Source organism: Gobio gobio (assembly GCF_949357685.1).
Source record: "Gobio gobio genome assembly, chromosome: 21".
Classification (NCBI taxonomy): Eukaryota; Metazoa; Chordata; class Actinopteri; order Cypriniformes; family Gobionidae; genus Gobio; species Gobio gobio.
The window spans coordinates 37,222,728-37,294,816 of NC_137117.1; the positions used below are offsets into that span (position 1 = coordinate 37,222,728).

The 72,089-nt window shown below is 38.2% G+C and overlaps 1 protein-coding gene across 2 annotated transcripts; it reads left to right on the plus strand.

Annotated features, from left to right (window-relative positions):
* Window positions 1-24,310: 24,310 nt before the first annotated feature.
* On the plus strand, window positions 24,311-58,943 carry ngfa (nerve growth factor a (beta polypeptide)). 2 transcript variants are annotated; one of them, XM_079802975.1, is made up of 3 exons: window positions 24,311-24,542; window positions 56,307-56,421; window positions 57,898-58,943. In XM_079802975.1, exon 3 carries the CDS (start codon window positions 57,909-57,911, stop codon window positions 58,596-58,598), a length of 690 nt encoding a protein of 229 aa, XP_079659101.1. In that variant the 5' UTR covers window positions 24,311-24,542; window positions 56,307-56,421; window positions 57,898-57,908; the 3' UTR covers window positions 58,599-58,943. The 2 variants fall into 2 exon arrangements, with proteins under 2 accessions (XP_079659101.1, XP_079659100.1); XM_079802974.1 differs by having other exon boundaries at window positions 24,347-24,542; window positions 57,895-58,942.
* Window positions 58,944-72,089: the final 13,146 nt, after the last annotated feature.

Consider the following 72,089-nt stretch of genomic DNA (forward strand, 5'->3'; position numbering starts at 1 on the left):
TTTGGCGTATTCTGTGAATGTTTCCTGAACATAATTCACTCTTGTTGAGCCAACCAGAGCTATTGCTGTTCAGACTGGTGGTCTTGTGCAGAGCTGCTTGAGTTTTCTGTATTTTTAAGAAAATGGAAAGACCTGTTAGAATTTAATTGTTTAATGTTTAGTTATTTTGAACATTTAAAATAAAAATATTTTTGGTTCCCATTGTGTTGAAGATACAGTTGAGCTTGTGGTTAGGTTGTGGGTAGCTGTAGTGCACACATGTTCCATGATCGTTTGATTGCGAGGGGTAGAACAGGTGACCATATGTAGACTGCGTATATGATGTGCTGACCCTCAAACAAAATTATTTTATTTATTTCTATAAAAACTAATAGCCAACACAACACTTGTTCATATGCCAAGTGTAACATTTGTGTCACAATTCACCAGTGTGAGTGTCCGTAATTACCACCTGAGGGCACTCCACCCCGGACTGTCACTCCATCACAAACTACATTTCCCAATACTCACTGCTCCTCATCATCCCTGATTACATGCACCTGTGTCTCATTACCCTGTTTACATCACCCTATATACACCTAGTTATCTCAGTCATTCATTGCGAAGTCTTGTTTGTTGTAAACTGCATTTCTGAGTGTTATCCCTGGTTTCATGTCTCTGGTTTTGGATTTCTTGCCTGTTCCGTGGATTACCCGTTTGCCTGTCTCTCCTGTCTTGTTTGCCTGATTGGACTGATTACCTGTTATGACCTCTTGCCTGTTTGTTGACTATGAGTGTGGATTACTCTTTAATAAAGCTGCGTTTGGATCCTCAACCAGTCAAGTCTCGGAGCAGTACGTTACAGAAGACTTCGCCAAGCATGGACCCAGCAGTTTGTCTCGTCCGTCTACGCCATGGAACTCACTCACTCGAGGACCACATCAGAGACTTTTTGAACATTGCAAACATCACCAACCTCCCGGACTTTATGTTGATTTACTTTTTTTGCCATGGACTCAATAAACCGTTACAAACCAAACTTGTCCGTGATGGTCCTCGAGGGTCCCTGAGTGAGTTCCTTGATTATGCCCTTCAGGTAAGCGGCTCTGCATTCACTGTGGGAGTCGCAGAGGAAGAATGTAGCAGTCCAGTCCTGGCTGCCATTCCAGAGCCTCGTCCCGTCATGGCCGCCATTCCAGAACCTCGTCCCGTCATGGCCGCCATTCCAGAGCCTCGTCCCGTCATGGCCGCCATTCCAGAGTCTCGTCCCGTCATGGCCGCCATTCCAGAGTCTCGTCCCTTCATGGCCGCCATTCCAGAGTCTCGTCCCGTCATGGCCGCCATTCCAGAGTCTCGTCCCGTAATGGCCGCCATTCCAGAGTCTCGTTCTGTCATGCCCATCAGTCCAGAGTCTAGTCCCATCCTGGTCTCCATCCAGACCCCAGTGACATTTCCTGTTTCAAGTCTGGTGGTCCAAGATCCGGTGACCCCCAGTTCCGGTGGTCCCAGTTCCGTTGGTCCCAGTTCCGTTGGTCCCAGTTCCGTTGGTCCCAAGTCCGGTGGTCCTGAGTCCTGACATGGCCAGGAGGGCTGTGGATGGCTCCAGCCACTGACCAGCATCCAGAGATGGCTCCAGCCACTGACCAGCATCCAGAGATGGCTCCAGCCACTGACCAATGTCCAGAGAGGACTCCAACCGGGCCACCTGCAATGATGGTCGTCTGCTCCACCATGGAGGTCGTCTGCTCCGCCGTGGGGGTCTCCAAGACCATCTGCGCTGCTGTGGTGGTTGTCTGCTCAACTGTGGTGGTCTCCAAGACCCTCTGCACTGCTGTGGTGGTCATCTGTTCCACCCTGGCCAACTGCTCTGTCTGCGCCAGCCTGGTCATCTGCCCAGCCTGCTCCGCTCTGGACCCCTGGCCGCCTATGCCACACTGGTCATCTGTCTCGCCTGCTCCTTCCTGGTCTTCTGTCTGGTCTGCGCCACTCTGGTCATCTATCCGGTCTGCGCCACTCTGGTCATCTATCCAGCCTGCTCCTTCCTGAACTTCTGTTCTGCCTCAGTCTCCAGGCCCTCTTCCGCTCCACAGGCTTGGCCTTCCAGGGGATTATATGCACCTGTGTCTCATTACCCTGTTTGCTTCTCTCTCCTGTCTTGTTTGCCTGATTGGACTGATTACCTGTTATGACTTCTTGCCTGTTTGTTGACTACGAGTGTGGATTACCCTTTAATAAAGCTGCGTTTGGATCCTCAACCAGTTAAGTCTCGGAGCTGTGTTACAATTTGTAGCATGCAGGTAATGATCAAGTAAAATCTTTTCATCACTGGTGTTGGCACAGTTACAGCTCATTGAGAACATCATAGAATTATTTCACATAGCCACCCATAGTCTATAACCACAAGGTCTACACTTCACGATAATGGTGATCTCAAAAACTGACATGACAAACTCTTTTAAATGTCAAATATAACTGAACATCAAACATTAACTGGTCTTTCCCAATACTAAAAAACACATTAAACAGCACTTAATTTCAACATTTACTCTCCTGATTTATCTCTATGCAAAGCAAGCTGGGAAATAGACATCCACTGCCCAGTTTCAGTCATTGCAACAGAAATTAACCATGTAGTCCCAACACAAATGGTTTATGTTAACTTAATATTTTAGTTAAATAAACTGAGCTAATTTTTTTGAGTGAATTAAATTTTTACTATTGAGGTGTGTTTCGGATGCTGCTCTGGTCTCCTTACAGACATCTGCTAAAGTCCTGGACTGGATAAGGAACTGATGATGCAAAGAGGTTTATCCGAGCTAGAAGAATTACGATATTATTCAAAATATTACATTAACCAAAAACTGGGGTGCTTCAAAATGTCTTTAAGAATTGGCCTGACTTCTGATTTGACTTGGTCTGAAAACATGTCATAATCTTTTGTCAATGCAAAACCTCATTTTGGAGGAAAAGATTCTTTGGACAAGCCAATTTAGATGCAAGTATTACATGCACAATCAGTCTGTTTTCAATTAGCTTGCAAAGTCCAGGGTCACTAGGCTGATTCTCTTAGTGTTGGTGTGAAGAACTGCTCTCTGATCATCCCTGATCTTGCTAGAACTCAAGTAATGCTTTTCCATGACGCCACCAAGACTCAAACAAAGGCCATCTGCCCTAACAGTGCTCTGGCAGAGATCTTTGAAGTCTGGGTGGACAGTTTATGGTTCATGCAGTGAGGAGCAGAGAAACAGACAGAAAGGAAGGGATGTTTCACTTCCCCTGCAAAAAAAGAAAGAAATCTCCCCTCAACTTGTCCTGATGCCTGTGCTGTTTTTCCTTCGTTTGATGTCTATTCCCCAAGAGCTCAGAATTGGTAAAACAGATGCAGCTCTGAACATTCAAGCTTCATATTTTAGCAATTTTTTCAGCAGAGCTTCATGTGTCATTGTTCAGGCTTCAGTTTTGTTGAGAGTTGATACAAGCTGAAGTGCACACTGGTGCTAAGGCAACTGATAAGGCTGATACTGATACTACACCGACATAGACTTCAGTGACTTCATCTGCCAAAGATGTACTGACTGTTTGTGGGTGATACTAAGCAGTGCAGTATATTTGCCAAGTGCATCTTAAGTTGTGCTGTGTTTATTTCAGAGTTTAATTTAATCATTTGCTGTTAAATTTTGTCTGGAATATGGTCTTCCAGTTCAGCAGTTGTTGTGCTTAGGCCTGGGACACACTAGACGTTTTTCAAATCTTAACCAATTGTAAAACTGTGGGAGACCACAGATATAAGGGCAGTTTCAACCAATTTTTTGCATTATAGTCCTTCGAATGCACACACTAGAAGACTCGCCGGACCGCGAGACCACACACCTGTTGATTGCAGTAACATTTCCACAGTGAGACAACATCTAACAAAGACTTAAGAAGAAAAACAACTGGAGGACGATCTATGTCGTCTGGTTCTCCTGGCGTGAGTTTTGCTAAAGGAGAAAAAAAGAATATGGGTGTGTTTGTGTTTGTGGCTGGCAAATTTCAGCTGGAGAAGCACGCAACATCCAAGTGACCTATCGGTAAACCCCTCCCCTCGAACACAGATGAGCCAATGGCAGTTGAGTATCAGTTGCACGGCGACCAGAACTCTGACATATTTAGGTTTCAGCGCCATAGAGAAACATTGGAAAATGCGAAACTCTCATCGGTTTAATAGTGTTTATGCTACAAAAATGGTAAAACGATGTGCCTGGGGTACTTTAACACTGATTCCAGGTATCCTGAAAGGATTTTATGGTTGTTATACTCTCATTAAGTTACGATTAAAGTTAGTGAGTCCAACCGAACATACAAACCAAAATAAATGGAAGCTTCAGCTTAAGTTCTGCCAGGAAGACTTAATCACTTCGTCACTTATTAACTTCATCTCTATCCAATCACGTCTTCATATTTTCTGTATAAAGGTCGTACTTACACATGTTTGAGTTCGCAGATGCCGATGCGACAACATCCTCCACCCTCCCCACCACCACCAGGATGGTTCCGTCCATACCTCAAAAGGGGGGTCGGCTGCGCCCCTGCCTTCATCTTCAGGCAGGAATATGCTGATCCGCTACCCTCGGATTATAAACTATGGACGGGGCCTATGCCAAAACTTATTATGCTTGCTGGGCTGTCAATAAATGTATGCTTCATTCATCATTCTATCTCCCGAGTCTTTCTGGTAGAACTAACTGTTCTCACGTCACGCAACGTTAACAGTGTTGGTCAAAAACACATAAACGAAGGTCTACATATATGTTTAAGGTCTGCATTATCTGTCTTACTAAGGAGGGACTCCTATTTTGATGGGTATTATAGTCTACGGGTAGTGAAAGTGAGAGGTAACGTTAGCAGTTTATCGGAGTTGTTTTGCAGATACAAAGTTTACAGTTTATTAGTGTTTTTGCATAATTTGCTGTGTATGTTAATGATAATGAAAAGGAGAGAGAGTGGATCGGGCACAAAATCGGACTTAAAATCTTCAAGTGTGTGGCCAGCCTAAGTCAATTAATTTTAAAACATTGACATCGCTCTGGGTGGCTCAAGACATCAAAAGGACAGCCAAAGACATGTCCTGATGTTTCAAAACATCTGAAATTCCCTTTCCAACGTGAAGATGCGATGTGGTAATCACTACAGCAAGCCACATACACAGTACAGTGTTATCTATAGATGCATGCAAGATGACTTGTAAAGGTCCCTTCAAATCCTGCAAGACCTTTTGGGAAGCAGATATGGAACACAAATGAGGAAGACATCGCTAGATAGGAAGTTTTGCTCCACAACAAGCTCTGGGCAAGACTTCTGTTGTGTGCATTATGCTATATTGGGTTTGTTGGGAAGCATTCACAGACAATGGAAATATATTGAACCAGGATGTCCCTGCACTTGTTTTGAACCTCACAGTAGCTCTCTTTCTTTGTTTAACAGTTCTATCTAATAATGTATAAGATCGGATTGTTTAACAGACCATAAACTAATGAAGACAGAGAATGGGAGTGCTGTGTACTCACGCTCTGGCTATGTCATTCTCAGCACCGTCAAAATAAAACAACCAGAGTGGCAGGACGTAAGTTACGTCACTTTAAAGTTCCAACTGCCAGTGCGAATGCAACCAGGCAAATAGTCCTTGGGGAACATTTAGTTCTTAGGGGTCTGCCCTGGTGGCTAGTTCCTATAACCCGTAAACTACCCGCTGCGAAAGCCCCTATTATTTCCTTGGCTGAACCAACACAGTTGCCAGTTTGACTGACTTAGTTAAACTTTATAAGATTTTGTGAAAGCTGTCACAACATATGTAAGCAAAATCTTCTTGTAAAGTCCTTTCCTCCAAAAATTTCCAGCAACCTCTCTCAAGCCTTCTGATCTCCCTGAGTCTCCAGCATTTCATTAAGTCCTCTGCTCTTCCCAAGTCTCCAATGGTCCCTCTCTTGTGGTCAGGGTTCTTCTGTGTCAGTAAAATGGCAAAGGTCTCCAGCCATGTATTGACTACTGGTCAAAACTTGGGACAACTGAGCAAAATCATAATAAATACACTGTCCTTTTACATGGTGATTCTGTTTACGCTCCTTCAAAGTTGAACCTGCTGCCATCACAGTTTTCTGTATAATGACAAAGATAAAGTCTCAAAAGTAGATATTTGGCACAAATATTTGGTGCAAACAATGGATTAAATGGTAAAATAAATGTTTCCTGCAACATGTTTTTTCCATTGGTGCATTTGTGTAGCCAATAGGACAAGATTAAGGTTATGTGTCCACAGCTACACATACACTATATTGCAGGCGCTTCTACAAACATTTGTGAAAGAATGGGTCGCTCTCAGGAGCTCAGTGAATTCAAGCGTGGTACGGTGATTGGTGGCCACCTGTGTAATAAGTCCATTCATGAAATTTGCTCACTACTAAATATTCCATGGTCAACTGTTGGTGGTATTATAACAAAGTGGAAGCAATTGGGAACGACAGCAACTCAGCCACGAAGTGGTAGGCCACGTAAATCACAGAGCGGGATCAGCGCACGCTGAGGTGCACACCAAATTTCTGCAGAGTCAACAGCCACAGACCTCCAAACTTCATGTGGCCTTCAGATTAGCTCAAGAACAGTGTAGAGAGCTTCATGGAATGGGTTTCTATGGCCAAGCAGCTCATCCAAGCCTTACATCACCAAGTGCAATGCGGTGGTGTAAAGCACGCCGCCACTGGACTCTAGAGCAGTGGAGACGTGTTCTCTGGAGTGACCAATCACGCGCCTCTGTCTGGCAATCCCATGGATGAGTCTGGGTTTGGCGGTTGCCAGGAGAACGGGACTTGCCTGACTGCATTGTGTCAAGTGTAAAGTTTGGTGGAGGGGGGGTTATGGTGTGGGGTTGTTTTTCAGGGGTTGGGCTTGGCCCCTTAGTTCCAGTGAAAGGAACTCTTAATGCTTCAGCATACCAAGACATTTTCAACAATTTCATGCTCCCAACTTTGTTGGAACAGTTTGGGGACTGTCCCAACATGACTGCGCATCAGTGCACAAAGCAAGACCCATAAAGACATGGATGAGTGAGTTTGGTGTGGTGGAACTTGACTGGCCTGCACAGAGTCCTGACCTCAACCTGATGGAGCATCTTTGGGATGAATTATAGCAGAGACTGTGAGCCTCTAATAGTATATTTAGGGCATTTAGTGGTACATATACAGTTTTTTGCACAAGACTAAAAGCTAATTTTTACATCTTAATTAAAATGTTTGTAGCCTATGGACATGATAGGAACTAGACATAAATTGTTATTTACAAGAGTTTTTGTTGTTGTACATTTTCCAAAAATGTCATACTTTTGCTCTGTGTGAGACATAAAAGTATTGCGCATTAATATTTAGAGTTAATTCACATTTTCAACAATCTTTTGCCACAAGTTTGCAACTTTGCATATGCATATTTTTCCCTGTGCATCCAGTACAATTGTATTGAAGAAATATTAAGGTTGTCAAAATATAATTTTTGATATGATGTTTTGTATTGTAGCTATTGCATCATATTCTTCAGCCTGACAGATATTTAGTTCACTCTTGGTGTGAAAATATTTTTTTTTTTGTGATTTAGCATCACATTTGGTGTGAACAGATCTTCGTTTTACTATGTTATTATGATATGTCTGAACTCTGCAGCAAATTGTATGAACGCTCACTGCATTGTTGGAGACATGATGATCCAGCTCCTTCATTTTTTAAAACCACATGGTAGGTTTTATGGCCCAACTGCCAAACCCTTGATTTGAATAGTTTCTGACAGTCTTAATGCATTTTTGTCTTTGTTTCTTCACTACTTCTCTCTCTTTTTTTTAACAAGGGGAAAAATTGCTGAACTTCTGTCTCTCACCTCACCTGTGTGCGTGTGTGCGTGTGTGTGTGCGTGTGTGTGTGTGTGTGTGTGTGTGTGTGTGTGTGTGTGTGTGTGTGTGTGTGTGTGTGTGTGTGTGCGTGTGTGTGTGTGTGTGTGTGTGTGCGTGTGTGTGCGTGTGTGTGCGTGTGTGTGTGTGTGTGTGGTAATCCCTACGTTATGGGGACAAAATGTCCCCAAAAAGATGGCAATATCCGAAATCCTCATCCTTGTGGGGACATTTTTAGGTCCCCATGAGGAAAACATCTTATAAATCAGACTAAGTGATGTTTTTTGAAAATGTAAAAATGCAGAATGTCTCCTGTGATGGGTAGGTTTAGGGGCAGGGGAAGTGTAGGGGGATAGAATACGGTATGTACGGTATAAAAACCATTACGCCTATGGAAAGTCCAAATAAAACATGAAAACCCAACGTGTGTGTGTGTGTGTGTGTGTGTGTGTGTGTGTGTGTGTGTGTGTGTGTGTGTGTGTGTGTGTGTGTGTGTGTGTGTGTGTGTGTGTGTGTGTGTGTGTGTGTGTGTGTGTGTGTGTGTGTGTGTGTGTGTGTGTGTGTGTGTGTGTGTGTGTGTGTGTGTGTGTGTGTGTGTGTGTGACCTGGTAAACCCTATATTATGGGGACAAAATGTCCCCACAAAGATGGCAATATCCAAAATCCTTGTCAGGACATTTTTGGTCCCCATTAGGAAAACAGCTTATAAATCATACTAAGTGATGTTTTTTAAAAATGTAAAAATGCTGAAAGTTTCGTGCGATGGTTAGGTTTAGGGGTAGGGTTCGTGTGCGAGGGGAGAGAATAGATAGTTTGCACAGTATAAAAATCATTATGTCTATGGAAAGTCCACATAAAACATGAAAACACAACGTGGGCGTGCGGGTGTGTGTGTGTGTGTGTGTGTGTGTTTAACCCTGCACCTCCTTGCATAAGCATTTCCAGGTCTAAAGCCCTTCCAGCTGTGAACCTTCATACTGGAGGGCTGTTTTCACAAGTGGAGCTCTATGATCTGCTTCAAATCAGTTCAAGAGTACAACAACGGCCTGAATTCAAACTAGTCTGCTCTCCAGTGCTCTCCAAACGATCCGATCACAAACATTAACATGTGCTCTGAAGAGCTATGACCCAGATAACAAGTTAGGGCTTATGTTTTGTTTGTGTTGCTACGCAGTTGGCAAATGATCTCTTACTGTTGTTTTACATGATAAAGTACATTTTAGCATTGTGGGCAGGGTGTAAAATTAACACTTGCCAAAATCCAAATGTGAGAAAGAAATTGGATTTAGTGAGGGAATAAAACAGTTGCTCACCGGGTGGCTGGAAATGAAACTTAATTAAACAACACAAAGGCTTAACCCTTAAATGCATGAATGTTTCGCCAATCATTATTACATATTCAGGTCTGTATCAACCTGGACCTACATCAAACACGGATGGATCTCTACCTGTTGTGATAATATAAAACTCTCCTGATATTAAAGTAACAATTACAGAAGAATAAAACAAAGCATATTTTGTTCAATTTTGTAGCTTGTAAGGGTTCAGTTTGAGCAGATGTTTTATACCATCATCACTGTCCTCCTCAGAGCTCATTTCAGTTCATTCAGCATCTGCCTCATATTCGCCATCTCAAACATATTCTCAAAACTATCATCATCTTCAACATCAATATTTAGATCTCTGACAGCTTCTTCAGCAGATCCACCATCAGTGACAGTGATTGTAATATTTGACTGCGTTCAGTTCTTGCTCTGCAGTAAATCTCTGAGTTTTGCTGCTGTTACACTCTAAAAAAAAAGGTTCGTAATCATAGGGGAACCTTTTTTAGTGCTATATAGCACCAATTTTGGTGCTTCAGTGGTTCTTCAGCGGTTCTTCAGAGGTGCTATATAGCACCTTAGTCAAAGAACCGGTGAAGAACCGCTGAAGAACCGCTGAAGAACCTCTGAAGAACCGCTGAAGAACCACTGAAGCACCAAAATTGGTGCTATATAGCACTAAAAAAGGTTCCCCATTGATTACGAGCCAAGAACCATTTTTGGTGCAATATAGAACCTTTTTTTTTTTAGAGTGTACTGTATTTGTTTGTTTTCTGCATAACTATGTATCATAATTATGAATCAGACATTGCCACCTTAAGGAACAAAGGTGAATTGCACATTGAGTTAGCAGAGATTCATTAGTTGCACAGACAAAAAACGTACACTATTACACACCTAGGGTCGTTAGTGACCCTGTACACTTTTTACATAAAATGTATTACATTATATTTTTTCTTGTTATATTGTTTATAATTATAATTATTATTAATTTATTGAGGAATACTAAGAAGGTTGGTGTCTAACTTAAAAAGAAAATGAAAGAGGGGGAGGGTAGTGAATAACATCCCGGGTCAATAAAGACCCGAGATATGCATTTAAGGGTAAAAATATATCAGAAGATGCCTAACGTTTTCCTTACCTTTATAATACTGATTTAACTCATATATAGCACCGAAATTCAAACAAGGAACAAAATCATAATGTGACTTTTCTTGTTTTATGACAGGTGCAGGTTTAAAGACGGAGACCCGCTTGTAAACGATGCTGCAAATTACAGCATGTTTGTTACCAAAATGAAAGGAAGAACAACCAAATGAACACATTCTCATTACCGTTTCCACTCTTGTGAGAAGTTCTCACAAATTGTCAAATTAAAAGTAATTTTCGAACTTTTCTACATGCCTGTAACTACAAAAATAAACCACACAGTGGCAATATATTTTAGTGCAAGATTATAATCTTGATATTGACCTTAAAGTTTAGAACTCTTTCCTCCATCTGCCCTGTACCTGAAATTGAAAAACTTAAAAGGAACATGCAGGGATTTGTATACCATTACTACTACTGCAAGTCACGTATGCTTACTGCTAAATGTGTATGAGGATAATGCAGTTCTTTGAAGACTAAACCGTGTGATGGTGATAGTGTTAACATTCACTAGGTAGACTAAATGTGCCCAATTACGAAACATTAGCAAGGCAAATTTTTACTAGATTGATCTGCATTTACTACAGAAACCAATGAAGATAAGGCGAATGATGACCAATAGCACTGGAAGACCACCAGATGTACACTTTAGCATACTTAGCAAAACCTTAAAGGGATAGTTCATCCAAAAATGAAAATTCTGTCATCATTTACTCACCCTCACATTGTCCCAAACCTGTATGAGTTTCTTTCTTGTGGTGAACACAAAAGAAGATATTTTATTGACCGTAAGTCAATGGCTACAGTCAACTGTTCGGTTACCAACATTCTTTAAAATATATTCTTTTGTGTTCACCAGAAGAAAGAAACTCATACAGGTTTGGAACAACGCGAGGGTGAGTAAATTATGACAAAATTCTCATTTTTGGGTGAAGTGTCCCTTTAAGGTGTTTATGATTTAGAACGTATTTAAAACAGGGGTTTTTTTATGTACAGTAGATGTTTTCCAGATGAGGTGCTCTTTAACAGATGTCTTGTAGGTGTACGTGCTCTATCTGGGTTGGCTGTATAGGGCACGTGAAATAAATGAAAACATGAATGAGCGGGCTAAATCAGCCACAAGAAAAGCCTTCAGGATTTCTCCCTGATAGCAGGCGTGGCAAAGTAAACAAAACCTTAGACAAATCTCACCTTAATGCTTTTCATAAAGTTGTTCAAGCATGTTAGGCTGCACGCTGTACATAAAGCACCTATATTGTCACCATGGAATCAAAATTGATAATTATTTTTAATGTAATATTGCAGTGTTTATTATACAAAATGGTCACACGTTAGGGTCCAATTCTCACTATTAACTAACTATTAACTACAACTTTACCTCAATAAACTCCTAATTACTGCTTATTAATAATTATTAAGGTAGTTGTTAAGTTTTATGTATTGGGTGGATTAAGGGATGTAGAATATGATCATGCAGAATAAGGCATTAATATGTGCTTTATAAGTACTAATAAACAGACAATATCCTAGTAATATGCATGATAATAATCAAAGTTAATAGCGAGAACTGGACCCTAAACTAATGTGTTACTAAAATTGATTTAGCCATTCACATAAATTTTTTTATGGATGTGCCATCGTAATCTTTAATTAAAATAACTTCCCCTAACTCTTGATGTGTTTACTGGGGCGAGGGCGGGACAACCTGTCACTCACATGAGTTCCACCAATTGCAAACCGCAACATCCAATCAGTTCCCCATGGACAAAATCAAGTCCCGCTCTACATTTTTATCGTGTGCCTTGAATCATTGTAATACAACATTTGGTAAAGGCAAGTTTCCAAATACGTAGCTATATAGAAGTCTCCATATTTTACCCCACATCAAAGACCCCTCAACACAGGGATGGACGTAAGGGTCTGGTAATTTCTGTTGTCAAAACACCACATAAAGAATCTTTTTCCTTGGCAACTGCCCAACCAGCAAATTCACCCAAGATGCCATTGGATTCCCTATGTCTACAGGGTATTTCACTGTTGTTACTTGTTGTAATCATTGTTGACAGAGTGTTATTGATGTTATTCCTTTGTTTGCAGTTATTACTGTCATTTATAAATAAGGGAAAACAGTGAGACCATAAAGATTGCACCTTGACTGCATTTTTGAGGCCCATTGAATGGAAAATCCCATTTCATTTTCTAAACCTTTTCCAACATATTCCAGTATTCTACATACAAAATGGGTTTTGTTAAATGTTTAGCAACAAAAAGTCATGATTTAGTTTATGATCATTTCCCAAACCCTCTTCAGGCTCACCCTTGTGGTAAAGAAGTGTGCTTAATTGTAAATGTGCACTTGTAGTCTACTTTAAATCTTAAAAGTATACTTTTTTAAAAACTGTACTTGCAGATAATATAATATTAATGAAATTAAAAGTGAAACAAAAAAAAATCCCTTTCTACCAAACAAAACTCGATATTAACTCAATGAAACAAACTTTGATATTAAATTAAAAAAAATAACATTAGGCTATAATATTTAAACATCAATATGAAGAACTGGTACTATATTTATAGCATCTGAGCAGACATTTGTGAATAAAAGCTTTATTGCTGTGACACTAGGCTCTTTTACAATAAACACGTTATAATCTGTCCAAAACAGGCCAAATAAATCTTGTCTAAACAGTCTTGCGTGTATGACATGCTGCAGGATTCATATTTAAACGGTCTTTGTGCGTTTAATATTCACAGATGCAAACAGAATAAACTTAACAGAATAAAGCCTACCTTACAATCAGCCCTGAATCCGTTTGCTTTAAGAAATTAACAGCTTTTCATGAGGAGAATTATAGCTCAATGCGTCTCAAAACGATGTAGCTGAAGTAACGTTACAGCGCTTCACTAGATGTGTTTGTATGAGTTGATGTGTGGGCGTCGACTCTGGATCATCAGTATTTTAATCTCAATAGAGCGTGCGATCCGTGGGCGTGGTCGCATTAGCGGATAATGAAGTGGCTCGCGGGTGACTGACATCTATCACTTTTCAACCAGATTACATAAACACAGCATATTTGTTTTCGATTTGGTTTACATTGTTTAAAACCTGACATTTCAGCGTTTCTTTAGACATATGTCTCATGTTTGTGAGACAAGTATTCACTAAGCTAGAGGTCCTTTTCTTAAGACTATCTGAATGAACGTCTTTGACAGAGAGGCTGCAGATCGCGCATCATGTTTGTTTTCTTTATTTTGCAAAAAGCAAAACGTTTTCGTTTTATTGTGACTGTACACAAAAAAAAATTGAAACTTAACAGATTAAAATGATGTATAACACTTGCCTGAATGATAAAAAAAAACGACAGAGTTATTTGAGTCTCTTTGGCACTGATAAGAAAAAAAGAGAGCCGATCGCGCCGGCGCGACCACCGACTCGAAGGGGTTAAAGAGAGTATACACAAAAGATTATAGCAGAGTAGAGTAGACCAATCACAACAGACTGTGCCATCTGACCAATCAGAGCAGAGTAGACCAATCATAACAGACTGTGCCATCTGACCAATCAGAGCAGAGTAGGCTCGAGGAAAGGAGAGGTTTAGAGAAATTGAATCTTCGAACAAACTGTTTTCAGACTTGCTGAGAAATAAGGTGATGTGCAGTGTATATTATGATAAAATGTAAGTTTTTTTATACCTTTGATAAATATAAATCTATTGTAGGAGACTTCCAAAATTTGGAACTTTTAAAATAGCATAATTGGGGCAGTTTAAATAGCATTATTTCCGTAATAAGTATCCTTTTTAAAAGTATGCTAAAGAGCATTATCCCTGTGACAAGAAGATATTAGGTAGTGGGTAAGTCATTGACAGCACCACGCACAGTATGTGAATGAGAACTCCCTATTTGCCCTGCAGGATTTGTGGGTTGACTAGGCATTTGAGGAATGCGTCTAATTGCTGTCACTTTGACTCGGCTTGTCTGTTCTGAAGCAGTTAAATATGCCAAAAACCCTGTATGTGACGCATTTAAGTTTATGGTTTAATAACTGGTAATAAATACAGTGCTTCACAATTTATAGTATACAATATTTTTAAAGAACGAGGATTCATAATTGACTCTGTCGGTAAATTCTTGAATAAACTAACATAATTGGTATTCTTTATTGAATCCATAGCAACCACAAAAACACAAGCTTGCATAATTTCCACTGCATTTTTTTTGTGGTTACCTTTATCTAAATGTCACAGAGTACAACAGTGATGCCCCACATGTTTCTTGGTTTTGGAAAAATATTCTTCCCATTCATTTTCTCCATAGAGGTTTTAAAAATTCTATCCGTAAAACTTTTAAACAAGCAACCCAGATCTTCGATAGATCGCAACATTGCAAACTTTGATTTGAAGCAAAAAGTATATCATGACCAAATAAATAAATTATTAAATTAATAAACATAACTGTTTTAACTTCAAATAAAATTAAAATAAAATATCTGTATTGAAAGCTTTAATACACATACATAAAGGTCTATTAATTGCTATGTGGCTAAAATAATATGCTTTTTATTGTCTTTGTTGTATTTGTTTATATTGCTTAATCCTTTTATCCGGCAGTGTCTGGAGAGCAGGCGAATATGAAGAGCTCAATGGGTGTGTGGAGGAGGGTGTTTGTTCTCTGCTGCCGGCCTTGGCGGGACAATAGCGAGCTTCTGAAGCGCAGAGTGGTGGGATGAAGAAGATGAGGAGTCAATGAGTGAAGAGGAGGCAGCGATATGTCAGCTCTTGACCTAGCCATGAATGTAGGAGGCATGACTCAATTACACAGTACAGCCCAGGACTTGAATATGGGATACATGTCCTGGTCATTATTTTGCAACAAATATCGGTTTCCTGTTTGGCTGTTTTGTTGCTATTTGACTTAAAGATGTTGATTCATCTGAAAAGTGTAGCACTGTGGCTCTGTGGTGCTTTCAGAAATTACACACACTTTAAATGTGTGCATTATTAAAGGGATAGTTCACCCAAAAATGAAAATTGATGTATCATTTACTCACCCTGGAGTTTTTCTAATGCAGAATATATGATATGTGTAACATCGGATCATTATGTGATCTTTTTTCAATATTTTGCCATTATATGGATGAGCGAGAGCTCAATTTTTTATTAATTTTTTCTCCTTTTGTAGTCTGAGAAAGAAAGAAGGGCATACTGCATTAGAACAACACCAGGGTGAGTAAATGGTAACTTAATTTTAATTTTAAAGTAAACTAGCCCTTTAAAGGTATGATCATTAAAACATGAACCCGTTGAATCAATATTAATACTTTTGAACAAAATGAACCTTACTCAAATTATATACACTCCCATCGACCTATTTTTATCGTATATGGTTCATTTCCTAAGAGGTTTGCAATATTGATACCAAAATATATCTCAATAAATAGCAAAAAAAACTGACTTGCATGATATTGATATTTTCTAGCAAAAACATTAAATAAACTTAAACTTTTAAATGATAATTGTTGTTATTATTTATCATTAAGCCTAGATAATTGGGTCCAAAATCCAATGAAACGTATTTCACATTATTTTATAATATATTTTTTCCTTAATCGCAATTAATCTCAAATGTTATTTTATGCAAACATTAGGACCCATTCTGTTTATTTTTAAGGAAAGAAAACTAAGTGTAATTACTAACTTTAGCAATGACTCTTACAGTAAAAATTGACAACCATGCTCTTTATTCATCTCACTTACAAAAAAAAATTCTGTATGTCTCTAACTGCCAAAAAATAATACATTTAGAAATTAGTGTTGTGTTCGAGTCCACCTTAGTCAAGTCTCAATCAAGTCTTTAACTTATCGAGTCAGAGTCAAGGGTCCAAAAGGGGCTGAGTTGGACTTAAAGGTCCTGTTCTTCGTGATCCCATTTTTCAAACTTTAGTTAGTGTGTAATGTTGCTGTTAGAGCATAAATAATACCTGTAAAATGATAAAGCTCAAAGTTCAATGCCAAGCGAGATATTTTATTTAACAGAAGTTCCCTTTCAAAGCATACAGCGAACGGCCGGTTTGGACTACAACCCTGTACATCCTGCTTTAATGACGTCAGTAGAACAGTTTGTCGACTAACCTCCGCCCACAAGAGTACGCGAAAAAGGGGGCGTGGTCTTGTTGCTCTCCCATGTGGAGAAGAGGAAGTGTTGCGTTCGTAGAGTGTGTTTGTCGCCATGTCGTCGAGACCGGTCGAGACGCTGTTATTTTCATCCCGGAGTCCATCCCTGAAGGCCAAAAATCACCTTTGTTTGGCCTTCAGGGGCTGTACTTTGAGCACATGCATCTCCCCATTATGGTAAGAGGCGTGACCTTTCCGGGCAACGTGCACTAAGCTGCTGTCGAATCACAACGCGGGAACCGCTGTGTTTTTTTACACGCGAAACATGAACACATGTTATATTGCACACTGTAAACACAATCAAAGCTTCAAAAAAACGGGAAAAATGGGACCTTTAAAGTCCAAGTCCAAAAGGGGCTGAGTTGGAATTAAGTCTGAGTCCAAAAGGGGCCGAGTTGGACTGAAGTCCGAGTCCAATAGGGGCCGAGTTGGACTTAAGTCCGAGTCCAAAAGGGGCCGAGTTGGACTTCAGTCCAAGTCCAAAAGTGGCTGAGTTGGAAGTCCGAGTCCAAAAGGGGCCGAGTTGGACTTAAGTCCGAGTCCAAAAGGGGCTGAGTTGGACTTCAGTCCGAGTCCAAAAGGGGCCGAGTTGGACTTCAGTCCAAGTCCAAAAGGGGCTGAGTTGGACTTAAGTCCGAGTCCAAAAGGGGCCGAGGTGGACTTCAGTCCAAGTCCAAAAGGGGCTGAGTTGGACTTAAGTCCGAGTCCAAAAGGGGCCGAGTTGGACTTCAGTCCAAGTCCAAAAGGGGCTGAGTTGGACTTAAGTCCGAGTTCAAAAGGGGCCGAGGTGGACTTCAGTCCAAGTTCAAAAGGGGCCGAGGTGTACTTCAGTCCAAGTTCAAAAGGGGCCGAGTTGGACTGAAGTCCGAGGCCAAAAGGTCGAGTCTGAGTCCAATTAAACATTGGGAGCAGTCTATTGGGTCCTGAAGTGCTGAAAATGCACCTCTTTTCTCTCTGTTTGAGGCTGTGCGTTTTGCATGGGTTTTATATGACATGTGGACCTTAGTCAGAAATTAGACCTTAGTCAGGGTAGAAGCCATATTGAATTTTTTCATGGATGAAAATGAGGCTGTGAGGGGACAGACCTACAGTCTTTACAATGGCATGCACAGTGTATAACGGTCCTACATATAGTTTCTATAACTCAGGGCCAACTCAAAACAGGGTAACACTTTATTTTACAGTGTCCTTGCCGCATATGTTACATGTACTTACCATAGTAATAACAGTAAATTATGCATAATTACATGCAACTAACCCTCAACTGAAACCATAATCCTACCCTAACACTATAGTAAGTACATGTTGTTAATTAATATTACTCAGTACTTAAATATATAATTATATTGTAACAATGACACCTTAAAATAAAGTGTAACTTTTTTTTTATGCATTTCTTATTAACAAATTACATTATGGAATTTATTGTATGGATCTAGGTTTTCAAGTTGATATTCAAGTTGACCCTTGGTAGGGCTTTGCCCTGCCTGCCTATATACATGAGCCACACCTGTATATAATTACTGTATATTTCCATATTTAACATAGTAAAAAGCTATAGCAATTATTAGTATATATAACACTACGGATTTTGTTGTTGTTTTTGAATTTTGACCCATTGTGTGTTTACTACTTACTACCTTTGAAACTAGAAGCTGCCACCATGTTTTATACTCACTGAGAGGGGTATTTTGACATAACTTAGTGTGTATTTAAGTGCAGAAGCAATGCGAAAGAGAACTTAATTCAGCATTTGCATGCTGATAAAAAGGCAAGACTTAAAAACACATGCGAATGACTGACCTTTGTGACAGTGCAGTACTGACCCAATCTGGCCAGTGACAATTCAGTCAACTGTCCCGAGCATATTTCACTGAATCCCTGGACTCAGTTGCACTCTGAAACATTTTGTCAAAGGCTCAAACGCTCAATTCCGAGTCAAGTTAGAGTATAAAATGTATCCTAGTCCCTGAAAAGTCCAAGTCTGCGAAAAGTTGGACTTGAGTCTGAGTTTGATTACCCCAGCAGAAAGCGTAAATAGATTGTAGAACATCTCAAAAGAATTGAGGAAAAGATTACACAGTTGCTTAAAGAGCTATCTCTAAGACAACATCTTTGCATTTTAGTTCATTCATACACTGAGGAGTTTCTTTCACAGTCAATCACAATTCCATAGTCTGACATCAGAGCCAAGAAAGAACTGCAGAAGATCTGAGATCTAGCATGAAAGATCGTCATCACAGACTAGTCTTTTTCTCAGAATCTTCCTTTCGTTGCCTACAGCTCTCTGGGCACAGAGCCAGCACATGGAAGCCATAAACATGAAAACACCTTGGGCCTCTCCCTCTGCCTTGATCCTTGAATCAGAGGGCTTGTGCCTCCACGCCCCACTGACGTTACAACCGCCCCAACCTCAGCTAGTGACTCAACCTTATGGCCCGGTAGGAGTTACAGTGTTTGAATACAATCAATGACTTACTAAGGTAAACCCCCTAGAAAGAACTCCAGGCTTGAGAATAATGATTGGCAGGTTGTCAAATTCACATGCTCGACTACATAGCAAAAAAAAGTGCGCATTCAGGTTCACATACCCTAAAGACTATATTGTGCATCGCCCACATCATTTAGGGAAAACCCGTCCAACCACTTTCATTAACCACAACCCTCACTGCAGTGAATATAGCATATGCTCCTTGTGGTATCACAGTTAAGTGGACAATAAGACTTTGGACAATAAAGCTACTGTGTAGTGAATCTCCACCCATGTTCTGATGGGCCTTGACTGTTTTTCCACTTGTTTTGATTGATTTGTCCAAACCCAAGTTTATTTCTACCCCCTCCACTAGTCCCACTGGTCTTGTTTCACATTGTACATTTTGGTCCAAACCACAATATTTCAAAAGAATGCGAATAATTCAAGCTGCTCTGTAAGGGCAGTTTATTTGGAGACATTCGTCTATGAAAAATGCTTTACTATAATGCAGGGATACAACGTAAAAGTACATTTTTCGCGATTTAAGACATATTGCATTTATAACAACTGTGACTTTTACTTGAGGTCGCAGGAACTGTACCCAGACCACCTCTTTAAGTGCACTCAGTTTGTTGGTGCACACCTCAGTTCATGTAGCTCAAACAGTAAATGCTTGCAATGCCATTGTCATGGGATTGATTCCCAGGGAATGCATGAACTGATATATGTACACCTTTGAATTGTACTGGATAAAAGCACCTCCTGAATGCATGAATGTAACCAACCAAACTCTAAGGAATAATAGGCTTGGGTCCTTGCCAAATGTGAAAGTACCATTTGAATTAAAAGTCAGTCACATGGGAGTGTCAATTTATTCCAAGCATGCTTGCTAAGCTAAATATAGTGTGTGTTTTGCCATTTTGGGTCCATTACCATGGAGACAGACCTTGGTAATCCTTGGACGGCTAAAGAATTTGGGTTATCAAAGTTTAGTACTATATCATCGTCCGTAATGTGAAAACACTCCTGGTAGGAAGTCTTCAAACCCAGCTGCCACACTGCACATAGCTTCAGCAAAACTGAAATGCAGAGACACTTGACCTATGATGACTTTGCTGTCTCCAACCAGCCCTCCAACCATGAACCAGTGGGAAGGGTCAAGGGGTCTGCACCGCTATCAGGTCACATTCCAACTCAACACCGGTCTTGTAAAGACAGCTCCCGTCAATGCAATTGACACGTCTTTGAATGCTTTGGTCTATTGCCCCAGAACAGTAACAGTTCTTCGACATTGCCATGGACACGAGAAGAGCAAAGAGCAGGGTTCTAGACTGCGACCAAAATGGTAGCAAATGCGATCATTTTTTGATAATGTGCAAGTTAAAATTTCCCACGGTCGCATTGGTGCCAAAGCACAATGCTTTCGTGCTTTGACTGGCGCTGAGCCAGAGACGCAAGCTCAGCGCTTGATGACAGCTATTCAGTGTTTTAAACCACATAAGGTTTACTTTACATTTCACACATTTAAATAACCTACACAAGTACTAGCAAAACAATACATTTATAGTTTGTAAAATACACAGCGATGTCTATGGAAGTGGCAATAACAATCCATTGACGACGTGATATATTCCTATCAGATACACATTGTGTAAGTAACTATGAAGTTTACTCTATTCTTCTCCCACTTTACCGGCCACTTACTTTCATGTATTTCAGGAGAAGTGGATGAATTGACGTGTTGTAAATCTGACAGATCCGATTCTCTGAACTGTGACAAACTAACACCGCGTCTACACGGGACGTGAGCGGCGCGACACGACAAAGGACAATATAACCCATTATAATCAGTGTTGTTGTCTACACTGGATGCAGTGCGACACGACACGACAAATTCCAGCCAGTAAACTGATGCCACATTCTATTTATGAAAAAAAAAAAACATGGTTTTAATCTTTATTATATTTTGATTGTGTGCTAAGCTAACATGCTAGCTAGCCAATGCACCTGCCACCTGGGCAAATACTATTTATTAATAATTTTGAATAGACTGAAATGAAAAACCAACTGAAATGTTTCTATTGTCAACAACGGCATTTGAGGCACTTTAGAAGGTGAAGTGAGAAGTTTGATCAAAGAAATGAGGTTTGAATAGAACAGTTTGAATAGAGTCGTCAGTGATTACAATGAAGACAAAAGAATAAGATAACTAGAGCCATAACCTGGCCAGAGAGGTGTGAAAGTGTTCTGGGGAGACTGGAACTGAATGGGCAGTTTGCACCTCAAAACAATAGAGACAATAAACTGAATGGTAGCTCAGAAGAGATGGCAATAAACATCAGTTAACATTTTTAATTTAATAAAATTCTGAGTTTTAGACTTATCATCTTCAGATTTGAAATATAACATGTTCGGACATGTGGCTTCAGCTGTAGTGCACTTCTAGATTGCTAAAATGCCAACTTCAATTTTATTTTCATAAAGATATTTCATACAAATATATTTCTAATAACTTTACAAAACTTTGAAGCTTATTATAGCTATTTTTGATAATGAAAATAATTATCATTTTGAATTTACAGTAAACTGCCTAGTGACCCCATACTTATGATTTTAGTGCAAAGGAATCATTAACTGTAACGGTTTTAGTCTGATTATGCCATTTCTTAGGATTTTTTCAAAAGCGGGGGTGTAGACTAACAGGTTAACAACAAAATACGTTCACTTACATGTATTTGAGAATCATAATATCAGGTAGTTGATGACATGGCCAGCAAGTTTTTGAATATTTTGAATAAAAAAGGAAAAAATAAATAAAAAAGATACATCTGCCATACTGCGCTATTGTGGCTGCGGTATGTCACGTGAAGGGCATGGCGTGTCTATATTACTTTAATATAATAACTCCCATGGCAATAATACTTTTGTTATATATGTTATGGGTGATAATATTTTAGCAATGTTTTAATTTAAATGTATGTTTGTTGGAAGCAATGTTTAAATTAAAATATTTAGCAAATATCAAACTTTTAGTCGCATCAATCTTTACATCAATGCAAAACCAGCATATAGAAATCAAGAGAATGATTCCTCAACATGCAAGGTCATTATGATTGATATAAAAAAGGGTGCGACCAAATTGTCAAAAAGTCAGTTGGTCGCACCAGAGTGACCAGTGGGAAGAATGAGTCTAGAGCCCTGAAGAGGGTCAGATGCTGCATCCAGCATGTGGTTATGCAGCTCCAGAGCAACAATTGTCAAGTTTTGAATGTTTTACCAGCTGTTGCTTCTAGAGGTGCTACTAATAGACTTCATCAATGTTTCATAGTCTTGGAGAGCAGCTTCTTTTGTGTCATGTTTACAGTAGCACCATTCATATTCCAGTCAACACCATATCTACACCAGACAAGACCATTGTCATGTTGTGCCGCGCTACAACAGCTTGAGACGGTCTACACTGAACACGTTAAAGCAAAACTTTCAAACCCCAAATTTGTTCTGCTGTTGGAAGAAGTGCTAGTGTGTGTGGTACTTAAGAAAAGAATCACTGATTATAATGGGTTTTCTTTGATTCTGTTGTATTGCGTCCCGCTGCTTGTGTCTGGTGTCAACATGGTGTATGACTTAAATGGTATTAGTTGATTTAACTGGTTTCCCAATCTACCTAAGCTGGTGTTCAGTTGGTACAGTATGCTTGGTCTCCAAGCCTGAACAGTAAAAAAGTGCTTAAATCACCACTAAATGGATCATACCAGACCAGTCTGACAAATGTGGAAACCAGCTTGGTGGCCAGCAAGGACACAAAAAACACTTAAGGGTGGTTTTAAAGGCCCACTGAAGTGCCTTGAAACACGCAGCATTATTCAATGTGTTGACGTAATTCCCACTATACAAAAAGGCAGGGCAAGACCCTAACCCTAACAGCTGATATCCTTTTTTTAAAACAGCCAATAGCGTTTGGATTACATCCCCTATATAGTGCACTATCTGCCATTCACCATGTAGAAAATAGTAATAGTGTGAACAAATGACCATTTTCAGCCGCAGCTTCATTTGTAATGTAGGGGCTTCAGATTCTGGAGAGCATTTGATTGGACAGAAAAGTGCAGAGTGATGTCATCCAAATCAATGATCCATATTGGCGGAAGGGAGAGACTAAGTTTTGAATGCTTATATCTTTTTAAATGCGAATTTTGTCATTGTTTTGGAGCACACTAGCTTATAAATGACCACATGGCTAGCATATTCATTCTGAAAGCCAAAAAAACGTCCTTTTATATTTAATGGCAACTTTAAGAGGGTTGTATTGCTTAATGTTAGATGGGTCAATTCATATTTGAAGCTGTACTGCAGTAATACCGATCCCAAAATAAATGTTCAATGTATTGGTTGATTAAAATTTATTTCAGCTAAATACATTATTATTTGCATTGAATGCTCGAACCTGATTTCCCTAAAATCAGAGAGCTAAAGGAAAGACACAGTGGTAAAAATGAGAAGAAACCCCTCTGTTATGATATATGAGTGGACTGGCCCAGTTCAAAGCTGGGTGTGTGCTGTGTATCAAATTGCATTATATATGCTTTTAAGTTGAACACCCAAAAGAGACATGAATAAAACAATGGAACCACTGGATGAACTTACATTTTAAGAGATGTACATTTCTGCGTGGGAATTTCCTATCCAAAATTATTAATGCCAGGTTTTTGTTCGCTGTGAGAAAACTCCTCATGTCATACTCACTTAGTACAACCGGCCAACTGCACTTCCTGTGAGCGTAATTCTTCTTTAAATTCAATTCAACTCAGGGCCTCTGAACTAAAGTTGGAGCCCCTATCAAAGCGATTCCATCTGCTGGCTTTTATTCTCCTTCATGGTTTTGATTGTGGGAGTTGTACTAAAAAAAGCAACGCCATTTCTGTCATTCCTTTATGATGTTTCTCGTTTTCTGCGTCTGCAATACACCGCCTCATATTTTTTTATGCAAATTCCTAAGGCGCTTTTGAAATTCTAGAGCAAAATGGATCGTGACTGAATGACTCAAGAAATGAGTTTGAAACAACTATTGAGGTAAGCAATTCCAACGATGACTAACAGAACTAGGGAAATGTCAAGATCTGAATGGCTGATATGGGCCAAGCAAATCGCGACAGTGAATCATATCGTGAACGGGGCCTAAACAAAGCTCCACTTTCCTGTTACTCTCAGCGCTACACAACGGATTCTGCAGCATATAGACATGACGAGAGAAAGGAGGGGCAGAGAGGGAGGGAAAGGGGAGGCACTAGGACCTGTTGGCTCCTGCAGTGGAGGTCAGGGGAGTAGCTGTGGGACTCCAACTTTCAGAACAATCAATTTCCCTTAAGAGAGAGAGAGTGGGAGCAGGGCTGGAGTGGATGGCACAGGACCTGGATACTCGCATTTTGTAATGTTGAACAAGACCGGGCTTTGGGGATAAACCTGTGGAGAGTTTGAGAGCTGGAATACAACTAACTTGGGGTTTTGACGTCTCACAAACTTGAGAGGAGAGCAGCTGTGAGGTAAGCAGCACTGGGTGCTGATGTCTGAAATTATGAGTTTCGTGGAATGCTTGTGAATGGACTTGCTACCTGTCAACAAGCAAAGGGGAAGCTTTTAATCTGAAATGAGCCCGTATCCTATGACAGGAAGACTCAAGGTGCTGTTGACAAGAAAAGCAATGCATGCATTGAAAAGAAATAACTTGAGTGATATACTAGATGGTATCTGGAGGGGAGAGGACCAGCAAAAGTGGGGCTTACTTCATCAACTTCAAAAAGTTAAAGGATTGGGGGGAAAGGGGGGGGGGGGGAGAAGAAGAAAAACCCAAGCTGTTTCTGAATGAATTCCAAACCAAATTGTGTGGTTTGGAAAAGCATAACGTGGTATTATGAAAACTCGAGTGTTTTGGGGTGTGAGATGACATGTAGTTGAAGCATGAAGAGATGAACTAGGAGGTCTGATAGGTGATGGGGTACTCCAGACTTCTTAGTATTCTTTCCTAAGGTAGAGACCCTTAAAACATCAAACCTCTCACTTTCCCTTTCTCTTTTTCTTTCCATCTATCCGTCAAGCCACTCATGTTACACAACCAGAGGGTCTCGCTATCGTTGCCTCATTCCTCTCCGAGACATGGAACACGTTACAGATTTTTATCATTTTCATCTGGGCAGGAGCTGTGGTTAGCATGTCAGCCGGCTTGAGAACCGATGTTGAAGTCTGAATACGCGAACAGCAGGGAGAAATCAACACAGGCGTGCGGTGGGGTTTTATGAATATTTTGGCAGAGTGATGTAATAGATCAGTTAAGTTGGAGTACACAAATACGACTTGTCTCTTGAATACATAGGGAACTGAGCACCATACCGTCCAGAACAGGTTGGGCAATGCAGTCAACATCTGCAAAAGATAAAGTACCTCTTGAAGCCTGAGCAAAAATAATAAAATGATAGGTGGGATTATATACTGCATAATGTGTCTCTTGAAATTCTCCCAGAACTGTATACATCCAAATGCAAGCTGACGGCCCTCTTGAAATCGCTTTGGACACAACCCAAAGTTTACTTGACACTGAGTGAGTGAAGCCTTTCAAATTCCCAGATGCTCTCTTGTCCTGAGGCAGATGGACAGTGCTATTTTCCTTCCATACAATGATGTTGGCTATTATTATTCATGAGCAGGGTCAGGTTTCCCATTGAGCCTGAATTAAAGGTTTCTCTCTGTAGATCTGTGCTCACGTAGCGTAGCGTGCCGCTGTGGTAATGAGAGGTAATGAGGGCTTCTAATGAGGCAGGTGGGCCACTGCCAGCAACTCCCCTGGGTGTTTAAGTTACCCAGGCCGACGACTCGAGCCTATGGTTTAGTACCGGCAATGGCCGTGTATATATAAAACAACCCATTGACTCTCTGGCCCGATAAGACCACACTGACCATCTGGCCAAACAAAATAGATGAGGTGGATCTTGTTCTACTCACCCAACATTCCATGTTCACTCACAGAATACTTTTGCAGACCAATAGCTGCGCTCAGCCTAAAAAAAAACTCACGCAAACATGCACTCTGGGGTCCTGTTCGACTCTCCCTGGCACTGAAATTATCTGGAATATATAGTATCTTCTGATGGATTTCAGAGTTTGGACAGCCCTAGAACTCTTGTGTGCACTGCCAAGACAGTTTTATGAGTTTTCGAGCTTGCTTTGGAGCGCTTCTGTTTAGGATAAGCTGTGTTTGTTTGTGCAGAGAAGGCCGACCTCTGACAGAGAGCAAAATTTAATGCCCCCTATGGCCACACAAGAGCTTGAAAATTGTTCCCGTGGTGATTCACGCAACATTTGAGTAGGGAAGTGAAAGTGATAAATTAATAGAATGACTGTATAATGAGGTATGAAGCTGGAATCCATCAACGTCAGTAAAGAAGACCTGATAGATAACAAAAACATGCTTGACAAGCATGACAGTTGGTATTTAAGTCACACAAATTCTACTAATTAGCTTTAGAAGTTTATAACTGCATAACTATTAGTAGATCATTGCAATGTCAGTTTAAACGCAATATTTCCTCTGGGGGAGGGGGGTGTTTGGATCATGTAAATTAGATCACGCAATAACATCTAAATGTAAAAAAATCTTTGTACGACGAAGAAGAGGATTGTTTACATGCCCAGACAGATGCTTGAATGCATTCATGAAATCATTCGCAAAAAGCCTATAAACTCACTCCAAAAAATCTGGGTCTCATTTAGATCCCTGATGCGATTTCGGTCAAAATGTTTATAGGATACTATTCCTCTGCTCCAAATACATCATAAAATTATTTGTCAAGCTATGAATTGACAAAACTTGCACTTTCTTTCAGGAATTACACAATTAAAATGTGCCACAGCTGTATTTATATGTCATATTATATATTCAAGAAAACTGTGTTTTTAACTGATTTCATATTTTTGGTTTTCAAATGACACTGGGGTTGAAAAGTTTGAATCTATAGTGAAAAGTTTTCTATTTTGCTTGGTGTAGGGTGGCATTTGATTTTATTCGTTATTCATTTTTTTTTAAAAAGGTAACACTTACAATAAGGTTTCATTTGTTAACATATTAGCTAACAGGAACTAACCATGAACAACCAAGCTTGTTCATGTCAGTTCACAGTGCATTAACTAATGTTAACAAATACAACTTCTGATTTTAATCATGTATTAGTAAATGTTGAAATTAACAAAGATTAATAAATGCTGTGCAGGTGCAGTTCATTATTAGTTCATGTTAACTAATGCAAACCTTATTGTAAAGTGTTACCTAAAAAACAAGAACACATATTCGTCTGTAGGGTTCACATGTAACAAATTTACTTATTTGATTGGTGACCTGGAAATAGCGTCAATTATGAAATAGTTCATATTTCTTTTACATCACAACATTTCTGTTGCAGAGTTTTAAACTCTAAAATTTGAATTTTAGGTTTTCGGGACCATTTATGCAACACCATTTGTAACAAAAAAAAGTAAATGCGTTTTGGCTGTTGATTTACACGACAACAGCGTTTTGGGGGCCTGAAAATGCAATCTTTTGAAAACAGAATTCAAAGAAAATTAGATTTAGAAAATTATTCCGTTATCATCTCTGTGTAAACTACAAAAACGCAAATTTGTGAAACCGATGAAGTCATGTGCATGTGTTTTATGAGTTAAGTCGATACGCGTAGTGTTTCTTTACAAAGTAACATTGCCACCTACTGGCCAGGCATGAATAGTACAGCGTTTTTAGTCGTTTTCGTGGATCCGTGTGAACGGGGATCGTTTTGACAATGTTGTTGTCTATACGTGAAAAAAATCTGTTTTAAGTACTTTGTTGTCGTGTAAACCTACCCTTGGGACTCCACTGTTTGTACTTCATATTTTGCAAACACTGTCATTTTCTTCATACTCTATGCTAAAGGTTAAATGCCTCTTCACAGATCTGAATGTTCCCCTTCGTTCAGCGAACACACAAGCATGTTTCACCTAATCCCTGAGAGCTGATGATTTGGACTTATGTGCACAAGTGACTAATGATTCATTTTCGGGTCGACAATCGCCACTAAAATAACAATTGAGAGAAGTTTGCTTAACAGCTGTTGTATGCCCTAAGTTCAGCTCAACCGCAGAGCATGATGCTCTTACCTGTACCCCACCCACTGCATTTCTGTTTTCATTTAATGGACAGATGACATGTTTTGCAGTGCTTGTCTCTACATGAGGTTGTCTCCAAAACATACACAGAACTGACACACACAATCAGCCGGCTTTGAACTCGCCGCAACCACTTTCCCCTTGTGGGCCCTGACTTTACGTTATACTTTGTCTTTTGCTACTGCAGGTGGGTGAGTAGACATGTACTTTCATGTTTAAGATTAACAGATGATTCAGACAGCTGTGAGAATATTTACTGTTATCGCATAGCTTAATGAATTGCATGCCAAATGCATACATTGGTAGTGAAAACATGAAGATTTTAGGTTAAATAGTATCCCAGCAAGCAATATATTCATTTCATCGTCTCAGTTAACTATAGACCCAATATAGTCCAGCTATGAGTAACCAAACCTTGAATTTGGTTGCATGTTGTTTTTGCCAAAATAACTTGCGATATGCATAAAATCCCATCATGTAAGCAAAGTCAACAGTGATTACAAGGTGTTTGGTTTCATTTCTTTGACATGTTCATGTTCTAGATGACTAGTCCATTATTAGGCTTTGGTTAGACGTCTATTACATTTTCACTGACACCCTAAATTGTTGTTTTAGTCTAGACACCAGGGCTGTGTTTGGACGGCTATTAGACATCTTTTAAATGCAAAATTGCTTGCTGGGTTGTGAATGTACACGGATATCTTGAGGATTATAACTGGTTCTTTTTGACCATTTTCTAATCCCCTTGACCTGATTTTAAAATTTCAAATGCATTTTAATTTAAGTACAAATAGCTCATGTCGTTCATGCATATTGATGGTTATATTAAAATAAATGGCAAAATGTAGTTACGCCACAGAGCATGTCAACTACCCACATTCAAAGCTTTCCTGTGATTCACACAAATTCAAATCACTTCAATATGCAAAAATACGTATCTGCCACTGAACAGAACATGATAACTACTTCCTATACAAAAGCTCCCATCATGCTTTTCATGAAGATAGATCTTGTGGATGATTCAGTTCATTCAAATCAATGCAACAACTTATATAAGAATGATTTCGGAAAATTTTGACAAACTAAGGAGCGAATTCAATAGATTACTGTACCGGTTTTGTGTAACAGTTATTCAGTTTTCAAAAGTGTTTCAAATTTGGGAACTTTTATATCACAGTGGTTGGATTTAATTGATTTTTTAGGTTTTCTTTTTGTTACATGAATGTCGCATTAAAAAAAAATGTTTGGTACATTTTTATAACTCTTTCCTCATTTATATTTTCAAATGTAGGCTATAGTTCTATTTTTTACTCTTTCAATCTTAAAAAGCATCATAAAAATATGAATTATTACTTGTGGAAAACTGTGATATCCAAATAAAGAACAAAACGAGTGTAAAAAAGGTCAGTTGCTTCTTCATTTTTGGCACAATTCACAATTTTGCCCCAATAAAGATTTTGGGAAACAAATGTACAAGTTTACCAACAGTGCAGTAAAGATCTTGACACACTGTACAAGATGTTGACATGTGAGAAAAAAACTGAAAAATCAAGGTAATACTTAAAATATTATTTATTATTGCATCGTTTCCAATCAAGCTGTAATTTTGATAAACCGTGCAAAAGTGTAAAAATACCATTTAATTGTGTGCATTTAGGATGCATAAAATGCCAAACAAAGACAAAGGAGTCAGTTATTTTATGCTTACTTTTTTTATGTCTTACTATCCCCTTCATTTCCACCTTATGGTGCGTTCATACCAGACGTGAATGAAGCGTTTTGCGCGAGTGATTTGCATGTTAAGTCAATGCAAAGACGCGAATAGACATTCTGCGGTGCGATTCGAGCGAATGAGGTGGCGCGAATGACACACCGCGAATTGAGCGTTTTGAAAAATCTGAACTTTGTCAGATATTCGCACCGCGTTAACCAATCAGGAGCTTGCTCTAGTAGTGACAACAATGAGGACAAAATCGTATGTGGATACCCAGAGCTGTACGACATCTTTGTACTTTATAGAAACAGGAATAAAAAAGGATCTTGGAAGACAGTGAGTGAGGAGGTCAGACAGTCTGGTAAGTTGTAAAAAACACTCTTTACTCAATTTGAGCTATAGGCCTACATAGCCTATTGAGACTACAAGCTAGTTAAAGCCGGCAAATTTAGCTTATTCGCCGTATTTTAAAACAATCCATGTCAGCCATTTTGCAACGAGACGAGCCGGCTGGCAGAAGCCCCTCCCATGACATGAATTTGCGTCTGTCAGTGATGCGCGGGTTGATCCAAAATGAGCGGGTGCCCGCGGCCATCCGCGGTTACCCGCGGTTACGAGTCATCCAAAAATATGTTTAATGATATTCGGGTCACGGTCGGTCGGATCGTCAATAAATCCTTATTTACCTTTTGAATGTTGAGCGTTATTAACTTTTGAATAAATGCTGACGCGGGACAAAATGCCCAATTTCCCAAAACGTTGAACTGAGCAATGCCATTGTACCATTTTAATAGGCTACTTTTAAACGCATTTAAAGTCAGTTTTATGTATTTTCTGAGAGGGGGCGGGATTTTTGTTGGGAAAGTCGGGGGAGAGACGCACACTTCGATAAGACTGGATAAACACATGCAGCATCTTAATTGTTAAGAAAATTAAACGAAATAAATGAATAAATCAAGCCTGTATTACATAACACTAGGCTATATCATACAGCATTCAGAAAAATAACAGTTTGCGCTCCTAAGGGCTTTCACACTTTTCTAAATGTTTTCCAAATGTGGGCTGATGAATTCTTCAAGCCGGGTCGAAACATAAACATCGCGTTCATCAATAATATGCATCTGGAGCTGAAATGGAAAATGATGGGCCGCCGCAAGAACTTCCTGCTCTCGCTGCTGCACCTCTGAGCGCACCACGCCAGGGCCTGAAACATTTTCTCAATTGCCCAATGAGCTACGATGAGCATTTACTACTATTAAAAAATGCGGGTCAGGAAGCGGGTCGGGTACAATATTTTCTTCTTTTTTTTTGCGGTCCGAGTTGCGGGCGGGTTAGTTGAAAACGTCGGTCGGGTGCGGGTTGTTTATACATTGACCCGCGCATCACTGGCGTCTGTTGTGTAGTGAATGTCACACGCGAATTAAGCGAATTTCACGTGAGAATGAAGCGAATAAACTCAAAATGTTCAAGTGTCCAACTTTGCGCAAATAGCGTGATTTATTCGCTTCATTCTTGTCTGGTGTGAATTCGCGTCAACACTGTAAACCCTAACGCTTAAAATAATTATTTGGTTTGAGTAGAATCAACTCAAATTAAACAAATTATGTCAATCAAATTAACTTTTGAGTATTTAGAAACGGACACTTTTAAGTCATCTGAATTGTTTCATTGTTTTGAGTTGTATGAACTTGTTTCTTTTAATTTAGACAAACTTAACTTTACCTGAAACTGGGCTGGGATTTCTATTTCACAGCATGCTTTGCCATGCAAGATTAATGTTAAGTGAGAGACTTAGTAGCGTTTAATTTGTTTTTTGTAGGGTTACGATCATGTGACGAGTGGAGCATGAGCTTAGTTTGAGAACAGATTTATGTTAAATGTATTATATTTCCATACTCATTCAGCAAGTACTATGCTAATGTTATCAAAGCATTGTGTTACCAATTAGAATTTGCTGAATTAGCTAGTTATAGCTAGTTAAATTCCCACTCCTTAAAATATTTAAATTGAGATAACCCAATAATTTTAAGATAAATGCATGAATTAACTTACTTAAAATGTTCAAGTTAAGAGCAATGAAAATACTCAAGTACAAAATTGAAATCTGCCAGTTCTGCGTAAACTTTGTCAACTTAAAAAAATTATGTAACTGATTACGATATGGTTCTTGAGTTTTGCCAACTTACAGAGTACAGTGAATGACATGGTGAATGGTAGATGTCATGACTTTTGGAAAAAAAAAACGGTGAAAATGACACAATCCTCCTGTAAAGTCTGTATATAATGGCCTGGTTTCACAGACAGGGCTTAGATTAAGCCAGGATTAGGCCTTAGTTCAATTAGGATATTTAAGTAGATTTTGTAAACGTGCCTTAGAAAAAATAAAAACATTACTGGAGTGCATCTTGAGACAAAACAATGGCACTGACATATTTTGGGATATGTCAGTGCAAGTTGCTTTCAGAAAACAGCTCAAACATGCATTTTAGTCTGGGACAGGCTTAAGCCTTGTCTGTGAAACCGGGGATTAGTTTATTTTTCGAATTGTTCTAGATAGCTCAAGAAACGCCCAACTGCACCGTGCAAGCAGCATTCAGTTCCGAAGGCTGCACTGGTTACGGATAGATTCCCTTCATAATGTCTGACAATATGTGTGACTTCTTGGTAAATTCTCACAAAATGAATTCCACATTGGATTTACAGCCTTGAGATCTATGGGATCTACTGCAACCTCTCACATTTCCGCCGTGTGTGGCCTAAGAAGAATTATCACGCACCTTTCCCGAGCATGTCTGGCCAGTCGTGTCTGCGTGAACCTTCTAGCCTGAGTAATTCTGTTGGCACTCGCAGCTGCTCAGCATGATTGCTTGTATGGCTTTAGAGCTCATTTCCTGCAGTCATAAACGCTCACTAGCAACAACCTGTAGACGGACATGTGAAGCCTTCTACCTGCTTTCACCACGCGATTTGAAGAGATGTTGATGTAGATCTTGTAAATAGATGGCGTAATGATGAGCTATCGTTTTGTTGACCTGAAGAATGGAGTAAGTCATGCTAACTAATGGATCATTGGTTTTCACTAGCTGGAACAACTCATTTCAATAAGCCTAATTTTGTGTTTACATTGAGATGTTATCATTTTTAAAACAGTGTTTCTAAGCATTATCCAAGGTCAGAAATCTCACAGAAAAGGTCTCCGACTCACAATATAATTCAGATGTATAGCATTAACTTCACTTTTAGAAGCACCAAAGACCCTTGATTACAGCTTCAACATCAACACTTGTTAGTTGTTATTAGGTGGCTGTCTGGAATACTTGATTCTGATTGGTCAATTGGTGGCAGTCAGATACTTGGAACTGTATAACGAGTTAAATTTAATTGCTGATAGATTTTTTCAACTTTTGAAGTTCTTGTCAGTGTAGTCAAATACTATGATTTTTCCCATCATATCAGGAATTAAAGCTAAAGCACCACCTTCATATTTTTGGTGGTCCACACATAAAGTACTAATGTATTGAACCGAATCAAAAACATAGATATTTCTAAATATATAATCCAATTTCTAAGTATTAAATAACCAAATCACAGGCAAGCACTCAAACAAACCAATTCACTAAATCATGATTCACCAAAACATGCAATACAATGAAATGAAGCACAACTATGTAGCGTTTTGCAACATTACACTGATATTTTTGTGGGAAAAAGTACTTTTAAAAGTACTGGAAAAATTACACTTTTGAAAACAGCAGAGCTAGTAACGCCTCTGAGGGGAAAAAAAGTATTGTCACTACTTTTAGTTACTCCAAAAATGTAATCGTATTAATTTAAAAAAGTAATCTTATCACTCATTTTGAGTGTCTCATGAGAATGCAATTTTCTTTGACAACTCAATCCAACTATTCTAATCAAATGTATATGTCATAATCAGATACAAATTATCCAAGAAGGATTTAGCACATCTGCCGCACATCACTTTATCTCATATTTGCTGAAGTACGTATGAACAGCTGGGCCCAACCCTTGTGAAAAAGATTTGGGCTTAATTGCATTGAATGTGCACTTCACTTCAAATATTAAAAAATATTGGAAACACTTTATATGAAGCCCATGCTTCTAATGAATTATAGCCACATTTATACTTATAGTATTACTATTCTATACATATATACTCATTACTGCATTATAACAACAGTTATAGGTACATTTATATTATTTTTATATTATTAATTACTTATAAGTCATGCATTTGCTTTTTCAATGCGCATGCTCATAATTCAATATACACTGATTCATAAGTATATCAATGAGTAATAATTAGTCGTATGTTTCCATGAATGGTATTTTTGATGTGTTCAAATCTATATCTCCTCGACCAAATGCATGTCGTTGCTTATAGCAGTTTGAAATTATACTTAAAAAAACTAATGTTGCAGTGTTTTGCTAGTATGTAACATTAAAGAAATTATAATTTTTTAACTGTTTGTATTCATAATTTCAGTTTTTTTATTTTTGTTTTTGTCATTATTTTATTACAGGAATTATTGTTCATTAGTTACATTTACATATAAACAACTTAAAATGAGCACATATTTATGATTTATTAACATTTTCTTTATTGCATCCTATGTTTTTCACTTTACATAAAGCCATCAATGATGCATTTATAGAGGTTAGTAACTCTATTATTATTACTCACAATTAGTATTTATAACACGGCTATTAATAACAATATATTCACTTATTTGACAGAAATCTGAGTTACTAAAAAGTCATTGTAACTATAATATAATAACATTATAGCAATGCAGGCTGCGTCTTTATAAATACATTCATGAAACCATACGACTAATACTATATTAATATTAATACTTATAAATCAGTGTGTAATGGATTATGAACATGTGCATTAAAAAAGCAAATGCAAGTAATTATAAACATAATATAAATGTAACTATAACTGTTCTTATAATGCAGTATAGGTCTTATTGAGTCTTTATAAATATATTTATAGAATAGTAATACTTATAAATAAGTATAAATGAGGCTATAATTCGTTAAAAGCATGGGCTTCATAGAAAGTGTTACCAATATATTTACTGCAGATAAAGGGCCATTTAAGTGAACTTAAATAGAGAAGCATTCTTAACACACTTAAGCACACAGAGTGCACTTTGTAATAATGTCAAATTAAAAGTTTTACTTAAACTAAATGTTAAATCGTTATATTTTAATAATCTTTGTCACGCTTTAAAGTGCCCTCATTTTGATGTGTTGGCTAAAGCACATGTAAAGTACTTGATTATAACTGTAGTGCGTTACTCAATATAACATTTAAAGTTAATATATTTGAAATGTAGTAAAATCATTAGATGTGAACATGTGTAATTACAAAAATATTTAACTATAAATATTTAATTTTTAGTTCACAATAAATGCTTTATCAGTGCATTTTAACCATATTTCAAAGACAGTTGAAGTAATCATGAAATTATAAGTCAAACAAGCACTCTTAAGTTCAAGCAATTGCATAAAAACATAAATGTATATGCCGATAATACGTTTTCATTCATTGTAAATGCAATGAAATGTCCAAAAGATTACATCCAGTTTGCACAGTATATTCGTTTAATGTATACAAGTTCTCTTTTTCAGATACTTTTTCAAAAGAGAAGTCATCATGTAGTGCCATATTTTTGTCCAAAAGCATCACATCTTTTATCCATTGACATACAGAGGATGTGCAGTACTCTCACTATCGGTAGCAAAGGTTTCAGTTGTAAGGAACTACAACATTTAAAGAAACTTAGAAACCTCTGTTAGTTCCCCAAACCCAGGAATCTTTGTGTCAGCCGTCTGGTAGAGGGTTGAGCATGAAGCCATATATATTTCTTGGCTGTCAGCTATGGTAAATTATGTTAAGATGAGTGCAGACAGCCGAAGGTCAAGTTTAAAGCAACTGTTTTGAACAGGAACGGTCACAATGAAAGATGTTAAACCCATTGAGACGAAGTCAAGAGGAACGAGTGAAGCTCTCCTCCCAACAGCGTAACGTCAAGAATTCCTGCTTGGCACGCCTGTCTCCAATTCCGGAGTGAACAATCAAATTCTCACCAACTGAGGGGAAATATGGCGTAGCGTTAACTAAAACATAGCCGTGTGTCATGCAGAAACTGGTGCATGTCAAGGCTGTAAAACTCCAGCGTTATGGAAAAGACGTTAGTCTGACGTTCAAGGTTTTCCCACCAACAATCACTCAGGAATTGAAAAAAACATAATCATGTCGAACAGTGAGAAAGTGATTCCTGGTCTATTTTATAGCTCCCGAGGCCTGACTGGTTGGCTCTTGCAATGACAGTATGGGAGAGTTCATTAGGAGAACATTAAACGCCGTCACACTTCTGAAATTCACAGGCCATTGAGATGTTATGGGCCTCATGAGAGAGGAGAGACAAACAAATGTGTTCCCAAAGAACATGAGCCAGGAACTTACAGCCTCTAGCAATGGTATAGGCTGAACTTTTATGGACTCAATGGGGTAAACTCACTTTTTTGCATCGGCATCTTATTCAATAAGCACCTGAAATCCAGTTTAACCAGGAGCTGAAAGTAAAGACAGCGCTGCACCATCATCAATGGCTATTGCTAGTCTGACGTATTCCTAGTCTGTGCAAATATATGACGTTACCATCAGGTGCGATTCATTCTTAGTGAGTTCCTCCAGTTGTAAGTGTTTAGGCCCTGGCGTCGGTCCATTAACTGTGGCTTTATAATAGGATCTCATGGATGTGTAGTACCAAACCTTTCTTGTTTTGAGTGTGCTGGGTTTTCTCTAAAGCAACTCAATCGAATTTGGAATTCAAATGTGGTATTAAATCATGCTTGAATCTAAATATCACGGCTCATTTGAGACTGAAGTTGAATTTGTTAGACGGAATGTCTTGTACAGTGTGAACGGATAATCTAACAGTTAGCAATCAGACACCATTTGAATAATCTTTGAAATTGTGCTGTATTAGCTCATCTTCTTTTCATAATTACGCTGAATGTGATATTCATTGAGTTGTCAATGAAAAACGATTCCCGCTTCCTCGTGCCACCATTCAGTTTCAACCTCACTCAGACTTCAATTAGCAACGTAACAGCCTCTTAACGAGACATGCCAAAATCTCCTGAAACAAACTGATAAAACATTCGCCTTGGGCTTTAAATGTCTATCATTATGAGTTTGAATAAGCTGCTACTTTTCACTCTGGCTGTATTTGCTAATTACAGCTTCCTCTCAGAGCTTTGTTGAATAGGATAGTCAGGTCTGTTAAATTCAGAAAACTTCCCTGCCCTAGAAGGCAGTAGAAGTTATTTTTATATACACTAGCTGACAATGCTAAATGTTTAACGTAAGCACCACATTTCCTCTTGTAATGAGATTGTTGTGGTATATACACTGTGAGGGTATGGCATTTTGCAAACCATACATTTTTTTCTACGAATTCCATGTGTAAAATCTAATTAATTCCAGATAGGAATTAGCAATGAGTCAGAAATTGGGTAAAGGAGTTCTGTTTTATTCACTAGCGAACAATGTTGAAGAACCAGTCAGTACATTTCCACTCAATAGTGGAAAAAGTTGAGAGCACTGGTATAACATGCAAATCTTTTGGAACACTCCCCTTATTTGCTATTGGCTGATAAACAGATAGCCCCGCCCTAAAATCACACCATTGGTCGAGCTGTCGCGCGTTTCCCATTAGTGTTGTTTGTTTCTTGAACGAATTGTTCGTTTAAGCTGGTTTACCAGTCGAGCTGGTTCACAGAATCGAACCAAAGACTTTAGATACACAAGGACGGGCACTCATTTTACTATGAATGAGAGAAAGTACAATGCGCAATACGGCACCCCCTCTAAATAAAGGAGCCAATTGGCAACTGGTAAAGTTATTGTGTCACTGCAGCTGCTGTTAGAAACTCAGGTTTTTAAAGAAACAAGTCAGTGTAATGGCGCTATGCGCATTGGCTTGTCCAGCCTGAAAAATTGCCTTTTTTTGTTGTGATTTGAGCTTTTACAAACAAAATTCATGAGACAGTTCTTGTCAGACTTAATTGGTGATTTCAAATATGAAATGTAATCATAAGTTTGGTGAACAGCTATGGAGAATTTGATGTTTCCCCATTCAAAGAGATAGGAGCTTCACTTGCATGACTGAAATAGCTTTCAAAGATGGCCGCCAAGTGAAATGACTTGCCTTTAAAGGGACTTTGATCAAACTAAATCGAACTTTAGTTCCATGATGATGATGCAAGACACACATCCGAAGTAGCACAAAGTACTAGATGGCTTATTGAACTAAAGCACCATGAAATTATCAAATCAAAATTAACCGAATGAGCCATTTCCAACTGTCAAAGTTTTCCTCTGAAAACATTGACAGATAGAACCAGGTAATTCGGTTCTTTTTGATTTGTTCAAAAAGCTGAGTTTCAACTCTGACTTTTCAACTTACATTGTAGGTTTGACATGTTAATTTATGAACAGGCTTATTGGCTCATTAGTTGCTGTACAAGGAGCATGCATGCGCATGTTGCATCATGTTTCCAGAAACAGCAGTAACATGTCCAAACCTCCGTCATTTGAGCCACATTGGTTCAACAATATAGGACCATCGTTATTAGGGTCTTTCGCACCGGAGGAACCTTTGGATAGTTCCTTTTTGGCGTGTTCGCAGCACAGGAACTAAACTAGCTCGAACTTCAGAGGCGGGTCTAACCCAGCACACACACACAGATTATAGTCTATATATTTACTCCCGAAACTAACTCTGCAGACATGGAAAACAGTGATAGATGGACCTCTCAAAATTTACCCTAAAGAGAAAATACAACACAACTGAGAAACATGACCAAGAGAAACATGATTATGTATTTCTGCTGAGCTAGTGACATTGGACATCAACCACATGGCAAACACTAATACTTTTTCATATACTGTCTACTTTCTTTATATAACAGTTCTATATAATAACGTATTAGACAGGACTGATAAACAGATCACAAACTAATGAAGACGGAGGATGTGTGCTCAGGCTCTGGCCTTTTCAGCGCAGTCAAAATAAAGGTCTGTCGCGCCATCAAAATAAAAGTCACAACAAGTACGGCTTACGTCACTTCAGAGTTCCTACTGGCGGTGCGAATGTAACCAGGAAAATGATCCTTGGGGAACTTTAAATTCTCGGGGAACCACCCTGGTGGCTAGTTCCAAGAACTAAGTTCCTAGAACTACCTGGTGCAAAAGGAGGATAGTGAGATCATATACAGAGAGCAGATTGCTAATATAGATTGAAATATAGAATGTATTATATAAGCTTGCTTATTTTTCCCAAGAGCAAGATCTATAAAACCTAACAAGAAACTGTTACTTACCAAAGGTCGAGAGCTGTAGTTCCAACTAGTGATGGGAGAAACCATGCTTTTCAAAGCTTTGAATCAATTGAACCAAAATGATTCAATGTTTCGAAGCATTCTGAACGCCACACACAGGTGATGTCAGCTGGTCAAAAGACTATTAGACTATTAACTACTATTATTAATTTTTTATATTCTAATTTCTAATTAAAACATCTACAAATGTATAAAACTGATCAGAGATCAGGGTAAAAACCAATAGACATTTGTTCAATGGTTCACTGCTGGGTTCTCAGAGATAATCGCCAACCCCAGTGGCGAACCGTTGAAATTTATAAATGTTTCAAGCAGTTCTGATGTAACAAACCTTGTTTACTGAAATCTTTGGCGGTTTGATATGCTCTCTGAACCACTGATTCAAAACAAACGATTCGGAAAGGTTTCAAAGCTTCATTAAGCTGTGTTTTGAAAGCGAACTTCACTAACAAACTTGAGATGCTGTTTGCGAATGTTCAATGCAACTATGGTTTTGGGGAGCACCAAATCTTTGAACTACGTTAGTAACAGGACTTGACATTTACTTTTTTGCTCACCTTCCACTGTGGCTAGTGGTTTTCCAAAGTTACTAGCCACTTAACATTTTCACTGGCCAAAATGTTGTTAGAAAATTTGTTGTCGGCTATATGTAAATGACCACTGCACACACCCAAATCAAGTCTACAAATGTATAACATGACAGTTCAACAAATAGGCCTATTTAGCTCTGATAAGGTTGTGCGTAAAGCTCCTTAATCTAGACAGAGAAACACGAACAGTTGCTTGTCTGAAAAAAAGATATAATTTATTCTCAAGCAATATTCTCATCAGTGTTCTATCAGCTATGACATATTTAAATCCAGCATATCTTGTGTATGAGCCCATACAGTGAAACGCATATCCATATTTTTATGTGATTTGACAGTTTATTAATATATCAAAGCTTAAATCCACCCGCAAATGGCGGGTGTTAATGTCAAGCCCTGGTTAATAATGATGGAACTTGCCATAGTTGGCTAACAAAAAAACAGACTAATGTTTTGATAGCACCCCAGTGTTTACAATTTTTATAGTCAACTTACCAATGGCTTATTTAAAGAAGCTATATTGAAGTCATAACATATTTTAACACTGAAGGAAATTACACACATCACTTTTGAGCTCCAACCTTCTTCAGACTTTGCTACGTCAGTGTTATTTTATTTATTGCTTAATGTACATTTTCACATCATTTTCCTTTTTCAAAATGCCATTTTCTCTAGCAAGCATAAGTATTCGGTAACAAATAGCTCACGGCAAAATCGGAAACACTTCAATTTTCTCAACAACAAAAAAAAGGGGTCGATTTGGCTGCAGCACAGTGTGAAAACAAATGAACTAATGTTCCCATAATTTAGTTTTGGCACCAAACACAAGGCTCAAAGCCATATCAAATCAACTGTTCAGAGTGGGAGTTGTGCTAATGTTTTAGATTTAATCATGAAACGCTTATATAATCCTAAAAGCAGTACTCTGAATTCTGACCCATCCAACTTGACTTGACCAAGGGACACAAATGATGTACAATGCTCGCTTACAGCCCTTGTCCTCTAGTCTCCATCTGTTTAAATTGTTTGGAGGAAAGGCTCTAAATGATCTTAGCTGTCAGCCTATCCAGGAAGTCTTCAGGTTTGTTTGGGAAACATTTGGCTGTCCTGTGAGCTATTGGAGAGCTCACCTCAAGTGATTTCTCATGCCTGAGAGCTTTGAGAAAGACGACAGCCTGTACAACCATCACTGACCCAAAGAATGTGCTGTATACAAAAACAGTGTATCGCCTTCAAAATTAGCGTCTTATTTTATTTTAAAAAATAACTTTGGTTCCATGTTTTCTTTTATTGTACGTTAATCATTTCTGTGAGTTCCCTATCAAAAAATAGCAATAAAAAATCCATGGTACAAGTTCGTAATTTTTGAGTTTGGATTTTCATGTATTCGCTTTCAGCCGATGAGAATTTCCGAGCAAAGTCTTAAGTCGAAAGGTAGATTTTTACCACAATGCTCTCACATCCTAAACAAATTTCACGCTACTTCCTGTTCACTGTTGTACTGTCTACAAAACAGCAGCTGTGTTTAAAATGAGATTTCACAGCTGTCCCAATGGTGGCTTTGTCTTCTGCCAAATGTCCGATGTACAGACATCCATGTGCGTGTACGTACTATATGTATCTGTGTCCATATGTGTTTGTGCAACTCATCATTAACATAATGATGCTGGTATTCCATCTGGAGGGTCTGATGTTATTCTTCAGCTCTTCAACAGAAATACATACAATCATTCATCAAATTCAATGCAGCTTTTGGACAAATCCTCTGCTGAGTTGTGCACGCGGAAGTCTAATTTTCATGCGTATTCCCCAAAGATAACCGTGAAAGATTTACTTCATGCAATGTTTGATGGATGCCTTAGATCGTGGTGGAGACACAGGTCAGGGCAGCGGTTTTACTGTGGTATGTACCGGTTTCCACAGATTTCGATTTTGGAATTAAAACCAAACCAAGTGACTTTAAATTGTCCTGGTTTTGAAAATATTTCTGTATTTTGTATATTATAAAAGATTTCTAATCCATGCCCCTGATATTGTCCCGTTTTTGCTTGGTTTTGGACGTTCAGTTCGTGTTTGGACTTTCAGTTTGTATTTTGATTCGCTCCAGTGCTTCTTTGTTCAGTTTCCCGCCACTCCTTTGTCTGTCTTAATTAGTTAATTTGTCCCAGCTGTGTTTGATTGAATTACCTCATTTCTATTTGCTATTTAAGATGCGCCCTTGCTTTCAGTCTCGGTCCGGTATCCGTTGCGTTAATGTGTGTTTCCCCTGCCTGTCGGCCTGTTCCTGAGTATTATTAAAGTTTAAGTTTGGACCTTTAATCTGAGTCTTCGGACTGTTCCTGAGTACACCATATTGTGACAGATGCATATTTCTATGTAAATATGGATACTTTTCTTACACAAACCCTTCGCTTCAATTCGTGTGGAGCACTTTTATAATGGATGGATGCACTTTTTTGAGCTTCACATTTTGGCCTGCCTTTATAAAGCTTGGATTAGCCAGGAGATTTTTTTTAAATAACTCTGATTGTATTCGTCTGAAAGAAGGCTGTCAAATACACCTGATAGCTTGAGGGCGAGTAAAGTCATTTTCATTTATGGTGTGAACTAAGAGTGAGTAAGAGTGTTGACATTTATTCTCCTGCGTCCTATTCTTCTGCGATCCAGAATGGCAGCAGGTTTGTTTGAGCTGCGCCCTCTACTGTACAGGCGTGAATTTACATTTCCTTCAGCCTGAGGCTTATTCATTTCACTTTTGGTGTGAAAGGGCCTTTACATTTGCCAAAAACAGAACTTTTTTGTTATTAAAAAACAAACAAGCAAGGTGAGATAAAGTAATGCAAAAGTAACGTAACTTTACTTTCCATAAAAAGTAGGGCTCTATGATTTCCGCAAAGTGGATTTGATTTATGTTACAAATTGATTTTGGAAATAAGAAGGGCAGTGCTAAATTAAGAGTATCAGTGTGCACTTTTAATTGTGAACATGTGGATATGTATATCTTGTTTATATTCACAATTATTCAAAGACTTAATTTTACTTAAAATTATAGGGGTGGTTGATTATGATTTCACTTTGTTAACTTTAGTTAGTGTGTAATGTTTGCAAAGTTACGATGCTCAAAGTTCAAAGCAAAGTGAGATTTTCTTTTTCAGAAATTGCTTTTTAATTACTACTACAAATGGCTGGTAGGGTTTACAATGAGCTTCTTTTAGATAAACCCCGCCCCCGGGAACACGCAACAAAGGCCAGGTTGAGAAGAGGAAGAGTTGTTGTAGCAGAGCACATTTAGGAGTCAAGCTGTCACATCCGTTTTTCACATTTATCGCAATACAGTACAAACACAAATGCAATAGCATGTCATAAAAGTAAGATGTTATAACCAACACTATCTCACGACCAATTCGTACGTATTTTACGAGGTGGCTAATTCGTACAAATTTGTAAGTTTTGTCTAAACCCCAGTGATGGGTAGGTTTAAGGGCAGGGTTTGAGGTAGGCCATTCGTACAAATTCATACGAACTCGTCAAATACGTACGATTTACCATAAATCGTACGCTTGAGGTCGTACAAATTTGTACGAATTAGCCACCTCGTAAAATATGTACGAATTGCCGTGAGATCGGGTTGGTTATAACCGTAATTAAACCAAACTATACCTGTTCTATCTTCATGCAGCAGATATTCTCTGGTTCTGAGCATCTTACAACAGTTCCCACACGAGCGATTTATCATGACAGAATATGCTAATCAATTACTTGAAGATAGTTAGCTCATAAATTCATCAACTAACCATTCAGAAACATCCTGTTTCATTCATAGCTGCTAACTCGAGCTCTTGAAGCTCCGCCCTCCTCTTGAAAGGGGGCCGGGAGCAGCAGCTCATTGGCATTTAAAGGGATACACAAAAAAGTGGCAATTTTAACATGCTATAAAAAATTATCTGTGGGGTATGTTGAGCTAAAACTTCACATACTCACTCTGGGGACATCAGAGACTTATTTTACATCTTGTAAAAAGGTGCATTTAAATTTAAAGGACTTTTGTTGCACTAAGAAACCATTTAAGATCCTTTATAAAGATAACTATTTTTGGGTCCACACCAGCAGATGATTTCGTTCTGTTTATTCTAAGCGCGTGCTTGTCTGCCGCTTTAAATGCTTGAGCCCATTACAGCAGGATGGATTCTGATTGGCTGTTAATGTTTTTATCGTTCATCAGCTGGAGAAAATCGTTCTGAAAGTGATTCCAACGATATGGTTTCTCTGTACTGTTACCTTTATTGCTGTGGTGTGAACTCAATCTTTAATATTGCGAACGATTTTTAGAACTATATTATATGGTTCTTGGTGTGAGCGGGCCTTTACAACAAAAACAATTCATATTCTTTAATGTTTAAAGGGAATAAAAATGGTGTCACTATATTTGCTTGTCCATAAACCTGTATGGAATACAAAAAGTAGAATTATTTATGTCCTAAATGTCTTCCCCGCTCTAAAAACTGTGTTACAAATACAAGTATCTTAAAAGTACACTATTTTCCAAGTCTCTTGAAGTCATAAGCTAAAATCTTCCCCTCCTCTGTCCACATGCATACTAATATGATGTCTCATTACGCAGATGTAAAGGTTTTCAGTGAATATGTTGGAAAATAGTCATATGAACCTTTTTGGAAAAATATGATGGTCTTTGCCCTCATTTATTTACATTATATAGAAAAAAAAGTGGTCGCACATTTTTTTACATTTCTCTTTCCACAGTTGAAAAGTCGTATGGGTTTTTAACATCATGAATTTGTGTAAATGATGACAGAAGTTATACTGTTGGCTGAACTATCTATCCCTTTAAAAGCAGTTCTGGCGTGTATCAGTCTCCGTTGAGCTCAAAACAGCTGTGAAATGCTGTTATAATGATTACAAAAGATGGGCGAATTATATAGGCCTATCGAAATCATAATCAGACGAGTTTACATTCACATTGATTAGAACAGCTATGGTGCATCATCGTGTGCAAGTGTGAAATTGCATATGCATTGCAAAGCACATACTGCTGTTGCTACACAATATAAACACACTTGCGTCGTTCTGAAAGCACATTCAGTTCCTTTTGCTGCTGTGTTTTCTGGATTTCTTTATATACTAAACACTTGATCGCATGCCTTTTCAACACTTGATGGCTACGCTGACAGGAGCTCAAATTATTTCGGTATTTTTGAAAGAGAATAACTCTGTGAAGTCGGTCTAAGTCATTTCTCATTCTCAGTATCTCTTTCTCATTCCCACCGCTTCTCTTCGTCTTACTCTCTTTCCTTTTGTCATTTGTTGATAAAAGAGGCCATCAGTCTTTAGCGCTGCTTCATTATCTCTGTTGTGCTGTCAGCACCTCACAAGAGCTGTGTGCTTTGACAAAATACAATGTTGACACTCGCAACCGAATCTTTTAACAGGTCGCAAAACCTACTGACGTGCATTCAGTAAAAAATTAAATTGCATCTGTCAAGAAAAGGATGTAAAAATTGTTCTTAAAAAATGTATGGCATTGCATTGAATTTGTGGGGTACTGTACTCAGTACACTTTACTCGGCTGTATACTGTACATTTTAAGTGTAGCATGTCATCCTGATATTGTGTGCATACTAAAAAATTGCGTACTATACAGTTTTAAACCTGAAGTGAGAATGAATTAAGGAAATTAATTTAAAGGAGTAGTTCAATTTAAAATGAAAATGACCCCATGATTTACTCACCCTCAAGCCATCCTAGGTGTATATGACTTTCTTTTTTCTGATGAACACAATCTGAGTTATATTAATAAATATCCTGACACTTTCAAGCTTTATAGTGGCAGTGACGGGGTCCATTCAGTTTGAAGCTCAAAAAGTGCATCCATCCATTATAAAAGTGCTCCACATGGCTCCAGGGGAGCCTTCATAAGTTGAATATGGAAGACCGTCTGCCGGAAGTTAGATATTTTACTTTATAACGTGTTAAATATGGATATTTTTCTTACAAAACCCCATCGATTCGCTTCAGAAGGCCTTTATTAACCCCTGGAGCCGCGTGGAGCACGATTATTATGGATGGATCCACTTTGAGCTTCAAACTCAACAAAGCCATTATAAAGCTTGGAAGCGTCAGGAATTTTTTTAATATAACTCTGATTGTGTTCGTCTGAAAGAAGAATGTCATATACACCTAGGATGACTTGAGGGTGAGTAAATCATGGGCTAATTTTAATTTTTGGGTAAACTAACCCTTTAAATGTAAATGCAAACAGGGGTGTGTGGTACCACCAAGAAGCAAATGTTATGCCGTAGTTTAATGCACTTTCCTCTCACCAGCAAATACATACTTTTAGGGCATAAGATACACACTACTTTTGCCATAAAGTATTTGTAAATGTAAGTATAAATGTATCCATCCATTATAGGCAAAAAGTTTAACATCAGACTGTAGCTATGAACATAACCTCAATGCTCTTTGGCATTTAATATAGCAAAGTGTTTCTAAACAATAATTGGAGAACTATGATGTAAAAATACTAAACATTAATTAGCACAAACTTCACCCTCGTAAAAGAAAATGAATTGAACTACGTTTGCTTCAGCATTGCTGGTTAATAATGGAGAATTCTTCATAGTAGATTTAAGAGCCTTGTTTTATGAGGCTCATTTGTGGCTTTCCCCATGTCATTAAGCATAAAATAAACCTCGTATGAAAACATGCCGTTACTGTAGTTAAGTGTGGTGGGAATGAGTTCAGGAATTATGGTTAAAGGGGAGTTTGGGACATGGAAAGTGGATATTTTAGGCTGTTTAACTGGTCACCATTGCTTTTAAGTTAGTTTTTTTTTTTTTAAATCAGCTTCTTTTTGGTAACGCTTTATTTCTATGGTTTACCTTAGACAGTCTACTAACTATAACTTTGCAACTACATATCAACTTATTCTGCTAACTCTAACCCTAACCGAACAGTCTACTAACACTATAATGAGAGCGAGTAGAAGGAATGTCTAAAGTGGACTATTGAAAGAAAGTGTAACCTGTTTTTGCTTTCACTATAGTTTAATGTAAATGGTTGTGCGGTGTGATTTTTTTGGTTACACTTTATTTCAATGGTCCACTTTAACAATTCTCTATAACTTTGCAACTACATGTCAACAGTCAGAGTATTAGGCCTTGTCCACACTATTACGTTTTCATTTGAAAATGCCTCTTTCTCTGTCTGTTCTTGTCTTCTGTTCACACCGAGTGTGTTTAACCGTGTTTTTGTCAATGAAGATGAAGCTTTTTGAAAACGCTGTTAGCCTATAAGCTAGCGTGCTCCAAAACAATGACAAAATGGTTTAGAAGATATAAGCATTCAAAACTTACAGTCTCTCACTTCCGCCAATATGGATCAATGATCCTCTCTAGAATCTGAAGCCCCGCCCCTACATTACAAAATTGCTGAAAAGTCGCTGAAGCTGTGGCTGAAATCGGTCATTTGTTCACACATTTACTATTTTCTACATGGTTAATGGCACAAAGTGCACTATATAGGGGATAGGGAACGATTAAGACTTTCCATCAGGACGAATTAAGTCTGGTTTCATGTTAGTGTCAAGTGCGCACAGTCTGCGGACTCATGTGAATTCTGCACAGAGTGCTATATTTTAAAGTGATATGGAGACTAGGAGGAGAAACGGTTAGAGATTAGGAAGAAAGTGCGGCTTTACCGTGCTCAACTCATGTGATATAAACAAAACCCTATTGGCTTTTTTTAAAAAAGTGGCAGAGCTGTTCGATATGTCCCGCCCTGTCTTCCTGTTTCAGTGGAAATTACATCAACATTTCAAGGCACTTAGTGGGCCTTTAAAGCTGCTGTCCGTAACTTTTTTTGTGTTCAAGACTTATAAAAATGATATAATGAGAATGTACAACATGAATCCATTTTGCAAACCGTGTTTTTGTCTTACCCTGAATCATTAATGTACACTTATAATAAGTGTTTATATTGGGACTATTTCAGACCGGTCTGGTAGGAACCGCTGCGCCATAGACATATGCTGCATTCACACCAAACGCGAATAGAGCGTCAAAATCGTGTCTACCGCGTCTAGTTGGACGCTTGAACATTTTGAATCCATTCGCGCATCCACAGTGAATTGGAAGCGTGTATAAATCGAGCATTTGAAGCAAAATAGACGCGCGATCAAGGCGCTCCAGGAGAAATATGTCATAAAACACCACTCTGACTCTTTTCATTTTCATAAAAAATATATATTAAACATTAATAGCCACACAAATGTGATCCAGGCAACTCCTACATTATCTTCACTGCACGTATATTTAAATATCCATAAAAAATAAAGTTATGAAACTTCTCTTTGCCCTCAGTCAAAACGATTTGGCAGACAACAAATGATAGATTCATGAGACCAAAGATCGCCCGTTAGATCTACACAAGACGAACCACTACAGGACATCAGAGCCAGCGGCAAACGGCAGAAGGACTGGCCGAGGAAAGGCTGCTCTCGCCGGGGTTAATGAGCGCTGAGCGCCCGGTGATCGCCTGGATCTCACAACTCCAAAAACGCAAGATAATTTTTTTCTCTCTTTATAAATAAACCACAGATTTGAGCTTTAAACAACTACATTCCCACCTGAAAAAGTCTTAAAACTACCTTTTGTGACACAATAGTAGTATTTTTGAAGGGTTAGTTCACCCAAAAATGAAAATTCTGTCATGTCGTTCGACACCCGTCAGACCTCCGTTCATCTTCAGAACACAAATTAAGATATTTTAGTTGAAATCTGATGGCTCTGAAAGGCCTCCATTGGCACAATGCACGTTCACTCTCAAGACCCTTAAAAGGTACTAAAGACGTCGTTACAAAGTCCATCTCACTACAGTGGTTCTAAAATAACTTTATGAATCGGCGAGAATAGTTTTTGTGCGCAAAAAACCCCTAAATAACGACTTATATAGTGATGACGATTTCAAAACACGCCATCATGAAGCTTGAATCAGTGAGTCGAATCAGCAGTTTGGATCGCCAAATTTCAGCAGTTTGGCGGTTTGACACGCGATCCGAATCATGATTCGACTCACTGATTCATAACGCTTCGAAGCTTCATGAGACATTTACCATGTGACAGCAGCAAGCAGGCTCCTGATTGGTTAACGCGGCGCGAATTTACGCCAAAGTTCAAATTTTTCAACTCGCCGTCAGACGCGAATTCGCTTCAAACGCGTGAATGCACAAAAAGCACCATTCGCGCAAGACGCGAACTGGACGTGTGAATGAGGCGGAATAGCGTCGCGCGAAACGCGCCTATTGCGCCGCAGGCCCTCCAGACGCGCGTCAATGCGCCTTTCCATTGACTTAACACTGAAATCACTCGCTCCAGGCGCTTTAGTCGTGTTTGGTGTGAACGCAGCATTAAACAGAGAGAAGTACCTCCAGCTGCAATGTTCTTCCGCAAGACGCATGCAGTTCTGTTTATTAACCGCTAGAGCGCACAAAGTTACGGACTGCAGCTTTAAGGTTAGTAGAATGTCTAAAGTGCACCATCTAAATAGAGTGCAACTGATTTTAAAGTACAAATATTCAGCGCCTCATGCACAATCTTGGGGAAATATTTAAGTGATTTTTAAAATGTTTATTTGCACTGAAAACTGAAAGTAAATATCTGCATTCACACGTGCAGATAAGCTTCCCTCTTGCCTCCTTTTTTTCTTTTCCTCTACAGGAAGGTAGGCCATGATGTCTTGTGTTATTTTTACCATTAAAATAAACAGAATGGATAACAACCACAAACCTCAAACCACTGTAATCTCTCACAAAACCCCTCCTGTCATCACCAATTTCTGGCCGAGACCGTTTCAGGTACCAGCCTGTGCTCTAATGTCATGTGATGAATGTTAGATGTTAGGAAAGTCTGTGAGTGAGCACCGCAGGGTTGGAGGTCTTCAGTAAACCATTCCGACCCTCGGTGGCTGCGCTGCGCACTGTGTTTATATAGGTTTCGCCACAGGGAGTTCGAAGCTAATTTATGTAGCATTCGAATACAAAGTGTACTCAGCGCTACGGGACTAAAGGGCTCGTCGTTGTGTATCGGTTTGATGAGTGTGTGTTTATAAGAGCTGCACATGTGCTGGTGGGGATTTTTGCACCGGTACAAGAGAGCAGCAGCTCCATATCTTTCGAAATAAGAACCATAACATTTTATAATCAGGTTACTTAAAATGTGCTGAGATCAAAAGTGTAAGTCACAGCCAAAATGGGAGACATAAATAAAACTTTTCAGCCTTTTAGAGAAATGTTTCAGGTTTAAAACAAGTTAAGCTCTATGTACAACATCTGTAACACACTTATAATGGTAGGGAATGGATATATATATATACACTCTAAAAAATGCTGGGTTAAAAATAACCCAAGTTGGGTTGAAAATGGACTAACCCAGCAATTGGGTTGTTTTAACCCAGCGGTTGGGTTAAATGTTTGCTTAAAACAACCCAATTGCTGGGTTAGTCCATTTTCAACCCAACTTGGGTTATTTTTAACCCAGCATTTTTTACAGTGTATACTTTAAAATAATTAATTCAATGTTTTTTGGACATTTAATTGCATTTGTAAATTCAATGAAAATGTATTCGTTTAAAATGATATTAAATGCAATAAGCTGAACTTAAGTGTGTTTTTTGACCCACATATGTATATGTAGTATCATAATTACTTACTTTGCCTATGAAACATGGTAAGCATATTAAATATACTCTAATGCAACTTCTATTGTACCTTGTATATTATTAATTAAAATATATTTTGAATTACACATTTATAATGAGGGAGTTGCAATGTAGTATTTAAAATATATTAACTTTAAGTGTGAAACTGAATAACACATTATAGTTAAAATTTATAATCAATAATTTTCATGTGCTTTAGTATGTTAGTTAACACATCAAAATAAGTGCACTTCTTTAAAGCATGACACATTATTAAAACATAATGATTTAAAATGTACTTTAAAAGCATTACTTACAAATTGCCATTTTTAAAAGTGCACTTAAGATGAACTCTTTCTAAGTTGCCTTACTGTTAGTGGTATTTCATTTCATTTGTAATTCATCTGCAAGTAATGATATAGCCTACATTATGCATTCCATTATGCAATGAAAAAATATACTTTTAAGATTTGAAGTAGGCTACATTACAAGTGCACATTCAATACAATTAAACACACTTCTTTTTCACAATGACTTCCATTGTAAGCTCCTCACTGTCACCCAGATTTAAAAAAATTTCTTATTAATAAAAAGCTGAGTTCATAAAAAAATGAACTTGGTAACACTTTAGTTTGGGGAACACAACAACTTTTGCCTCAATAAACTCCTAATTACTTATTAGTAGCTAGTAAGGTAGTTATTAAGTGTAGGTATTGGGTGGATTAAGGGATGTAGAATATGGTCATGCAGAATAAACCATTAATATGCGCTTTAAAAGTGCTAATAAACAGCCAATATCCTGTAATATGCATGATAATAAGCAGCTAGTTAGCGAGAATTGAACCCTAAATAATCAACATTATTCCACAACTGCTGTTGATTGAGCTTAACTTGCAATGAACCTGAAACATTCCTCAACAGGTTTGATTTATGACTTTGTAAGAAATGTTGAAACACAAAGATCAGCCCACAGAATGTGTTTACGCATTTGATGTAAACAAGAGTTTTTGTTGATCTTATCATGACACTACAAACCACATTAAATTGTCATGTTGTATTATTTAGATAATTATTTAAAAATTAAAAAAATACTGGCGTTCATACACAGTGCAATCCAGACGTCTTCTCTTCTGCTCGTGTGACAAACTGCTAACTGAGAGCGCAACGCTAGGTGACATCTGGGCAATCTCATGCGTGTGAGAGCGGCCCCAGACGCAAACAATGGGTGTGGCCTCGGCCTGCGAGCGGAATCCCTGAATCCCTCAGCTGCGCAACATACAGGGAAACATATACAGTCTGTGGGCGGCTGCTTCGCTTTATTGCTGTAGGTTCTGGTTCCGTCCTGTTTGTTTGCCGGAGAGTTTAGTCTATGCCTCGCTGCATGTGCAGAGTTGAGCTAGTGACGGCGAATCCTCTCTTCACTCCCCAGATGTGCGGAAGAAATGCTAGAGCAGTTTTGCCCTCTAGTGGTGACTCTGACTGAAGCGCTCTTTCTCTGTCTTACTAACCATTTTCTATCTATCTATCTATCTATCTATCTATCTATCTATCTATCTATCTATCTATCTATCTATCTATCTATCTATCTATCTATCTATCTATCTATCTATCTATCTATCTATCTATCTATCTATCTATCTATCTATCTATCTATCTATCTATCTATCTATCAGCCCTCCATCCATCCTTTTATAATTCTATCAATCAATCCATCGTTTTACGATTCCATCCATTCATCGGTTTAGGACTCTAGCCATCCTTCATTTTATGATTCTATTCATCCATCTATCCATCCATCATTGTATGATTCTATTCATCCATCTATCCATCCATCATTTTATGATTCTATTCATCCATCTATCCATCCATCCATAATCTATTCATCCATCTATCCATCCATCATTTTATGATTCTATTCATCCATCTATCCATCCATCCATAATCTATTAATCTATCTATCCATCCATCCATAATTGTATGCTTCTATTCATCTATCCATCCATCCATAATTGTATGATTCTATTCATCCATCCATAATTGTATGATTCTATTCATCCATCCATAATTGTATGATTCTATTCTTCCATCCATCCATCATTTTATGATTCTATTCATCTATCTATCTATCTGCCTATCTATCCATCCATAATTGTATGCTTCTATTCATCTATCTATCCATCCATCCATAATTGTATGATTCTATTCATCCATCCATCATTTTATGATCCCATTCATCCATCTATCCATCCATCCATAATTGTATGATTCTATTCATCTATCCATCCATCCATCTTTTTTTGATTCTATTCATCCATCCATCCATCATTTTATGATTCTGTTCATCCATCTATCCATCCATCCATATTTGTATGAATCTATTCATCTATCCATCCATCCATCATCCATCTTTTTTATTCTATTCTATTCATCCATCCATCCATCCATCCATCCATCATTTTATTATTCTATTCATCCATCTATCCATAATTGTAGGATTCTATTAATCTATCCATCCATCTTTTTTATTCTATTAATCCATATATCCATACATCCATCATTTTATTATTCTATTTATCCATATATCCATACATCCATCATTTTATGATTCTATTCATCCATCTATCTATCCATCCATCCATCCATAATTGTATGATTCTATTCATCTCTGCACCCATCCATCCATCCATCCAACTTATTTGATTCTATTCATTCATCTATCCATCCATCCATCCATCATTTTATGATTATATTCCTCCATCCATCGTTTTGATTCTATCGATCATCCATCCATCCTTTTATAATTCTATCTATATCCATCCATTATTTTATGATTCTATCCATTCATCGTTTTATGATTCCAGCCATCAATCCATCCATAATTTTGTGATTCCATCCATCCATTCATCGTTTTATGATTCCATCTATCCATCCATTCATTATTTGATGTTTCTATCCATCATCCATCATTTTATGATTCTATTCATCCATCCATCCATCCATCCATCCATCCATCATTTTGTGATTCCATCCATCCATTCATCGTTTTATGATTCCATCTATCCATCCATTAATCATTTTACTATTCTATCCATCATCCATCATTTTATAAATCTATTCATCCATCCATCCATCCATCTATAATTTTGTGATTCCATCCATCCATTCATTGTTTTATGATTCCATCTATCCATCCATTCATCATTTAATGATTCTATCCATCATTTTATGATTCTATTCATCCATCCATCCTGTCTATCTGTCTGTCTGTGTCTGTGTGTTTTGATCATCAAATTATCATATCAGAATGATTTGTGAAGGATCATGTGACACTGAAGACTGGAGTAATGATGGTGAAAATTCAGCTTTGATCAGAAATAAATTACACTTTACAGTATATTCAGAGAGAATACAGTCATTTTGATATTTTAGTTAATTAATTTGCTTAGATTTTTCTCCATGGGTAAAAAACAACTAAATAAAAAAAAAAAACTAATTTGTGCAGTGCAAATGGCCTGTTTCTGTTTTTTTACACAAGTACATTCACACATAGTCATACAATCACACACAAAAGTGTGATCAGCTGAAAGCAACGGTGTGCAGATTGCAGACCATCTGCTCACTATTCTCCTGATTATCAAAGTTGAGGGTTGCATTTTCAGTCCATGCTTATGATTCGATTGTGAGCATTGCACGTTATTAAAAAAGTATCCCACCAAAGCGTTATGAATCCTGCATAGATGTAGTTGTGCGGTGCATTTAGATCATTATTACTATTATTGCACAATAAACATTGCTAGATTGCACACTAGGAAACCCATGAGATGATGCCAGCACAGATTTGGCGTTACGCCTGCCTGTTCATTGGCTTTACCTTATATAAGTGGCAGTGTTTGTCTCTCGGTGTTCAATATGTGACTGTTTCACAGTACTCTGGATCTTCTAGTAAACGTGTTCATAGGCACTGGGTGACCAGGGTTGTGCTGGGACTGTTTCTTTTTTGCTTTTTTTCTGAACTACAAATATTGACTTTAAATGAACCTGTTTACTCGGTTCCTTTTGTCACAATAAATTTTGTATGGATGCTTCTTATTTGTGGTGTAAATATGGAAGAGGCTGATGTTTGCAGGGACTAGAACTAAATTGCTTTGGATTGCTTTCGGAAATTGCTTTTGGCTGTTTTGCTTATAAGCTGATGGCAAAGCCTGATGGCAAAGACTGAAAGACTCAGGAGGAGTTTCTTCCCCCAGGTCATCAGACTCCTGAACTCAGTCACGTGACTCACTTCACCCCCGCACACACATAAACATCCAGTCTTTTAACATTAACATCCACATACTGCAATTGCACTGCACATTACGTCCCTATTGTTACTGCGTAACAACCTGTAATAAACCTTGCACATTATACTTCTTTATATATACATATTATATATTTTATGTTAACCACTTATTTTTAAGTCTACAGTTTTTATCTCACTTATCATATCCACATATTTTTTATATTTTTATTTTTATCTTATTTCCTATTTTTATCTTTTACTTGATTTATTTATAATTCTACTTATGTTAATACTTTTTATTCTAATTTTATTCTATTTCTATTTAATTTCTTGTAACTGTTATTTGCACTGTCCATGGAGCGGACCTGTTTACATTTCACTGCCAGTTGTATATTGTGTATATAACTGTGTATGTGACAAATAAAACTCTTGAATCTTGAATCTTGAATCTTGAATCTTGAATCTTGAGCTGTGCAGGTAATATTAATCATAATCCAGTTTAGTTGCCGTACTGAATTTAGACTTTATTTATTGTTGTTGGCGCAATAATAAGATCTGTTGGTTATTCAATTCCTTGTTTATTTCTAACTCTATTAAAGCTTCCATATGTGGCGATTGTAACGTCAATTCAGAAAGCTCAGCCTGATGGATGGTTTCTAATGAAACACTTTCTAGTGTGTGGTTCAGATGGGGCAGAGGTCTCATTATGAAGTGTAACATATCACACATTTAATGGAAAGACACTTAGGGTGGTTAAATATCGCATGCAGCTGAAGTGACTCATGGTCTGGGAGAGAGTATATGGGTAAATTCAGCGTAACCTTGACCTTTTTTGAAGTATTTTCCTCATTTATTTTGTCCTTTTCAAAAACAAAAAAGACAAGAAGCAAACAATCAGCTCCAACTCAATATCTAAACTTAACAACTACCTTACTAACTATTAATAATAATAATAATAATAATAATAATAATAATAATAATAATAATAATAATAAGCAGTAATTAGGAGTTTATTGAGGCAAAATACATAGTTAATAGTTAGTTATAGTGATAAATTGACCCTTATAACTAAAGTGTGGCCATTTGTTTAAGAGTCTGGAGTTACTCGGGGGTGTCATTCACAATGCTCTGTGGGGTATAGTTCTTCACTAGGAATTTTGCCATTTTTTGCCAAGTCACTTCTGACATATATATCATCAGTTAACAACCACAATTGTTTTCTCTGCGAAGATAACCTAGAGAAAACTATGTTTGCAGTTGCAGTTCTAAATATGTATAACTCGCTCATCATTGACCTTATTCAGCTTTGAAGATTATATTCAGGCCACTAAATGCATATACTTGGATGTTGTTGTACCTAATGAGCAACGGTGTGTGTGTTTTACAGAAAAAAAGCAGGCATACAGGCCAGTCCTGATGGCAGGCGCTTGGGGGTCAGCCTGCACTGGACTCTGGCTCTAGCAGCCCATTGGGCCCTCACTTCAACTCTGAACATTTCACAGGTCAGTGAGCAGAGATATATACTATATACACACACATACACAAATGTACACACATTATCAGGTTACTGACATTTTCTATTGCCTAACCCCATCACTGTAAAAGCTAAAAATAATTAATTGGTTTGAGTAGAGCCAACTCAAATTATACAAATTAGTTCATTCAAATGAACTTTTATGAGTATTTCGAACTTTCTTTTTCTTTCGAGTTCTCAAAACGGACACGTTTTAAGTCATCTGAATGAGTTTTATGAACTTGTTTCTTTTAATTTAGACACACTTAAATTTAACCAAGTAGTGTTTAATGTTTTATGCTAGTTTAGAAGGGTTTCTGTTATGTTGGTTTCTGTAGGGTTTCCATCATGGTGACGAGTTGTTAATGTTTAATGTATTATATTGCTGTCTTCATTCAGCAAGTGCTATGCTACGCTAATACTACCAAAGCATTGTGTGACCAGTTAGCAAGGTGGCATTTATTGAATTAGCTAGTTAAAGCTAGTCAAGTTTCCACTGCTAAAAATGTGAGATTACATGATATTTTTAAATTGAATATGAATTAGCTTACTCAAATATTTCAAGTTCAGCGCAATTAATGTATGATTACAAATTAAAAATCTGCAAGTTCTGAGTTGATGTGTGTGTGGGCGTCGACGCATGAATTGCCTGTATTTGAATCTGAATGAGCGCGCGGTCCGTGGGCGTGCCCGCATTAGCAGATAATGAGTCAGTAATGAGTTGACTTGATATCTCCCACTTTTCACACAGATTACATAAACACAGAATATTTGTTTTCATTTTGATTTACATGATTTAAAACCTGACATTTCAACGTTTCTTTAGACATATGTCTCATGTTTGTGTGTCAATTTTTCACTAAGCTACAGGTCATTTTCTGAAGAGAATCAGATTAGACATCATTGAGAGAGAGGCATCATGCTTGTTTCTCTTATTTTGCAAAAAGCACAACAATTAGTTTTTATTGTGACTGTAAAAAAAAAAAAAAAACGTAAAAGAATATAATGATGTATAACACTTGCATGAATGATAAAAAACAACGACAGAGTTATTTGAGTCTCTTTGGCACTGATAAGAAAAAAAGAGAGACGATCGCGCCGGCGCGACCGCAGATTCGAGGGGGTTAATTACATTTTTAAAATAGCCTAAAGAAATTTAAAGTTTGAGGCAACTGATTGAAGTCTAGAATGCATAATGTTCAAAATATAAAAAGATAATTTAAAAAGACATTAACACTATTATTCAGCAAAGCCGCATTGATCAAAAGTTTAAAACATTTACAGTGTTACAAAAAAGTGTTTTTTTTTTTTTAAATGATTTGATCAATATGAACAGTTCTTTATTCCCGCTGCCATTTTAACTAGTCAGGAATCCAGGCCGCCTTAGTGAAATACAGAAATAACAATTTGAGAAATGAATATGCACACTTCCATGATAATGATTGTTTTGTCTCTTCGCCAGCAGGACGAGTGCCCATGAGGTCGTTGACGCTGGTCCTGCTCGTCCTGATCAGCGTCCAGGCTGCACTCATCATGGGAGACCACACCCAGGCGCAGGGGCCAGCCAATCAGCACGCAGCAGCACGACACTCACCCAGGCCTCACGGCCAATCCAAGCAGGACTCGCATTATGAAGACCTAATCCCCAACGTGGACCCCAAACTCTTCAACAAGCGCCGTTACCGCTCACCCCGCGTGCTGTTCAGCGACGTGGTCCCTACGGAAAACGAAACGGGGGGCCCCAGACGCCCACGCGTCCGGCGGAAGGCTAACGACTTCTTGCATCGCGGCGAGTACTCTGTGTGCGACAGCGAAGAGCACTGGGTTAGCAACCTGACCCGGGCCACAGACTTAGCGGGCAATGAAGTCACAGTGCTGCCACACGTTCGCATCAACAACGTCGTAAAGAAGCAGCTCTTCTACGAGACCACATGCCGTGTGTCGAAACCCATCGGGGCCTCCAAGCCAGGTCAAGGAGCCAGCGGCGTTAAAGCCGGAACCTCTAGCTGTCGTGGGATTGACAACAAGCACTGGAACTCGTATTGCACCAACACGCACACCTATGTGCGGGCGCTAACGACCTACAAAAACCAGATCGCCTGGAGGTTCATCCGAATCAACGCCGCTTGCGTGTGCGTGCTCAGCCGCAACTCGTGGAGGCATTGAGTGATGTATTGACTGGTGTCTCAGCCAACCCACCGCAGCCTCCTGTCGTAAGCCCCTCCCACCCGTCAATAACAACATCCGTACTGCCAACGCTGGTGATCCGAGACCCCGCCCCCTTTTCTGTTCTGTTCATGACATCGCAACCCAGTCCCCTCCTACCCTACCTCACTCTGTAAATTATTGGTTGTTTAAGTTATGAGGACTGCATGACATATTTATATAGTTTATACGGTCAGAATATAAATATAAATATATATATGTGTATATACAGTATACATAAAGCAAGCTTTTGTTGTGTTGTTGATGCTCTTATTTATTAAACACCTCACTTCAGTATGTCAATGCAAGACTGCTTCTGTCATTCAAACTTATTTTCCACAAAAGCGGTTTCTATTTTACGAGATGTCGATTTCTTATGAATTTGCATGAAGTAGGGGTCCAGCCATAAACATAACTGTCAGTGAGCGTATGCGGATCATATGAAAACGCACAAAGGAGATCATAAAATTCATATGAATTAGCCACCAATTTGCCAACATGAGATTGTGTTGGAAGACTATAGGCGTTTCTCAATGTCAAGGAAGGATCCTCGGAAGCCAGAATTCCGAGGATGCTACGTCATCGACGTCCGACGAAGGGCTGTTCCAATGTCGAGGATCCTCAGAATTTCAACCAAGGTCTGAGTCCTTCGTTCGAAAAATATGCTTTATACAGGAAAGGATGTATACAAGTAGCCTTCGCGCTCTTAGCGTTCTCAAATCACCCACAATCCTATGCGCGCAGCTTTGCTATATTGTTAAAAAAATACAAAATATCGGACGTTGGCGGAGTCGGAGCGTTAACGGGGCAATATGCTTTCAAGTGTAAGTATTTATGCTACCAAACATTTGTTATAACCGTAGTAAATATAAGTAAAGTTTAACTTTTAAATGCCAGTACAAATTACAACCGTATTGATATTATACAAATTACGTTATTGATGGCTAACGGACCTTTTCACTGACGTAATGAGGCTGACGTGCACTTGCTAGCCTGTTCCATTTACGTGTTCTCCGAATGCTTAAGAGGAGCCTCGCCTAGCCTCTGAAGGAAGTGACTTGGAAGGACCAGTCCTGCAGAGGAAGGATCCTTGACATTGAGAAACACCTTATGTGTCCCTATTCAGAGGTTGCATCCTTCGAAGGCTTCCGAGCGTTTTTAAATAGGAATAACTGTTCTTGTCGCCTAGTAACTGTGACAGCTGCCATAGAGACAGAGCGACACGAATCAGAATCTGAAAACTACGTCCACCGGGGGAGGGGGGGCAATCAAACAGTCTCCATTGACTTTGTATTGTGTGAGGCGGTCTCCTTGTCATTTTTGACTTATAACAAAAACAGAACAATGTCTAAAAGCTGATATGTGACAGGGTGTACAGCAAACAAGCTAAAAAACACAGAACCAAAATCTCAAAAGTTTTAGGGCGGGGGTAGGCAAGGCCGCAAATGATTCTTCTGTTGAAGAAGGACGCATTTGGAGGAGCCTTCGAACTGGGACAGCCTTCGCTGCGGTGATGCAATCAGCCTTAGAAGGACGCAGCCTGTGAATTGGGACGCAGCTGTAAATTAACCTTCATTTTGTGAATAATTTAACAAGTCTTGGGTGTGCTATTTATATTCAGTTTATATAAACTTTATACTTTTTATTAAATCTATGATTAAAGATTAAAGTTTGATGGACACTGATGGAGTGTTTTCCAAGTAGGATGCTTTTTTAAGGTCTGGAATGAGTCAATGTTTTTATTGAATGCAAATTAGATTGCATCAAATGCTTAGACTGGGTAAACCCAGCCCGATCTGCCGGTGATTTGATTTCGCCCTGCAGCTCAGGCTGGAAACCTGTACATATTTCTATCCTGCTTCTGTTACATATTTGCATGGACCGATCAAGCAAAAACCGGCTTATCCACCTGGCGTGCTATTGGTGGGTTTAACACAATGACGGATAGAGAAGCGATGGATTGTTGGTCTGATTGGTTGAAGGTCTATGCAATTGCGTACAGAGTCATTTGAATGGTTGCAATTCGCAAACCTCACTGCTAGATGCCGCTTAACTTTACACACAAAAGCTTTAAAAGTATATTTAAGATAATATAATATTGCTAAAATAAAAGGCCAAATAAGTTCGAGAGTACACTTTCATAATGTTTCTAAACAAACTTAAGTACACTTTTAAAACGTTTTTTTTGTATTAATGTCCAATTAAAATGCTTTGCTTTAAAGCACATTTTAAATATTTGTTTTAATAATCCTTAGTCCTGCTTTAAAGAAGCGCACATATTTTGATGCATTGACTAACATACTAAAGCACATGTAGGCTTAAGTACTTGATTATAATTTTAACTGTAGTGTGTTATTCACTATTAAGTAAATCTATTTCAATCATCATTACAACTGTGCAATTACAAATATTGACATAAAAGTTGATAGAAATTACATTAAAGTATATTTCAGTCTACCATAAATGCTTGTCAGTACATTAAACAGTACACTTTAACCAAATTTCAAAGACAAAATAAGTCATTATGAAAGTAGTAGTGCTGTCAAAATTAGCGCGCTAGCGCATGCGATTAATTTGTTCCAGTTTAGCGTGTTAAAAATATTTAACGCAATTACCGCAGCATCCGTTTTTCTGTCATCCTTCGGCTAGCGTTAGATTATATGATCGCGCTCTTATTCATGCAAATGCTTTTCAACCATTCAAGCGCGACCAGACAAAAGAGAACGTTCTTTCTGTGAATGTCCTGTCTATGTGACACACACGACGCACAGAAGGTATCGTGCAAACAGACAACGTGCCAAAATGGAGATCTCTTTTGTGCTTGAACGAATAATAACACACAGAAGATGCCAAGATGCCCGTCGTTTAAATGAACTTAAAGAGTTGTGAGAAAATGAGATGCGCGTGACAGTGCGTCAGATCCACGTCATGTTCGGCGGCGGCAGATCTTAAAGTGACAGTCGCCTAATAAACCAGTTACTGTGATGTCTGTCATTAATGTCAATCAAAGGACAAAGGTACCAGAGAAAACTGTAGCTTTAATAAGGATTACTCTATAGTTCATTTATACATTTTGCAGTTAAGACTGTAAAGTGTTTGATAACTTTATTCTTTATATGTCTAACAGGTAGGAAGACCACAGGTAAATATGACAATGTTGAATGTCTATCATTAATGTTTTTCATAGAGACATCAGTAGCAGTATTAGTGTCAGTGATACTGGCCTTCATTCATAAAAAGATGCCATTACAACAAATATTTAAAAAATACTGTATTTAAGTTGTTTCTACGTTCGTTTGGAGAGTAACTGTGAAATTATAACCATATAAAAATATTAAAAACTCATGATTAATTACAGAAAAAAAATAGTTATTAATCAGTTAATTTAATACATATAAAGATAGTCAAGTGTTTAAGTGGGACAACAATCAACTAACTGCAGTTGACATAAATTTAAACAATAATACGGTCAAAACATTACATTCAGTTCCCTCATTTAAAAATCATGCTTCACTTTCACAAGGGTTTAGTATGAAACGGGAAAACAATACCACAAATTCTTGTATTTTTCCCTCTAAATACTTGCACTGCACCACCCAACTGGGTTTGTCTGGTTACTTTTAGAAGTTAGTCCCTATAAAGCTAATCGGTTACATCGTACTGATAGCAGAATTCAGGTCGCATACTTCCAGAACTGTTTGTGTTTGCCAAGAAACAATCACAGATGAGATAAATGAGAATGCCAACAGATACAGCTTTTAAGTACCTAAAACTTTAGCAACAGCTTTAACACTATTCACTTGTGTAGTCCTGAAAAGCAAATCTGATTTGGAAAACTATTACAGACATTTGGCAATGTCCTGATGAAAGCAATATAATTGATTAATTGATCTAATTGGTCAAATTGAAGAGAGTCGCTGTTTATAATGCATAGCAACAACTGTTTTTCTTATACAGTGCCGACAGATGTGCAAGGGTGTATCATAAGTTCATCCACTGACGTAGAGTTGGCACTCAAAAAAAAAAAGCATATCCCTGTCTGTTTCCCGCTCAGAGATGAATGTGTTGTCTGGAATAGGCTACTAAGGGACTAGCTGGGATCCCTCGTGTTCTTTCCTTTCCAATCCATGTTGGATCATAAAAATGAGCTCAAATAAATGAGACGAAACTTGCAAATCAGCCATGCAATGTGACCTGGAACATCTAGCAGACATTAAGCTAGTATCCCACTCTGGATCCTTGGGTCACGTCAAGAAGATATACAATGGGAAAGACAGATCGGCATTAGAAGTGCAACTACAACCATAAAGGAGATCACGTGTAAACCGAAACAGCTGTCTTGCCGGTGGTAAGGAGCACACGCTGATGAATGGCATCTGGAATCGTGCACGGGCATCGTGAATTAATGAAGGTCCTGGCAGCAGTTTGTGAGAGAGTGCCCCAATTGAACCTCTGTCTGCGCAAGGACATGTTTATGTTTTCTGATTACAGAGTTTACACGGAGAGAGAAGAGCATGGGAGAGAATGTGTGGGTCAGGTGGGGACCAAATGTCACCCCGATGACAGTAAAACCTGAAATCGCCTACATTGTGGGGACCGTCCAATGGTCAACTTGATAAAGGGATTAAAATGTCTCAATTAAAAAAACGAAAAATGCCAAAAGGTTTATTTGCGCCAGTTTTTTTCGGAGGCAGAGCAATACAAATCACTAATTTTGCCAGACTGCTTTTGCATTCTTACTTCATTGACGTGTAACTGTCAGTTATGTTAAGTGAAACAGTAACAACACTTTATCATAAAGATGTGTTAACACAATCCGCTGATTCATTGTCATTATCAGTGTAGGGAGGTAACGTATATAAGTAACTCGAGATCCGTAATCAGATTCCTTTTTTCAAGTAACGAGTAAAGTAATGCATCACGTTTAAATTTACAATAAAATGTCTGAGTTACTTTTTCAAATAAAGCCCTATTCGGACGGGATTAGTTTAATATGGAGAGGTGGGGTAAAGAAATTACTAGAGCTTCTTAGTGATTTTAGTCCAGTCCGAATGTGCCATCTCAGTCGTCATCATTACGACAATGTCAGTAAAGATTATGCAGACTTTTACCTTTTACTGGAGAAATTACCTCAGGTAATGCTAATCCCGTGCGAATAGACCTGGGTAAATATGTGCGTAAATAACTCGTCACGTCTTCACGCCTGAAAGTCCGCACCAAGATGCGAGCCGATGTTTTGATACATTTTATACATTTGGTTTGGTTTCACATTGCAATTATGCGAGCGCACTAAAGAAATGTACATGACTTACTTACATCCTGTCGTCATCATCCATGTGTGCTGCATCTTGAAATTGATTGGTTTGTAAACGGACGTGCGTCTGACGTCAACGTGTTGTCAATTCGGCGGGTAACTTTGACAAGAATGAATAAACCGACGCATATCGTTGCCACTAGTGAACAGTGTGCATTGCTTGACTATTTCTTTTCATTTCGAATCGTTTTGTTCAAAAGCGGACATTTCAAGCTTTCTATATACATATTTCTCATGTCTCTGAAGCAAGTAGCCTGCCGAGTTTCGGTTTATTTATGAGACATGTCCGGCGCCTCCATTTCACGATTGTTGTCTTCTATAGCCTATTTGCTTCTTATGTATTAAATCCAGGCAATTAGCTGATGAAACATTGATTAAAATTAAGATACAATTTATACAAAACGAAAATTCACTTTAAAGAAAGGCTTTCAACAAAACAAAACTTAATGAAGTGGTCAAAATCATTTCTACCTTCTGTCTTCTGTCTATTGCACATATTTACACTTTTCATAATCAATATAGCCTAGATGAAATTTAAAAATAACATTATAATATTTAAACATAAACATGAACTTCCTGTAAATGGTCTGAAAGTCCGAACCATACAGAAAATGCTTTCACACTAGAAACGAACCGAACCTTTGTTCAGTTTGATCCGGACCGAGACTACCTCTTTTCGTCCGACCAAATTTCGTCTGTTTGGTCCGGACCGTGGTCCTGGGGAGGTTTCACACCTGTTATTTTGTTTTGGATCAAACTGAAAAGTCCGAAAATCCGGACCAAACAAGGTACAGTAGGTGTGAAAGAGCCCTAAGACTTTATTTAGACATACTTTATCAAGTATGGAGGCGCTTCGAAAAGCATTCAGTTGCGTTCTAGGTGGTGGGACTGTCTGTGGCAAACCTCAAGTGTTTTCTGCTTACCATTCAGATAAAAAAAAAGGTAGAAAGCACTTGTCAGTGGCACAAAACTTCTTTTAGCTTTATGTAATTGCCTGTTACCAACAGAATCCAGTCAGAATTTAATTAATAAACCATTCGACCGGACCTAACTTTTATATATAGATTATATATGTTTGCGCACATGATATCAGGAAACAACTTAATACGCACATGATGACAGGGAGGGGACAGAGTGCGTCAATCAAGTTACCTCTCCCACTTCTGCTAGTTTTACTGAGATTTCTTATCCTGTGCGAAATGGCCATTAATATTACAAACGTCCTGTGGTAAAATTGCATTACTCCATCTACCCTTGTAAAACTAATCCTGTCCGAATAGGGCTTAAGTAAGACAAGTTTTTCCATTTATTGACTGACAGCTCTTCTATCTGATAAGTTGGCATTTTCTGAATTAGTTTATTTAAGTTAAATGTATGTTAGTGTAATCAAATATTTCAAGTTAAGAACAATAAAAAGAGTACAAATGACTTAAACTTTGAGGTTCTTACAAAAATTCTCATTCAACTTATTTGAGTTCTATCAACTTATTAGGGTTTACAGTGATTTGATTTGCAAGAACTCAAAATAAAAAAGTTAATTAACTAAATCTTTTGTGTTAATTGCTATGAGTTAGCTGACTCAGTACTTCAAGTTAGGATCATTTAACATGCATGAGTATACAAACTCAAAACTTGATAGTTCTGCTTACTTTAAATTGCGAATGATGTACTGTAATTTTTTTGAGTTAGCCCAACTTATTCAGGTTTACAATGTACTGTACAGCCGTGAATTTACATTTCCTTCCGCCTGAGGCTTATTCATCTCACTTTTGATGTGAAAAGTCCTTTAAGTGGCCAAAAATATATCTCTTTTGTTATTAAAAAACAAAAAAGCAAGCCCAGCCCAGGTGAGAAAAGTAACGCAAACGTAAGGTAATGAGTTAAGTAATGCAATTGGTTACTTTTTTAGAGAGTAACTCGATATTTTATCATTACTTTTTAAAGAAACTTTCCCAAACACTGGTTATACATTTATTAATCAGCTGATGGACTTATTCAATGTTAGATCGATTAATAATATACAGTACCTTTCAAAAGTTTGCGGTTGGTATCATTCATGTTTCTTATGCTCACCAAGGCTCACCAAATCTTTTGATCAAAATGTGTCCTTGTTAAAAGTATTAATTTCCTTTAAAAAAAATATCTTCCTGACCCCAAACTTTTGGACAGTGTGCATAAAAATACCTTTAAAAAGCATCTAACATTAATGAACTAATAACAATGAGGTAACTGATTGTGAGTTAACATAACTTGATAAAGTGTTGCTATTGTTTCACTTAACTGACAACTATGCTAATTTGTAATATGTTATATAAATGTATAAAATGAGTTTCATAAAGCATTAGTATTAGCTATTTAATAAATGTGTGCATAACAGAAATTTTACTGAAAAGCTGAAAAGCTTCTTATGTAGTAATTACAGTGTCAATGGCATCCTAACTGGATTAAACCCTTAAAAGCAACACACCGAAGTGCACCTGAGATGTAACTGATCACTTGTCGTGTGACGTTCAGAAACACAGTGGGTGGTTGGACTGGAAAGACTGTTGCAGCTGCACGGGCCGGTGAGAGAGACATTGTCAAAGTCTCAGTGTCACGCTCAACAATAGCAGGTATTAGATAGCATAAAGGTTCCAGAAAACACATGTGCCACTCTTACTTTCTTTTTCTGTGAATATCAGAATTGTCATGCCAAGACAAGTCTTTGAAATTATCTGATAGACATTCTTTGAATTGCCTCAAGCCTGGATAACTTTGATACACTCATATACTGGTTTGGTTACATATTAGTTACATAATAAATGTTCTATAGTTTTCCATGATCAAGACTAAAGCATTTGTATTATTTTATACTGTGCTTAGTTCATAGCTCTGATAGGCTTTTTCATCATTCAAATTTCATCTGCAAAAAGAACCACTTCTTTGAATGTCAGAAGAAACAGTTTTTAATAGTGTTTTGTGCTGCTCAGAAATCCTGTTGTCGATCAGAGTTTGAAGACCATGGTTTCCATGTAAATAGTGTAAGTGTGCCATCTTGTGGTCAGAAATATGTATGCAATCTGTAAATGTTAGATGACAGGCGAATCTCACATGTCTTGGCTGTAATACTCCCAACGATTAAAATGAAAAATATTATTTTTTACAAAAAGAAAAATCAAGTAATTTTTTTTGACAATGAAAGGAAAAGTTCACCCAAAAATGAAAATTACCCCATGGTTTACTCACCTTCAAGTCATCCTAGGTGTATATGACATTCTTCATTCAGACAAATAAAATCAGAGTTTTTTTTTAAATGTCCTGGCTCATATAATGTCAGAGAATGGCAGGCCAAAAATTTGAAGCCCAAAATACTGCATCCATCCATTATAAAATTGGTGAATCGATGGGTTTGTGAACTGCAAGAGGCGTTACATTTTCTTCTAAAGTTGAATACAGAAGGTGGTCTGCTGGAAGCTAGATATTTGACTTAAATATGGATATTTTTCTTACACAAACCCATCGCTTCGCTTCAGAAGGCCTTTATTAACCCCTGGAGTCGTATGGGTTACTTTTATAATGGATGGATGCAATTTTTTTGAGCTTCAAATTTTGGGCTCCCATTCACTGCCATTATAAAGCTTGGATTAGCCAGGACATTTTTTAATATAACTCTGATTGTACATCTTTCAAACGAATACATTCTCATTACAATTCAGCATATTTGCCCCAATTCCCATTACTTTTTTCCCCTAAATATAGACCTTTTCTAATCAGGCGGCCACTTATAAATAGACTATAAAATGACATAGAAAACCATATGGGCTGTATGAGCAAAGCAACATATTTCTGACTCAACAAATTCATCTCTGACACAGATAGAACACAATCCACAAAATCATGCTGTACATTTTAATCAAAAGTCTTTCGCTTGTATTGTGAGCATATCCACTGTCAATATAATTGACAATACTTGACTATAACACATCTCAACAGTCACTAGCCATGTTTCCATCACCCCGTTTTTATGCACATTTTGAAATATCGCATCAGAAACGAGAGATGGAAACGCCAAAATTAGCAAAAAAGTGTTTACGCTCGCTTGAGGTGGTTTTTGACTAATGCGAAAAAGAGTTAATGTGAAATAATGCAGAGGTGGACAGTAACTAAGTACATTTACTTGAGTACTGTACTTAAGTACACTTTTTGAGTATCTGTGCTTTCCTTGAGTAGTATTGTTTCTGGAAACTTATGACTTTTACTTCACTACATTTGAAAGACAAATATCGTACTTTTTACTCCATTACATTTCTATCAAGGCCCTCGAAGTAGAAAGTCGTAGCCGCTTTGAAAGTCAGTGGATGATTTTTCTTCTTTAAAACGGGATTTGTTTTTTTTGCAGACAGCCTATCAGTAATCACTCTTGTAGGATCACATGAAGTTCAATGATTTCCAAGTATTTTTTGAACACCAATCAATTGATGGCAAAATAGAAGGCGGCAGTTCCCAGATGCAGTGCGCACAACCATGGCCATACTTAAAAGTTAAAATTCAGAAGAGCAGACGTGGATAAGTCTAAAAAAGTGCGACGACGCGAAAGTGCACACAGAAAGCTGCCTCTCAGACGCCAGACCACAAGTACTGAATTTTAGTCTATTGAAAACTACTAAAATCGTATTATAGTCAATTAAAACTAGACTAAAACTAAAACAATTCAGATGCCTAAAATGTTGTAGTCAAAAGACTGACTAAAACTAAATCCAAATTAACACTGGTATGAAGTATGGTTGGTCGGTCAAATTGTTTTATAGATTTACCCGCAAAGTTGCCATAGCCTTGTGGATACAGCGCTAACGCATAGTGTTCGACAATGATGTTAGTTAGCATGCAAAAACGACGTAGTTGGATTAATAATGTTAACTGAAGTCCTTTCAGAAATGTTTTTACATAATCCTGTCAAATAAACACAATGTAGAAACCTTTCTTTTCTAGTATGATTTTGACTTTGAGAAGAGCTTTGTAACTTTCAAGCAAGTATTTAAATGAGTTCAAGGTATGCTAGCATGTCGGATGGAGCATGACTAGCTTAAAGGTCCCGTTTTTCGTGTTTTTTTGAAGCTTTGATTGTGTTTACAGTGTGCAATATAACATGTGTTCATGTTTCGCGTGTAAAAAAACACAGTATTTTTCACACAATTTACTTATCTGTATACTGCTGTTTTCACTGTCCTCAAAACGGCTTGAAAGATTTCCCTGTTCTATGAAGTCCCTGCTTCAGAAACACGTAACGAGTTCTGATTGTGCCAGCGGTTCCCGTGTTGTGATTCGACAGCAGCTTAGGGCACGCAGAGCGCACGTTACCGGAAAGGTCACGCCTCTCACCATAACGGGGATGCATGCGCTCAATGATCTCTAAGTACAGCGTCCCTGGGAAAGCCAAACAAAGGTGACTTGACTCTGGGATGAAAATAACAGCGTCTCGACGACATGGCGACAAACAAACTATACAAACGCAACCGAACGCAACACTTCCTCTTATCCACGCGGGAGCAACAAGACCACGCCCCCTTTTTCGCGTACTCTTGTGGGCGGAGGTTAGTCGACAAACTGCTCTACTGACGTAATTAAAGCAGGATGTACCAGGATGTAGTCCCAACCGGCCGTTCGCTGTAGGCTTTGAAAGGGAACTTCTGTTAAATAAAATATCTCGCTTGGCATTGAACTTTGAGCTTTATAATTTTACAGGTATTATATATGCTCTAACAGCAACATTACACACTAACTAAAGTTTGAAAAATGGGATCACGAAGAACAGGACCTTTAAACCACAATGAAGGAACAGCGTGCATTCAACAATGCAACGATAATACAATAATGCGGTTACTTTTACTTTTGCTACTTAAGTACTTTTAAAAGCAAGTACTTCTGTACTTTTACTTAAGTAAAAATCTATCTTTACAACTTTCACTTGTAATGGAGTAATATTTAACCAATAGTACTTTTACTTTTACTCAAGTAATGGAGTTCTGTACTTTGTCCACCTCTGGAATAATGGGAGATGTAAATGCATCTTCATCTCCCATTATGCATGGGAAACACATCACTACTGTTTCCACTGATAGGGTTTTATTTACTGTTGGTTACTAGGTTATCAATACCACCGTCATCCGCACTAACAACTTGATGGAAACACACCTAATTCACATTTGTTTTTTTTCCCCCCTTTTTTTGCAAACTTTGAAAATATTTGCGTCACGTTTGGATGTATACCCAGCTACTGAGGAGTTATTTGTTAACCTTCTTTAATATAAATGAAACCTTTTATTTAGTTAATAAATATATATCAGAAACTATTTTCAAATTCACTTTGCCCACAGAAGCCTCATATTAATAAGGTATTGAGGATTACAATAAACTTCCATGTGTAAAAAAAAAAAAAAAAAGTATAGTATTTTGAGGTGAACTGTCCCTTTAAAAAGTGAGAGGTCTTTGTTAGTTGAACATTATACACTCAGTTCTCAAGTACATATAAAGGTCTTTACATTCAAAGACCCGCCTCCAAATTAGACTTATCTTGCCGAGATTATTGGTCATACAGGACAGATTTGTTACTGAAAATGTCTTGCGTTTAATCAAGTTTAGTTTCCATTAACCATAATTTTAGGAATTAAAATGTGCTGCTGCATGTGATAAATTTAGTTTGAAGCTAATGCTGAAGGGGAGCAGTAGCAGACAGTCATTGGCCCCCTGAGAAATGTCCTCTACAAAAAGGCTGGTACAAAATAACACACACACACAGCGCCACATCATTATGCGATTATCTTATTTCCAGTCTCTAAGGGTTAACAGCACATCTGCTCATGTCATTCTGTTGTTCCAGAAGAGATATAAGTGCCTGCTTTTAGAAACATGCGAACGTTCTCTTATATTTGTCTCAGCACTTGGCCCACATGTTGGAAGAATTGCAACAAGAGAAATGGGCATTATGTTTTTTACTTCAAAAGTTTTAAGCTCCAAATTCACTTCGTCTTGCACAAACTAAAAGACACCATTTCTTCCCATGACCCCCATTTACACTCATTATAATGTATTCTGGAGTCGTTACAGGAATAAAGGCAGAGCTCTTAATGCCTAATTGTCTGTTCTTCGGGGAATCTCAAAGGACGGATCTCAAATGCTGCCCTCTGCCTCCCCTCTCTCACTGTGGTTGCCAGGATATGGCTTTTAAGTTGCCAGGATACGGCCCCATCATACTCGAGGAGGAGTGCTCTCAAAGGAAGTAAGTAGACTTCTGTGGGACCTACAGAACAACTGCGGTGGTTTAATAGCGGGACCTTGAGTGGTCAATATTTTCTCACTTTAAAGGGTTAGTTCACCCAAAAATGAAAATCAGCCCATGATATACTCACCCTCAAGCCATCCTAGGTGTATATGACATTCTTCTTTCAGATGAACACAATTGGTTTCAATGAATGGTTTCTAGGTCGCCAACTAGTGTCCTTTCTAACGTCACCATCAAGTTTGTCGCTGATTGGTTTATCTCCTTAACAGTACCTGAAAAACACAGTTTATTTAATTTGTAACTATCGTATTTGTCCTATAACGATATCGTTATAATGAAATAAAATTTCAAATTTTTCTAAATTAAAAATTGCGACTTTCAATCACAATTGGGACTAACTCGCAGTTAGAAAAAACCTGAGAAAAACTCCACGGCGGACACTTCGTAACTTTCTTACGCCACAGACTCAAAAATCAAAACATTTAAGAGAACTTTCCTACTTCCCACTTCTGAAGATTACAAGCTTGTTACATTCAAGTGCTTTGTTGTCGGAAAGAACAGGAATCGTCTCTGGTTTCTATTGTAACCTTAGTTCCCTGAGAGACGGGAGCGAGACATTGCGTCAGCTTATGACGCTGTGGTAACTCCTCCCCTCCTCCAGAATTCCTGAAACCTTATAGGATAACGGCAGTAAAATTTATTGGCCAATTGTTGCAAATATGCAAATACTGACGAGCCTTCGGGCAGCATAAAATGCAGAGGAACGACACTTGCGTCTGAATCGAAGACAGAACGCTAGCACAGCTGATCGAGCGGCGAGCACAGTGGCTTACACCATGCCTTGCTCCCGTCTCAGGGACCCGAGGTTACGATAGTAAAC

Excerpts from the sequence above, each read along its gene's own strand:
- ngfa (XM_079802975.1), top strand. The coding sequence starts at position 57,909 with ATGAGGTCGTTGACGCTGGTCCTGCTCGTCCTGATCAGCGTCCAGGCT.